This window comes from Aegilops tauschii, chromosome 5, assembly GCF_002575655.3.
Source record: "Aegilops tauschii subsp. strangulata cultivar AL8/78 chromosome 5, Aet v6.0, whole genome shotgun sequence".
In the NCBI taxonomy this organism is placed as follows: Eukaryota; Viridiplantae; Streptophyta; class Magnoliopsida; order Poales; family Poaceae; genus Aegilops; species Aegilops tauschii.
In genome coordinates this window covers 142,287,467-142,359,555 of record NC_053039.3, presented here as the reverse complement: position 1 = coordinate 142,359,555, position 72,089 = coordinate 142,287,467, and positions in this window count along the sequence as shown.

The window sequence follows — 72,089 nt, the reverse complement described above, 5'->3', positions numbered from 1 at the left end:
TAGCCGTCACCTTAGGATGGGGGGCTGATCCAGATCACCATCAACCACACAAGCTCACCGAGCTCAAGAACACGTCTCCTCAGGAGGCTGTTCTTCCCTTGTACTTGTTCATCCTTACCCTACAAGGCAATCCACCACACCACACTTGAGTAGGGTCTTACACCACATCGGTGGCCCGAACCCGTATAAACCCTGTGTCCCTTGTTCTTCGAGTTCGACATGCTGAGCCTTGAGATCGTGGTGAGTGGGTGAGCTAGGGAAGGGAGAGATCTTCGTGCGCACCCCAGTGTTTGAACCTTAAGGGTTTTGCCGGAACCCGTAATCCAACATTTGGCACGCCAGGTAGGGGTGCGCCGAAGCCTCTCCTCCGTCAGCAGACCCGCCAACACTTTGCAGCACCGATGTCCAGCGACCCGAGGGCCAACGCCGACCACTGGGCATCTTGGCCAGTCTGGGCGGCATCGTCCGCCAAAGAAGACCTCAACTCCGCGCTCCAGGCAGCACGCGCACCGCCGAACGCCGCGGGGCGCGGGCGGCGCGGTCCGACGCCTTCCACCCTTACCCCGCGGCGCGCACGGGCCACCGCAAGGGCCTCGAGCTACGCCGTGGCGACGGCGCCGCACACCCGATGGGAGCAAGCAAACATGAGGGCCGCACTCATAGTGTCGCGGGAGCTACTGCGGTGCTGACTAGCAGAGAGCGGCCGCGATGCGTTGCTAGAATGTGTTGCTGAGCTGCTGGATGGCGCGAACAGGGGTACGCCGCCTTTCTGCTCCCTACCTACACCTCAAGTTGTGGCCAGATCACACGGTGGTCCTCGCCGCGCCCGTACGCTCCTAGGCGCACCAGGAGGGTTCATCGGCAACGACGAAGCCAGTGGAGCCGGGCACCCAGCCGCACCTGTGCCTCCCCCGGTGGGCGCTGTCGTGAGTGTTGCCCCCTATGGCCCCGACAGGATGCCGCCCTTCTATCCTCAGGGCGGCGTGCTGGGCCCGATGACGTGGAGCGCGGGGCACTTCGGCAGGGTTTCCGGGGCGACGGCTCCGGAGGCCTATGTGCCCTGCATGATGGACCAGGAGTACACGCCGGAAGATGACCCCGGCTCGTTCCTCGAGCCGGGTTGGGAAGAGGAGACGCTAGAAGTTGAGGCCTTCCAGGAGCCACCCGGGAGCCTCACCGACCCCGCCGGCGACAACAGCTGCAGGGTACCACTAAACTCTCAGGAGCAGGCTTACGCTAACCATGGGTCGCAAGTGAATTAGGTCACAGCGATGGACGACCTCCCCAGCACGGCAGCCCCCCTTCCACTAGGGGAAGCGCACTGGGGGCTGCATGGGAGGAGCCAGGAGCAAGGCCCCTCCCCGCATCGCACGGAGCAAGGCATCGCCCGGAGGTAGGTCCTCTGCCGGGGAGGCACTGGCAAGCCTTCCCCCCGGCAGAGGGCCCGTGGTCGTCGAGGGCGCCGCTAGCATCCCCTTTGTCTCTTGGCATCGTCCTGGTTTCCGGACGCCCCAACGATGGTTGAGGGTGGCGCAAGGCGGGGCCCTCATCTGGCAATATGAAGCAAGGCTCACACCTATGAAGGTCTCCGCTCGTGACACTCTCACATAATAATGAGTGGGGCTGTACACGCCCCGGAGTCTCCGGAGTGCCGCCCTTGGCCTCGGGGGCTCCCGCCCATGTCCTAATGGAAGCACCATGCTCCATGCAGGCCGTCGACACTGTCCCCCAATGACTATGCTCACAGCCAGTGAAAGCACTTAGCTCTGTGCTGGTGGGAAGACAAGAAGACTAGCTAGGTGCCGGACGCGGCCATTTGCTTTTGACGTCTTTTCTATAGCTCAGATTTCCAGCCTTTGATCTTGAATTTGAAGTTGTATTTCCATTGGCAATTGTGGGGGGCATCCTTTCTAGTTCGTGTTTATTTCGTGAGTTTCTGGATTCGTGCTTTGTTTTGAGATTTGCGTCCGCTATCTCCCCCCTTCCAAAAACCTCGTCAGCGGGGGCCGGCAGCGGCATACACGCACTACGCGCGCACCTCGCCATTACTGGCGCGCGCTTCTCGCGAGGCCCTCTCGGGTGGACTAGCGGACCCCTCAGGAAACCAAAACCTTGCGAGCTCGCGAGGGGATCACCTCAGAAGGAACATCCGCAGCTGCCAAATCAGTTTGAAGCCCAACTGAACCAAGGTAAGTTATGGCAGCAAGACCGCAAGGGGCTCACAAGCACACAAAAGCGCGCTTTAAGCCTAGCCTAGGGAATAAAATGGTAGCCTATTTACATGAGGGGCTCCCCCTCCCCAAAATGCTCTTACGTTGTGAGGGGCTGTACCCAAGCTTTTGCGTGCAGGTTCAAAATAAAGGAGCGCAGGCTCAGTCGGACATGTCGCTCGCCTCGTCTCCCGAGTCGCTCCCGGATAGGCTGCTGGCGCCATCACTGGCTCTATCTTCACCGTCATCAACCACGCCGCCCTCATCCGCCGCAACCACCACCGCGTCGTCATCAGAAGCAAAGGCCCTAACCAGAGCATCCACATTGTCGTCCACCCAGCGCGCTAGGTTGTCCCGGATGACCTCATGCATTGGGGCAATGGCGGCGTCAAAGTTAAAGTCAGCATTGGTGTTCAGGAGATGGCTGAAGACGCGGGAGAATGTGCGCCCGTGGAAGCCTCAGCTCTTTTCATCCACAAGCTCGCGAGCCCTCTCAGCCCGGTTCTCCAGGCGCCTCACGACTTCGGTGAAGAAGCGAAGATGGCCGGCATAGTCCTCGGCGTGTGGGTGGGGAGTGTGCTCATCGCAGATGGTACCAAGCGCCTGATTGGCCCTCGTCCTGGGGTCCCGAAGCATGGGAACATGCTCGCGCAGTAGCGTCTGCCGGCGAAGCGCCTCTTCCCTACTCTGCTGCACGAAGGACTCGGCACTGGCAACCCGCTGCTGAAGCGGGAGCAGCTCAGCATGGGCGGAGGCCAGCTCAGCTTGCACGGAGGTCAAGGCAGCCACTGCGGCCTTCTCGCGCTGCTCCGCCTCGGCCAACCCTGACCTGAGGGCGGCAGTCCTACCCTCAGATTCGGCCTCCAAAAGCTTCAGCTTCAGATCATACCTAATGGCAAGATCAGCGCGAGCCTCGGCCACCCTGCGGTCAATCTCCTCCTGGGCCCTGGCCTTGCGCACACTGACAGCGTCCTCCGCTTGGGCAACCTGGCATTCCCTCGTCTCCAACTGCTCAAGTTCAAGACTACGCTCCGTGGCCTCCAGCATCAGCCCTTCCTCGCACCTCAGGACCTCCCCCTCGTCGGACGGCGCCTCCTTCATTGACGCCAAGGCAGCTCTGCGCACCTCCACTTGCTGCTCCAGGGAGGCGCTCAGGGCCTGGAGCTCATGTCTGCGCTGCTCGGCGATCTCGTGGTGGTGGTCTGCCTCCCTGGCCTCCTCCAAGGCCCGGGCGCTGGCCTCGTGCAAGGTCGCCAGGGTTGCCTCGGCCTCCATGTTGGCATGCTCACGCTGGAGGCGCCCGAGGTTGATGGCCACCTTCAGTTGGCGCCATTCATCCACCAGTCGAAGGCCCTCGGTTTCAAGAAGAGCGTCAACGTCCACAAGTTCTTCCCCAAGCCGGCTCAGTGCACCCATCGCCTCTTGGAAGAGCTCGTGACGGATAGCACCCCGCTTGCGCGCAAGTCCGAGCACGCGGCCGGGTCCGTCCTCCATGCCAACGGATGGCGGAGGAGTCCGAAGTGGTCTGCTTCGCCCCAGCCGAGGGCTGGAGGCCGGTGCCCTCCTAGTCGCCCTTCGGGCCTTAGCGGAGGCCTGGAGGGGCGGAAGCTCCTAGCTTGAAGAAGAGGCCAAGACCGGGGCAGCGTGGGGACCTTAGCCCCCGCTTCCTGGCGACCCGGCGGGGCTCCAGGGGCTGCGGCTTCAGGAGCATCGGGCTGCGGCACCCCTTCGGCCGCTTCCTCGGGACGGCTCCTCGAGACCCCCGAGCGGCGCCGATTCCATAGCAGCCGCGCCGCCAGTGCACGACGATGATCCCCCCTCTACGTCCACTTCTAGAGAGGTCGCCGCGCTGGTGGTAGGCACGGGAGCCAAAGTGACAGGGCTTTCGCGAGGCCCTTCGAGACCAGCTGGACATGGTCCCCACTCATCGAAAGGGGGCATCTACCTCGCGAAGTCTGCCTTGTTCGAGCAGCAGTACAAGAGACAGCCCTCCCCCGACATGTTGGCCGGCGACGGGTCGCCTGCCAGGATCTCGAGCACAGTCTGTTGCGCCTCAAGAGGAAGCCTGGACTCGTGAAACCTCATGCGATCCTTGCTGCCGGACAGGGTCCACATTGGTCGTGAATGGCGCTGGAGCGGGGCAACACGGCATCGTATGAACTCCTTCACCACCATGGGCGGGGTGACGCCGAGATCCTTCAGCCTCTTCAACCGGAGCCAGACGAAGGCAAGATGCGGGTCGGTGAGCCTCTCGTGGCCCCAGCCAGAGCTGGGAACGGCAGGTGCCGACGGAAGCAAGAGCAGGGGGCTGAGCACACCGACGTCCACGAGTACCCACTATCTCCGGAACCCGCTCGCAGACGGGGGAAGCTCGAAGTCGATCCCCGAGCTGGCCGTCGCTGCCACGGCCTGGAAGCTCAGGCACCCCGAGCACTGTCGAGGGCCGGTTAGGTGAAGCGAGAAGAAATGGCGAAGTAAGGACACGGAGGGAGCAATGTCCACCATGGCCTCACAGACAAAGGCGAAGACAGCGAGGAGAGCGACGGATTGGGGATCCAAGTGCAGCATATGGATCTGATAATGGGAAAGCACGGCGTTGAAGAAGGTGGAGAAAGGGGGAACCAGGCCGGCCCACAGGGCGTCAAGGAGGAAGTGGACCTCGGTGGCCGCCCTATCGACGGAGGCGCGGGATGCGGGCCAGGCCACCGTCTTCCCCCACTCGTTGAAGCCGGTGGCGAGCGCTAGACGGACCTTGCCCATGGCCTCCTGGTTAAGCACCACCAATCTCTCGACAGCTGGCTCAAAGGTTGGGGGTGGCTCGGTTGAGGACTGGGGCTCCTTCCCTTTCTTCGTTTGGCTCAGGGCCATGGCGGCGGAGGGGACAGAGCTCCAGTCAGATTGGAAGCAGAGGCTGTTGTTTCAAGGAGGCGGAAGAGTTGGGGCAGCGCGTCGTCAGCGATGAACGAGTAACTGTGTTGGCCGCGGGGGCCGCCTAGCCAGGAGGATATCAAGGCTGCGTGAGGAAGCGGGATGCCCACGTCCCGTCAGTCGCCATGCACCAATCAAGGCCGCAGGCGGTTGGGGCCCGCGGCGCTCCGCACTTGCCCTTTGGCTTCACCTCGAAGCCAAGTCCGAGCGCGCCTTGGGCTTGGGGGCTACTGTCGGTGTCCGGGGAATGGGGGTCCCCAGACTTGCCTGCCTGCGGCCCATGGCGTGGCTCCACCAGCGGCCTAGTACGGCACATCTTCACCAGCAAACACTCAAGACCCTCGCGAGGGGCCAAGCTCGCGAGGCGGACGACACAAGACCTCCTCTGGGGTGGCCTCACTAGGCTAGCTCGCGAGGGGCGGATAGATCAAGGCGAGGGGCACCTCGTGAGGTCCCCGTGACGTGAGCCGTGACGACCAAGGCCAGGCGGGCGCCAGCGGGCGCAGAGTACCCGTTGCCACTTTGGTGCTAAAGGGGCAAGCACAGGCGAGGAGTCCTGAGGCATCAGGCAAAGGTTTCCATATCGGTGCAACGAGACCAAGACCAGCAGGACGGCAGGACGGAGGTCATCGCGGAGCCCACGACGGCGTCACCACCAGAGCCTTTGGCAGGCGAAGACCACCTTTTGTCAGGATAACTTGTACTAGCTGTCCCCTTCAAATTGGCCGTTGTGGGATCCCTTCCCGCCTAACGTTTGGGGAGAGGACCCGGGCCTCTATAAATAGGACAAGCCGTCACCTTAGGATGGGGGGCTGATCCAGATCACCATCAACCACACAAGCTCACCGAGCTCAAGAACATGTCTCCTCAGGAGGTTGTTCTTCCCTTGTACTTGTTCATCCTTACCCTACAAGGCAATCCACCACACCACACTGGAGTAGGGTCTTGCACCACATCGGTGGCCCGAACTAGTATAAACCCTATGTCCCTTGTTCTTCGAGTTCGACGTGCTGAGCCTTGAGATCGTGGTGAGTGGGTGAGCTAGGGAAGGGAGGGATCTTCGTGCGCACCCCAGTGTTCGAACCTTAAGGGTTTTGCCGGAACTCGTAATTCGACAATATTGCTCTTGCAGAATATGACCAAACTCATCACTGTATCTCTTGTCAGTGCAGCCGAAGATAATGTCATCTACATAGATTTGGCATACAAACAGTTCACCATTATATGTCTTCGTGAAGAGAGTGGGGTCTAGAGAACCAGGTTTGAAGGCTTTGCTCTTCAGGAAGTCTTTGAGTGTGTCATACCAAGCTTGAGGTGCTTGTTTGAGGCCATATAGTGCCTTGTTGAGCTTGTATACCATGTCAGGATGCTTTGGGTCTTCCAAACCAAGTGGTTGTGCAACATAAACTTCTTCTTCAATTCTGCCGTTGAGAAAGGCACTCTTTACATCCATTTGGTACAAAAGAATGTTGTTGTGGTTGGCATAGGCTAGCAGTACGCGAATGGATTCAAGCCTACCCACATGAGCAAATGTTTCATCATAGTCAATCCCTTCAACTTGTGTGTATCCTTGAGCAATGAGACGAGCCTTGTTTCTGATAACTTGACCATGCTCATATTGTTTGTTGCGATAGATCCATTTGGTGCTGATAATATTGTGCTTGCGAGGATCTGGACGCTTCACTAGCTCCCATACATTGTTCAGCTCAAACTATTGAAGCTCTTCTTGCATAGCTTAAATCCATTCAGGTTCCATGAAGGCTTCATCAACTTTCTTGGGTTCTTATATAGAGACAAATGCAAAGTGCGCACAGAAATTTGCTAGCTGTGTTGCTCTTGAACGAGTGAGTGGACCAGGTGCATTAATGCTATGAATTATATTCTCAATCTGTACTTCATTTGCAACACGAGGATGAACTGGACAAAGATTTTGCCCTTGCTAATCATTGTCTTCATCTTCAGCATTGGCTTCAGGCTGAGCAGTGTCTTCATGCTGATTAGGTGCAGAAATGATGGTTTGCTTTTCAGCCCGTGCCTCTGAAGGTATGATTTCTCCAATACCCATAAGCTTGATAGATTCACTTGGTGTAGCTTCATCTAGCACATTTGGCAGGTGCTCTCTTTGCGAGCCGTTAGTCTCATCAAACCGCACATCCACAGTTTCAACCACTTTGTAGTGAAAGAAGTTGAAGACTCTGTAGGAGTGTGAATCCTTTCCGTAGCCAAGCATAAAACCTTCATGTGCTTTCGGTGCAAATTTTGAAGTGTGATGCGGATCCTTGATCCAGCACCTAGCACCAAATACTCTGAAATAGCTGACGTTTGTCTTCTTACCAGTCAGGATCTCATATGATTTCTTCTTTAGGAACTTGTGAAGATAAACACGGTTGATGATGTGGCATGCAGTATCAATGGCTTCAGGCATCGTCCGTGCCATCTCAATGAGGGTTCTGTTCTTGTGCTCCATGATGCCATTCTACTGAGGTGTGTATGGAGCTGAGAACTCATGTGTGATGCCCAATGTATCAAGATAAGTGTCGAGGCCGGTGTTCTTGAATTCTGGGCCGTTGTCACTTCTGATGTGCTTGATCTTGATGCCATAGTTGGTCATGGCATGATTGGCGAATCGTCTGAAGACATCCTGCACTTCAGTCTTGTAGAGAATTATGTGCACCCATGTATATCTCAAGTAATCATCAACAATGATGAAGCCATAGAGGCATGCAATGGTAGTAAGGGTAGAGTAGTGAGTAGGGCCAAATAAGTCCATGTGAAGCAGCCCGAAGGGACGTGTCGTCATCATGATTGTCTTTGAGGGATGCTTGGCCAGAGCCAGCACTCTAAAGCTTTTGCCCGCATGCCCTACCCTCTGATGCCAGAGCCAACACTCTAAAGCTTTTTCTAGAAGACATATGGCCAACTATGGTCCTGCTAAGAAATCTACCATATACAGATCGTCCTTTCGATATCCTTCGGAGATTAGAGATTTGTGAGATTCCATAAGCACAAGGCAACGATATTTTCCAAATATCACAATCATGTTCAGATCACAAAGCATTGAGACGGACATTAAGTTGAAACCAAGGGATTCAACAAGCATCACTTTATCCATGTGCTGATCCTTTGAGATTGCAACTCTACCTAGGCCCAATACCATGCTTTTACGAGTGTCAGCAAATGTGATGTGACTTTTGTCAGACGGACGTAGGGTTGAATCCATAAGAAGACTTCGATCACCAGTCATGTGGTTAGTGCATCCACTGTCCATAATCCACTCAGAAGCCTTTGGTGTCGTACCCTACAGTGCAGTTTGGGGGATAGGCTTCACCAAGGGAAGTGTGAAGCATAAACATTTGGCGAACAAGCATATTATGAAAGTTCAGATACTGGTTAGGGTAGATAGGATCTTTGTCAAGAAATCCTGGGACAAAATACATAGTAAGACCATTCTCGCATTTTATCTTGCGTCCCACAAGATGTTTTAGGTCCCCAGCATAAGCATTAGAAGCCTTTGATTTCCGGCTGGAGACCTTTCCCTGCAAAAGAGAGTTAATTTTTCTTAACCACCCACATCTTCAGGGGTGGCTTAGAAGCAATGAGTCTAAGTGTAGCAGCTGAGAACTTTGGCTTTGGAGCCCTAGAAAATAGCCTTGCAGGAGGTGAATAATACTCATAAGAATAAGCAGAAAAGTTCTTGGTCTTATGAACATAGCGGTTTGATGAAACACGCTCATATTCATAAGTCTGAGTATGGTTTCCCTGCAAAACATTGGCGTTAGGGTGACCCTGGTGGGTCCTTTGTTTGTATGAAGCCTTTGGACCATATGAAGCCTTTGGTCTGGAGTTTGTCTTCTTCCCAGGTGGTGTCATGATGACATTCCCAGGAAGCTTCTCAAGACAACTTTGGGGCACCCAAATCTTCTTCAAAGGTGGTCCATTCCTGCAGTTAGTACCAATATACCTGGCAAACACTTCACCATTCTGATTCTTAAACAATTTATAGTTTGCATCAAAGGATTCATCAATGGTAATCGGATTAGCACAAGTGAAGCCAGATAAGGTAGATGTATCCACTGAAGGTCCCTTTGCAGCAACCCATGTGGTTTTGGGGTACTGCTCAGGCTTCCAGTATGAACCATCAATGTTCATTTTCCTCTCGAACCCAACACCCTCTTTCCTAGGGTTTCGGTTCAGAATTTGTTTCTTGAGGACATCACATAGTGTCTGATGCCCTGTGAGGCTTTTGTACATCCCTGTGATGCCCTATGATGGTTGTGAATACATAGCTATCCATGTCGAAATGACTCAACAAAATAAAACGCGTCCATGAGACCATGACCAGCAGCCCTTGCCTACGGTAGCTCTTGGCTCTGCCTGAACTCGTGCAGGCGTTCGTCCAAGCGGTCGACATGCTCGTGGTACATCTGGAGCGTGATCTCGAGCTCCAAGTTGGCTATTTCATCAGAGATCACCAACTCGAGGATGCGACAGCCATGTTCCTCTACTGCGCCCAGGTGGACACCTGGGCCAAGGAGGCGATCGAGCCTACGGACCAGCGCGTTGGCATCCAGCGGGCCGCGGACAAGGTGAATGGCGGCACCCATGCGAACGGTGCGGCGGGCGTCCAGTGCAAGTACGGCGCGGCCGGCCTCTGGTGCAAGTACGACGCTGAGGGCCTCTGCCCACTCCTGGCGAGGAATGAGGGTACTGACGGGACGTGTACCCAGCTGCGACGCCATGTCAACAGTAGGCAAGCGCCGATGGATCCGCTCTTGCTGTGCGGTGCGCCGCGCCTCTCGCTCTGCGGTGCTCCAACGGTCTCGCAGTGCGGCGAGCCATAACCTATTGGTGCGGACGCGCCTAGCTTGCTCTGCGTCGCGCCATCGATCATGTTCTGTGATAAGCTGCAGCCTGTCGGCGCTGACATGTCTATCTTGACCCACGGCGCTCAAGTGCCATGCGCCAAAGGTCCGCTCAACCCTGGTGATGACGTGCATCACGGTGTCGTCCATCGCGTTGCTGGGGAGCGCCTCGGCCTCGACGGGCCGTGGCACCTGCTCGTTTTCCTCGTCGGCGAGGTTTATGGAAGAGGTGGCGCTTTGGTGGGTTGGCATGCTTGGACAAGGTGGATGTGCTACAGGCTGCGCTTGTCGCCTCCATGCGTCGCCCGCCTCCTAGGTTTATGCGCAATATCGCCGGGTGGAGGGAAACATGTGAGGAAATGGCGGGAAACGGTAGCGTGTTCATAAAACGCCATCAATTAATGGAAACTTAGCATAGAAGGAACATCGAGCTAGCACAAGAAGTAGATGATGATCAGATGAACACGGACCACACTAGGGAACCCGTCGGTGATGAATTCATCAATCGCAAACGGTTGAATACTAGCAGTCATTTGCCCACAACACACATGGCTTATTCCATCACAAACAGGTCGGATGGATCAACTGTATGCCACGTATCGCACATTGTCAAAAAGTAATGCGGTAGACCTTCTTTAACATGTGTTAAAAAATAAAAATAAAATAAAAAACAAGGACCTCGAGGTTAAATTAACTCATGGGATGGGTCATATCAGTCATTTAATTTGACAAATACGACCCATCCTATCAGTTAATTTAACGTCAACAGAACTTCCCATCCAGTCACCCATCTGATGGCTGCTCCAGCCTGAGCACACTTAACTTGAGAGTTCTCTTACATGAGCTACTAGTGGAACAAGTAGTCCTTGCTGATATAGGATGCCTCTTCGCATCACTACAAAAAAAGACACATCCGTGACATTTTGGGCGGAACAATTTTTTCTATCATGCTTATGACACTTCTATGACGATAATTGTGACAAAACCCGGTATCATCATAGATGTGGTTGGCTCCTACTTCTATGAAAAAAACTCACGATAAAAATTGGGCTTTTCATCCTGGGCGGGCCGGAGACGCAGCTGCATGACATTCTTTGGGCCGTCCATGACGGAAAAATTGTGGTAGAAGCGAGGGCGAGGAAAATATCGGGGGAGTTCTCGGTTACGGTGGGTGGTCGAGGGCCGAGCAATGCGCGTTTCTCTCGTACACGTACGCGCGTGTGCGAGGCGTTGCGCTCAAACTGAACCCGAGCGAGGCGTTGGGCTCTAACTGAACCCGAGCGATTGCACTAGCTATGTTACTGAACCCGAGCGATCGATCCCTTGCTGTTAACTGAACCCGAGTGATTCCTTCGCTACTGCTGCTAACTGAAGCCGATTGATGCTGCCTCTTGATGAACAGTGAGCGTTGTTGGAGGTTTGGATGAACAGTTCCCGGTGGGGGTTGGATGAACAAGACCCCGTGGTAGTAGAGGCCGTTGCCGCTGGATGAACAGCACCCCGATCGATCGAGTCGGTTGGGGGTAGATGAACAGGACCCCGTGGATGGCTGGATGAACAGGACGACCCCGTGGAGGGCTAGTTGAATGGTAGCCGGTGGAGCGCTACAGGAACAGTAGCCCGTGAAGGGGTGGTTGAACAGGACCCCGTGGAGACGGCTGTTTGAACAGTAGCCGGTGGAGGAGCGCCCGGTGGAGGCTAGATGAACAAGAGCCCGTGGATGAACTGTCGCAGGTGGAGGCTAGAGGAGGTCGACGGTGGATGAACAGTAGACTGTGGAGGCTGGAGGAGGTCGACAGTGGAGATGAACAGTATCCCGTGGAGTCCCGTTTTGTGGTACGCCACACCCCTCCCGATGAACAGGACCCCTGTTTCGACCGTAGCGCTCCAACACAAGTCCGTTTCCTCCGTTTTACGGTACGCCACACCCCTCCCGATCAACAGGATCCCATTTCGACCAAGAGAAGCCTGTTTCCTCCGTTTTGTGGTACGCCAGACCCCTCCCGATGAACAGGATCCCATTTCGACCGTGGCCAGTCGAACACAAGGCCGTTTCCTCCGTTCTGTGGCACGCTAGGCCTTGTTTCCATCGGTTGTTCCGTCCAAGCCGGTTGGCTCCCGATGAACACGACGATGCATTCCGTTCCGACCCAGCCAGTTGGCTCCCCATGAACACGATGACGACGCAGTTTCTCCGTTCTGACCCAGCCATGTACACGAGCCCTGGCCGTACGTATGCGTGAGTAGGCATTCGAGACCCCGCCCGTATATACGTACGTGGCCGTATTTACTTTCTTGCACCCTGGCCGCTGTACGTACGCGTACATGCTATGTGCGCGCCTCTACTACGACACGTGCGCGCCTCTACTACGACACGTGCCCTTCCTTACACGGCCATGGTTCATCACTGCAGCCTGCAGACAGACCGATCAACCAGTATGTATGTACACGTTCGCGACCAGAATGACAACGCTACATACACTTCGACCAGGTGGGTCCCGACTGTCAGGCACTTCCTTACGTGTGAAGATGTAGCAGGTGGGTCCCAGCAGTCAGGGGGGGTCATTTTTTTGCCCGTACACTTCCTTGCGTGCGAAGATGTAGCTGGTGGGTCCCAACAGGCAGGGGGAATGTTTTTTCATGAAATACGGTGGCCCATCCGGTGGGTCTCTCCTGTCAGGTGGAGGAAGCATTATTTTGCGCGTAATAAGGAGGCACTTCCTTAATGTGGTCGTGGACCCAGCTGTCAGCCTCTGCACGTACAGTACTCTTCCGATGGAAGTCGTTCATTGACCACATTGACCACGCCGCGCCGAGAGGACCAAGGCGGTGGACGACGGCGAGGCCTAGGAAGGGGACGATGCGGAGCCGGGGAAGACGCGGCAATGGATGCCCACGCGGAGAGGAGTACGAGGGTTCACTGGTTTAGCTACAGTGTGAGGCTGGCGTCGCCGCAGGGCCTGGCCAGCGGTGGGAGTGGTAGGGGGGCGGTGAGGCCTCCGCGGTAGCACAGCCGGCCACGGGAGGCAAGAGCAGGCGGGAGGACTGGCGCTGCTTTCGGCGGCTGGAGCAAGAAGACCAGAGGTTGAAGAATCACAACGGCCGTTGGATGGACATCGTACGGTCACTACAGCTAGAATCGTTTATATTGACTAAGTTGACAAAGCCCTTGGTACGCCTCAACTTAGTAGGCCCATAGGTTAGCCTCCGAAATGGTGCGCCCCAGATATCAGGGGGAGGAATCATTTTTGGGCGGCTGAAGCTAGAATATCCGAGATTGAAGAAGAAACACGACATCCGTTGGATGGACAATCAACGGACACTGCTGCTAGAACCGTGTGTTGACTATAAGTTGACAAATCCTTGCATACGCGTCAACTTACTTTTTTTAGGGGACGCATCTACTTATAGGCCCACAAGTGTGTGGTAGAGAACTTATAGCCCATTTGCGATTTGTAAGAATCTACAGCCCATTTTTGAATTCTAATGGAATTTACTACAGCCCATTTTCTAGCTAGGACAACGATAAATAATTTCGACCAACCGTTCAAAACAGAATTCAATAAAATTTCCCACATTTTGATGGGATCTGAAATATTTTTATCCCGAAATTTCTAGTCAGATTAAATACAATTTCAATATAAATTTGTATTACGTAAAAATCCAACGAAACATTGCGCGTGTAACAATTAATGAAATTCAAATTTTCAAAATCCAAAAGTAATATTTTATATACTAATTACGTGTTTGGTGCATTTTTTTATAGTTACTGCCCAGTTTTTATAATTACATCCCATTTATTATTTCTTAAAGCCCATTTTCTTGTTAAGCCTAATGCATCCCTCCTAGGAAAGATTTGCAGCCCAGCAGGGCGGAGAATAACAAGTTGACTCGGATTGTGTACAACTGTCGGCCCAGTTGCATTGCTGATATTGAAAAAAGGCCTGTGTAGTACAGTACAACCTTACATGGCTACTCAGCCCACATTCAGCGATGCCGGAAAGGCCCAAACAAGGCTTCTGTACAACCTTTTGAAGTCACTGAGCTCAATTAATAACTTAAGAAAAAAGTTAGACTACAGTGAAACCTAATTAAAAGCTGTCACGAGCGAAGAAATAATTCAACGGGTCCCACTTATGCGTGTGTGTGTGCGCGCGCGCGCGTGTGTGTGTGTGTGAGAGAGAGAGAGAGACCCATCAATCGATGCTCGTAAATACATCTTTCAGCCATATGCATTGATGGTGCTCAGTAAAAAGTTATATATTTGACACAATCATATAGAACATCATAGCACACTGAACTTGCATACAAAAGTTCCACGCAGGCGGCACAATCAGGGTGGAAGCAGTGGATCGCTACGGGTAGGGCTATGTTGAAACCAACGAACTCATACATAATGGTTCATCGTGTTTATCATTGACGGGGAAATATCTTGAATGTTGTGCAAAGAAAACAGACAGACAAGACAATATATAAGTTCTGCTAGAACATTAAGTTGACGTACAGCCCTTTCTAAAAAAGTTTAGGTAAAAAAATAGACAGGTCACAATCAAATGTACTGGCACATCAGTGCTTCAGACCCATAGCTCGGATTTAACTAGTACAGTATCTGACAAGATTCAGTTGTTACCTCAAATTAGAGCACGTCCAGGTAGCCAGCCCTGCCTCTTCTCCCAAAGAAGCAGTGGCCTCCACTGTGCGATGGAGTAGGCCCTGTGCCATCCATCGTTCCGAGCAACACGGGGAAATTCTGACGTTGACTCCTGTAATGGACGTTGTCGACGGAACCCGGGCACCAGCGGTGGCGGCAAGACTTCGATTGATGGATTGACCACTTCTTCAACATGCACGAACACTCGATACAGGTACACCCCTAACATGGTCCGCGGCGGCCTTGGTGGCAACGAATAGTACAACCCTGGTTCCTGCACCGGTATCTCAACACCAATCACCTTCTGTATGGTGGACGGCTTCTTCATCCATGCCATAACCATCAGAGCCCAGCTGTCTGGAGGAACAAACATACTTACGAGCTCACCTCCAAGGTCGTTGATAAGCTCATTCATGGACTCGATGTTCCAAGCACGTCGAGGCATGCCGTGGAAGGTAAGCTTTGTTAAAAACTCAAGCTCAGAGGGCACCGAGCCCCATCCTGGGTGCCACCAATCAAAGCTCACCAGCGCGCCATCGCAGAACAAACGCCGGGAAGATTCAAACGCACGACTGCAGTCGAAAGTTGTCTGGAACCTGACGAAGAAATCAGCCGGTGGCGGACAGACTTTGATGAGCAAGTCACTTATTTGGATGTCGTGCGCGATGCCAAGAGCTATGACAAGGTCGTCTGGCGAGACGGAAGGTCGATCGCCGTTGATGGTTACCATCAGCACTTTGCCGGCAAACTGGTCGTCAAGCACCGCCATGCCACTATTGAGCAACAGCACACAGCGCCCGAAGGCAGGATGGACCTCAGGATCTCCGGCTCGAAGATCCGCGTTGACCGGAAACACGATAGTGCGCTTGAGTACAGGGAGTATAGGAGGGGGATTTGGGGGAACTGGAGTCGGAATCAAGATTCCAGAGGTGGGGGAGGGGAGGGAGATTGGGGATGAAAAGGTAGCATGAATTTTGATCACGCGGCAATATCCTCTCGGCGCGCAAGCGCATGAAAACACCGGTGGCGCCCACATGTCTAAGAGTCCCTATTCTTTCTTTATTTTGAGAGCCCGACCTTTTTTAGGATCTTTTGATAGCCCGGTGAAAGCACAAGTGCTCCCTGGGTGATTTTGGTAATTAATGTCAACCTATCTCTTGTTGGACTAATGCTTCTACCTAGTATGTTTCAGATAAGTTCAACAATGGAGTGGCATGGACAAGAGGATGTGGAACCCCTTCAAGATGCTAAGGACAAAGGATTGGCTCAAGCTCAAAGCTCAAGACTCTACATTTTCTATTTTAGTGATCCAAGATCACATTGAGTCCATAGGAAAGCCAATACTATTAGGGATGAGTGTTGCTTAATGGCTTGCTTGCTCAAAGTTCTTAGTGATATGCTCCAAAGCCCTCAACCACTTTCTCACTTCCACATATGCCCCACCGATTCTTTCTATCCGGAGCGACCAAGTTCAGTTGACATAGCCACTGCCAGAAACCCTAATCGGTTCGGTCTCACCGATAGGATCTCTGTCTCACCGATAGGATCTCGGTCTCACCGAGATGGGCTTGCAAACTCTCTGTTGTGTGTTGCAATAATTTCGGTTCCACCGAGATTTGCAACCGGCCCCACCAAGTTTGCTTGGCCAACATTCTGTTTCACTTATTACCCAAATTGGTCCCACCGAGTTTGAGTAATCGGTCAAACCGAGTTTTGGATTTACCCTAACCCTAGCACATCAGTCTCACCGAGTTGATCCAGTCGGTCCCATGGAGAATCCTAACGTTCACATTTTGAACTAAATCGGTCCGACCGAGTTTCATGATTCGGTCCCACCGAGTTTGGTGATTTGTGTGTAACGGTTAGATTTTGTGTGGAGGCTATATATACCCCTCCACCCACTCTTCATTCATGGAGAGAGCCATCAGAACATCCCTACACTTCCAATACATATTTTATGAGAGAGAACCACCTACACTTGTGTTGAGGTCAAGATATTCCATTCCAACCACATGAATCTTGATCTCTAGCCTTCCCCAAGTTGCTTGCCACTCAAATCTTCTTTCTACCAAATCCAATCCTATGAGAGAGAGTTGAGTGTTGGGGAGACTATCATTTGAAGCACAAGAGCAAGGAGTTCATCATCAACACACCATTTGTTACTTCTTGGAGAGTGGTGTCTCCTAGATTGGCTAGGTGTCACTTGGGAGCCTCCGTCAAGATTGTGGAGTTGAACCAAGGAGTTTGTAAGGGCAAGGAGATCGCCTACTTCGTGAAGATCTACCCGAGTGAGGCAAGTCCTTCGTGGGCGACGGCCATGGTGGGATAGACAAGGTTGCTTCTTTGTGGACCCTTCGTGGGTGGAGCCCTCCATGGACTCGCACAACCGTTACCCTTCGTGGGTTGAAGTCTCCATCAACGTGGATGTACGATAGCACCACCTATCGGAACCACGGATAAAAAATCTCCGTGTCTCCAAATTGTGTTTGCACACTCCAATCCCATCCCTTTACATTCTTGCAACTTGCATGCCGTACTTTCCGCTGCTCATAAACTCTTTGTATGCTTGCATGCTTGCTTGATATGTATTGTGAATGTTTAAACTTGTGCTAATACTCCACTTCAACTCAAGAGATTGAAAATTGCAAATTTTCTTGATTAGAGTCTATTCACCCCCCCCCCTCTAGACACCTCTTCTCGATCCTTATCAATTGGTATCAGAGCATTGGTCTCCATTGCCTTGGTTTAAACACCTTTGGAGGAAGATGGATGCGTCTACTTTGGGGAGTCTTAGACGTAGAATGCCTATTCTTGATGGAGAATATTTTCATGAATGGAAAAATGAAATGCTTGAGATTTTCAATGAATCTTAAGCATGTTCGCACCGATAAGCAATTAGCGGATATATTTACCAAACCGCTTGACGAGAAAGTCTTTTGCCGTTTGAGAGGTGAATTGAACATCATTGATGCTTCAAACTTGGAGTAGGAACTCCATTTGGATACATGCAAGGCATGACCTTTGACTAATCCTTGATATTTCTTTCATGATGCTATCTATATGTCTTGGATACTTTTGCACCCTTGCATGCTATCTAACCCTTGTAGGTACTTGGATGAATCTAAATCCATGAGATTGCAACTCACTCACATCTTGAGCAATCTCTACATCACCAAGTCTCTATACAATGGTGGTTGAAGTCAAGGAAGCACAAAACCCCTCAAATATATCCTTTGACTCATTCTATGTTAAATTTTATGATTGTCATTTTGGATACACAAGTGCTCTTCCTTGCAAGACTAACCCATGTAGGTAGATGAACTCAAAGTCCAGGTGGTGCTCCCAACTCTTGATGAGCTACATCAACCTTGAGCAACCCACACAAGTTCGACTACATGATCAAGATCAACACCACCACCCAAGGTATGCTATTCCATATTAGAGAAGCTTTACTCCAAGTAATGGGATAAAGCAACTCAACAAGATGTGAATACATCAAGAAGCTTAAACGAAAAATGGTAACCCCATTTTGAGCTTAAAGAATGAGTATGACCAAAGATCAAGTGATCTCACTTGACTCCTAAGTCAATATACTCTAACATAGGTGACTTTGTCACCGCCCAATCCTAGATGAAGTTCTCTTGTGTTTCCTCTTGCATTTATCTCATGCATTTGTGTTTCCTCTTTCAAAAAAAACTTCATCTAGATCTTTTCTTCTCTTTTCTGTTCTGCATTTTCTGCATCAAATTCCTTGTAAATCTTTCAGCTAATTCCTTGCAAATCCTTGTGAGATCTTAAAGTGCCTAGTGAGCTGAGGTGACAAGTGTTTTACTGTGATGAAATCGGTCACACCGGTCTGTTTTCTTCGGCCCAACCGAATTCTCTCGGTGCCACCAAAGCACAACTCGGTGCTACCGATTTCACTACAGAAAATACAACTTGCCACTTATTTCTGCAGTCTTTTTGCTCCAGCTCCACTCAATGACTCTTGTTCTCTACCAGCATCTCAGTCGCTTTGCTTTGTGACTCAAGGACCAAACCCTTTTGCAATAAAACAAAAATCCAGAAGAGCCCTTCTTGGAAATTGATGTCAAAGGGGGAGAGAGGGATCACATCAAAGCTCTATGCTTAATCATTTCTATAGGGGGAGAGGATACTCAGGGGGAGTGTGTGTAAGAAACCTCAGACCTCAGATGCTTGGTGTTCAAGAGGAGAGAAATTACATGTCTTTAAGAGGGGAAAGACATGTTCATATTTGATCATATTTGATTGCTTGCATTAATTATGTTGTTTTTTCTTTTGCTTTGATTTTCTGTTCCCTATATTCTCCCAATATCCCATGCAAGATTCAGGGGGAGCAAGACATCTAAGGGAAGGAAATCTCTAATTTTATTGCATATCTTTACCTTTGGGGACATGTCTATACCCAATGGGGTACTCAGTACTCACTCTATACATGTCATCCCAGTCTTGGTTCTCTTGTGGTTTCTTTTGTTTGCTCTGGCTAGTAGGTGTATCTGTGTTGTCTAACCTTGTTTACTCAGGTTCATTCCTTCCTAAGCCAACTCAAGACCACAAGGTAAGTATATGCATCACAGTCATGTGTATGAGGATTTCTTGTTGATGTACATACTGTTTGCAAGAAGGACTCATGGGCATGAAGGTACATTTCCTATATTCACATCATTTTCTCTGATGCATATAGCCAAGATACATGTAACACATGGCTTACTCTGTCATGCTTATGCATTCACATGATCCTATGTTTCATATTCACATGATTGCATACATGAAGGGGGAGCCCATGCATGTTACATGTCTTTTCAAAGCTTTACTTGTTATTCTCTATATCCTTATCTAAAAGCTTTGATGAATGTTGTCATCTGTCGGTGTGGAATGACACCTATGGGATCACAAGAATCCCTACTACGGTTGCCGGGGCACAGGGTTGCAAGGAGAGCAGGGCTAGTAAACAGCACAGGGATCGTTTACCCAGGTTCGGGCCGCGAGGATGCGTAAAACCCTAGTCCTGCTTTCGTGGGTGTATTTCTGAGAGTTCTTGAGCTCTCGAACTAGCTGTGGTCAGTGCGTGGTTCGAAAGAGCCGAATCCTTCTCCAGTATGCCATGGGCCTCCTTTTATAGTCAGAAGGGGCTGCCACTGTGGCACACAGGAGGTGGAAAGGCGAACAGTGCCCTGAGCCTATCGCTCGTATTACAGGACAAGACGCATTTAATGCCTGGCTTAGGTGTCCCCTTGCTTTATCGGGGAAGGGGGCGAGGCCCGTCCCGTCCGTCGCCCCTCCTCCTCGCTTCGACAAGCGCCCCGGCCAGTGATGCGTGCGGTGCCATGTAGGCAGGCAGGCAGCTGAGATGGCGCGGTGGTGGAGCCTCCACGAAGATCTGCATGCCGCCACGCAGGCGCTTGATGAGTTGGCCTGGGAGCTGCATGTTGCCACGCAGGTGCCCGCCCAGCTGGTTGGGCTAGCAGCTGCATGGGAACGGTGGTGGAAGCTTGGTTGGCGCGGGCCTGGCGGTGGTCCCGCTGGCGTCCTTGCTGAGGGCCTTGTCGGGTGGCCCGGCAAGGGTCTTGCCGTGGCGCGCTGTCGTCCCCGGCAAGGGTCTTGCCGGGGGTCTGGTCGCCTTCCCCGGCAAGGATCTTGCCGAGGATCATCGTCTTCTAATCCTCATCTGATCTTGAATATGTCTTCACAAAGATATGCATGCCACCACGGAGGTGCCTCCCGAGCCCTGGCCCCACATGGATGATGGTGTTGGGGATCGTGGGCTCAAGGGTGGCTCGCTCTGTTGGTGTGGGGCGAGCTGTCCTGGCAAGGATCTTGCCGGGGCCGCTGAGGTTGCCCCGGCAAGGGTCTTGCCGGGGGAACCTACTTCGTCCCTCTGCTCTTTGTGGTCTTGGCCTTGGCATTGCTCTGATTATCTTGGGCTTCGGTCTTACCTTGGCTCACCTCCCCTGCTTTGCTTGGTGTGACCGCGGGCGCGGCTCCGACTGCCCGTGCACAGGTATTGGGGTACAAAAACGCACCCCTCTTTTTGTACACCGACAGGAGCCCCCGGGCCTGGGCCACACATAAGTGCGACACGTTGTTGGGTCAGGCCCAAAATGGCGCGCGGGCAGGCGGGGCGGTTTTTACCTGGGTAAGACTTTTCACGCGTGGCACTTCCCATGACCTGCGCGCGTGGCGCGGCGGGGAGGGGTGTGCGTGACGTGGGCGGCATGCGTGGGGCGGTTTTCACATGCATGCGTCACATCGCAGTAAAGAGGCGGTCGCGCCTTCCCCGTAAAAAGAGGGAGGTGTGGAGGCGCGGCTCATTTACTGAACGGGGCCGGGGGCGGTCTTCAAGGCGTCCACTTCCCACGATCACGGGGTGGGGAGAGGTCGCTTCGCCCGTCCCCTCGGTTCTGCACGTCCGCCGCGCGTCCCCCATGCACTTGGGGTAGCAAGCGGCGGGGGCAGGAAACTGGGCCGTCGCTGGTTGGGGCAGCGGGTCGGTCCCGATTCCGCGCGCCTCTGGTGGCTGGATTGGCCGAACGAGGCGGCCGAGCCCCGACCCCGCTCCTTTATAAGGAGGGGGAAGAGGGGATGGCGTCCCGCTCTCTTCTGTCATCTATCTCCTCTTGCTTCTGCTTCTTCCTTTCACCCGCCCTGGAGAAAGGGAATCCTGGTCCTTCGACGGTGGCGGCGAGGGTTACCGCTCGACAACGCGTCCCTCCTCCTCCTGAGCCCGCGGTGGTGGAGCTGGCCGCGAGGGGAAGGGGGAGGGGCGAGGCCGTGGGCGAGGCCTGGGCAGAGGTCGCAGTGCTCGGGGAAGAGGAGGACGGGGCGGCGCGCCGGCTTCGCCCCCGCCAATGATGCCTTTCCCGATGAAGGCCACGTCGGAGACCAGCCCCGTGAGTTCTTCATCAGGCTGCGCCGGCCTCCGCATCGCCGTCTTCGTCTTCCCGCCCCGTTTGCTCGGGAGATGGAGCGTGACCAGCCCCAATCCCTCAGATTGCACATGAGGGGTTGCGGGAACGGGGGCACGCGGGTCGACGTCGACTTCCCGGCTCCTCGAGTCATGTACCTCCGTTGTGGGTGGAAGACGTTCACTCGCATCCACAGCCTGACGGCGGGGCTCGTCCTCTACTTCAAATTAATGGAGGGCGGCCTACTCTCCATCAAGGTCTTCAGAGAGTTTGGGACTCGCCTGAAGTGCTGCGTGGAGAGCTCCTCCGATTGAGATTCTGACGATGGAAGCTCTTCCTCGAGCGAAAGTGATGAGGAGGACAGCGGGGCGGATAGCGGGGACGAGTCCGACTAGGCGTCGGACGCCCCGCGCCTAGGCGGGTGCGGCAGCAGCAGCATCTGCACCTGGCCGCTCCTCAGGCACAGATTTGCCGGGGGCGGGGCTAGCTCCTTGATCTTCTCGGGGCCGTCTCCTTGGGTGGCTGGCGTCGGGAGGCTGCGGAAGAGGAAGAGGGCGGGCGTCAAGGCCGTCATCTCGGAGTACGCGGGCACCGACGCCTTCATCGTGTATTGCCGGTCCTGCCGCCTCGTCTTCTAGCTCCTTTCCCGGCACCGTCATCACCGGCCCACCTGTGGGCAGCCACCGAGGTGTTCTCTTGGTGCTTTCTGCTGCTCGTAGCTCGCCTAGGCGCCCCTTTTGCCCTTTCGCCTCCTTGACCTGCCTCCTGAGGAGAGGGACAAGAAAGGGATTACGGGCATCTTATCTCTTTTTTAGTTTGTAAGCCTGCGGGCCTTTGTTAAATTTAAAACTTGTAATCCCCTTGCTCATGTTTTTCATCTCGCACGAACTGTACCTGTATGGGATGTTTTTAATGAAAAAGGGATGCTTGCCGGGCTTTTCGTTCGTGGGTAAATCCCGCGACAAGGAGTGAATCCTTGTTATTGTTTAAGATAAACGTTTTTCGCCCGGCAACAGGCCTTGCCGTCCCCCCACTCCACTCGACCATTCTAGCGCTCTTGGCGGAGGCAGGGACGAGGTGGGCTTTAGGCTCCTCATTTTACCTCCTTGCCGCCGCGGCTACAACCAAATCCGGACCCATGAAATAATCCTTAGGTATAGGAAAAGGGGGAGCACGGCAGCCTAGAGATAAAAACGAGGTTTCACATACCCCAGTCCGGTTCTGAAATGCATGACACTGGATAAAAGACTTATCTGGATCTACAGCCCCCGGCAATCTCATCTTGCCGCGGTTGGATCCTTGTGCTTGCAGCCCCCGGCAACTCTGGTTTGCCGGGGTCGGGGCGCCGGTCCGTTTCCTTCTTTCCAAGTAGCTCAGCAGAAGTGCTCATGTGCCCTGCGAACCAAAGGAGGACAGAAAAGGAACAGATAGACGCGCACTCGACCTCTAGGCTAGGGGTTAGTCGCTGCTAAGCACTATCAACCCTAACCAAGGAAGAGACTCGACCTAGCATGTATGCTATAACTTAGGGCGCCAGCGCTTCATTTATTTATGCTCAGGGTCTGCGCCTGGCTTTGTACAAAGGGTCACATGCCTTGCCGGCAAAGCTTGTATAAAAGGTGGCTTGCCGGCAGGCCCGGCAAGCCACGCCTTACGGGTAAAACTTGCGAAGATGCTCGATGTTCCAGGAGTTGCTCACTGGGACGGCATCCTCGGTCTCCAGGCGGACTGCGCCAGACCTGGTGACTCGCATTACCCGATAAGGGCCTTCCCACTTCGGCGTCAACTTGTTGGAATTCTTGGCCGACTGAACGCGCTGAAGAACAAGGTCGCCTTCCTCAAAGCTTCGGGCATGAACCTTGTGGCTATGGTAGCGGCGCAATGCTTGCTGGTAGCGTGCCGCTCTCACAGCCGCCCGAAGACGATCTTCCTCAAGGAGCGTCGCGTCATCTTGGCGCAACAGCTCTTGCTCAAGCTCATCATAAGCGAGCACTCGAGGTGACCCGTATATGAGTTCCGTGGGGAGAACTGCTTCTGCCCCGTATACCAGGGCAAAAGGTGTCTGGCCGGTGGCTCGATTTGGCGTCGTCCTGATCGACCAAAGAACCGCCGGTAACTCATCAATCCAGAGCCTTCCACTCTTGTGCAGCTTGTCAAAGGTCTTCGTTCTCAAGCCTCGCAATACTTCAGCATTTTCCCTCTCCGCTTGGCCGTTGCTCCGTGGATGTGCCACGGAAGCAGAACAGACCTTGCTGCTGAGGTCTTGGATGTACTGCATGAAGGTATGGCTTGTGAACTGCGTGTCGTTGTCGGTGATGACTCTGTTTGGCACACCAAAATGGCAGACCAGTCCTTTGAAGAACTTGACGATTGACTAAGCAGTCACCTTCCTCACTGCTTCCACCTCCGGCCACTTTGTGAACTTGTCGATTGCAACGTACAAGTACTAAAAGACCCCGACAGCGCGAGGGAAAGGGCCCAGTATATCGAGCCCCCAGACCGAGAATGGCGAGGAGAGAGGGATTGTTTGAAGGGCTTGGGCTGGTTGATGAAGCTTCTTTGAATGGAACTGGCACGCTTCACACTTGGTTACTAGTGCCGTCGCATCCTGGAGGGCGGTGGGCCAGAAGAAACCTTGCCGGAACGCCTTCCCGGCAAGGGCCCTCGACCCTATGTGGGAGCCACATATGCCTCCATGTATCTCCGCCAACAGCTCCAGTCCTTCCTTCCGGGGGATGTACTTGAGTTTCACACCGTTCGGCCTTCTCCGGTACAGGACGTCATCGACGAACTGGTACAGGGCAGACCGACGGGCTACTTTCTCTGCTTCTTCCTGCTCCTTAGGAAGCTCCCCTGTTTGGAGGAATTGGACGGTATGCTGTGCCCATGCCGGAGCCTGGGGCTCGACGGCAAGGACCAAAGGCATATCTTCCGCCATGGGAGCGGCTGTCTCTACGTCCAGGGCGTACGCCCTGCCGGAGCCAGCTGCCCTTGGGCAGGCTCAGCGTCCGCGGCAACACCCTTGCCGGCAGCCCCAGGGGGCTCGGTAGGAACGTACTTGTCAGGACCTGATTTTCTCCGCTTGCTCTGCCCCGGTGATGGTTCGACGGATGGTTGAGTTAACCGGAGCAAAAAGGTACCTGGTTCCACAGGTAGCTTGAATGCGGCATGCTTGGACAGGTAATCGGCGATGTCGTTCTCTGCTCGAGGAACGTGCTCCGCCTGGATACCGTCAAAGCGTTCCTCCAGCTTCCTCACCTCATCTACGTAAGCTTCCATCAATGGGCTCTGATAATCCTTGTTGACCTGCCTGACAACGAGCTGCGAGTCACCCCTGACGATGAGCTTCTTAACCCCGAGGTCTGCCGCGATCTTGAGACCGGCAAGCAATCCCTCGTACTCAGCAGTGTTGTTGGTGGACATCTCCCTGGGGAAGTGCATCTGGATCACGTACTTGAGGTGTTCTCCGGTGGGTGCGACGAGCAGCACACCGGCACCGGCGCCTTGCAGCGAAAAAGCCCCATCAAAGTACATGATCCAGTCGCGGTCTGCTTCCTTGCCGGGGAGAGTGGTCTCCTGGATTTCTTCGTCAGGCGTCGAGGTCCATTCTGCGATGAACTCCGCTAAGACTCTGCTCTGGATTGTCGATGTACTTTCAAACTTTAAACCGAAGCTTGACAGCTCCAAGGCCCATTCCACAATCCTTCCGGTTGCGTCCGGGTTGTGCAGTATCTGTTGCAACGGGAGGCAGGTGACGACAGTGATCTCGTGGGCTTGGAAGTAGTGACGCAGCTTCCTAGAGGCCATAAGGAGGCCAAAGAGCAATTTTTGCACGCCGGAATACGTCGACCTAGCCCCCTGCAAGAGGGAGCTGACAAAGTAAACCGGGTGCTGCATCATCTTCTTCTTTGGCACCACTTCACTCAACTGCGCGGGCACTGCCTTGGTGCCACCAGACTCTGCCGGGGGCCACGCCTTGTCAGCACCAGGCCCTGCCGGGGGAATCTTTGGCTTGCCATCCGCTGGTTCAGCCTCCATTACTGCCTCCTCGTCGACCTCCCTCTATGCCATCAATGTGGCGCTGACCACTTGATTCGTCGCCGCCAGATACAGCAGCAATGGCTCTTGTGGTTTAGGCACAACCAGTATTGGTGTGGAGGAAAGGTATCTCTTCAGATCCTGTAGTGCTGCCTCGGCTTCTGGGGTCCACTCTATTGGGTCTGCCTTCTTCAAGATTTTGAAGAAGGGAAGGGCGCGCTCGGCGGACTTGGAGATGAATTGGCTCATGGCGGCAACGCAGCCGGTGAGCCGACGCACATCCTTGATCCGCTTGTGCGCCTCGATCTGCTCAATAGCCTTGATCTTGCCTGGGTTTGCCTCGATCCCGCGCTGCGACACAAAGAACCCGAGAAGCTTGCCAGACGGAACGCCGAAGACACACTTCTCAGGGTTCAGCTTGAGGTTGATCTTGCGCAGGTTAGCAAATGTCTCTTCCAGATCTTGCACAAGAGTTGGCCCGTCCTTGGTTTTGACCACTATGTCATCCATGTAGGCCTCCATATTTCTATGGAGCTGAGGTTCAAAACCAATTTGGACTGCTCTTGCAAACGTTGAGCCAGCACACTTCAACCCGAAAGGCATCCGTAAAAAGCAATACGTACCACATGGGGTGATGAATGATGTCTTCTCTTCATCCTCTCTTGTCATGAAGATCTGGTGGTAGCCTGAGTAGGCGTCGAGGAATGGTAACAGATCACACCCGGCTGTGGAGTCAACAATCTGGTCGATGCGCGGCAATGGGAAGGGGTCCTTAGGACAAGCCTTATTAATATCTGTGTAATCAATACACAGCCTCCACTTCCGATTCGCCTTGCGCACCACTACCGGATTGGCCAACCACGTCGGGTGGAGCACTGCTCTCACCAAACCTGCCGCTTCCAACTTCCTGATCTCCTCTGTGATGAACTCCTGCCTTTCCAGAGCCTGCTTTCTGACCTTTTGCTTGACGGGCCGCACGTGGGGGCAGACAGCTAGGTGGTGCTCAATCACCTCCCTGGGAACACCGGGGATGTCGGACGCTTGCCATGCAAACACGTCAACATTTTCCCGCAGGAAGGTGACGAGCGCGCCTTCCTATTTGCTGTCGAGGGTGGAGCCTATGGTGAAGGCCCCTCCCGTGCCATCCTCCCCGACGGGCACCTTCTTGGTCTGCGGCGGCTCGGCTCTGGATCTCTTGCTCTTGTCGGTAGAGCTCTCTGGCATGTCCTCAACGCTAGCACAACACTCCGAGAAGGTGCGCTTGCCGGAGTGGGTGTGAGAGGTCTTGCCGGGCTCCTTCTTCCCTCCCGGGCCTTCAGCGGCAGGAGCAGGTGCCTTGATGGCAGCTGCTGCAACTGCATCCCGGTAGAGTTGGTCGGCGCAGATCAGCGCGTCCTTCTTGTCGGAGGGGACGGAGATGATGGTCAACGGCCCGGGCATCTTTAGCATGTTGTAAGCGTAGTGTGACGCCGCCATGAACTTGGCTAGTGCCGGGCGGCCGAGGATCCCGTTGTAGGGCAAGGGGATCTCGGCCACGTCGAAGTCGATCCTCTCCGTCCTGTAGTTCAACTCTCCTCCAAATGTCACGGGCAGTGTCACCTTTCCCTTTGGCTGGCTCCTCCCCAGATTGACCCCTTGAAACGTTCCCGTTTCCTCGAGGTCTCCATCAGGGATTTGCAACCTTTTGATCACGACAGGCGAGATCAGGTTCAGGCCGGCCCCGTCGTCAACCAACATCTTGTTCACCCTGAGGTTGCGTATCGTTGGTGAGACCAACAATGGCAAACACCCGACCACGGTAGTGCAGTCAGGGTGGCCCTCGGCGTCAAAGATGAGGGGCGTGCTGGACCACTTCAGCGGCTTCTGAGTGTCGAACGACGGCTCTACTGCCGTAGTCTCATGCGCCCACTGCTTGAGCTGGCGATGAGAGGTATGCAGCGAGGCGCCGCCATCGACGCACATGGCCTCCGTAGCCTTCTGGAACCATTGCTCACCAGACTCGTCGTCCTCGTCGTGATCATCGTCTTCTTGTTTCTTGTCGCGGCCCTGGGCGGGCCTCTCTTGCTGGTTGTCCTTGCCAGGGCGGCCTCCTTGGCCGCCATGCTTCTTGCCGGATCCCTCAGCACCGTCCTGGTCCTTCTCCTTGTCCCGCCTTTCGTACTCAGCATTTTGCTTCTCAGCAAGCAGCTCGACTTGTCGGCCGTTCTGGAGGTCGTGGCCCATGGTGCGGTGGATCTTGCAGTATTGCTTGCCGGAGCTTCCTGGCTTGTCGGTAGCTGCCAAGGCCCGGCAGGCGGCGCACCCGGCAATCTCCTTGCCGGGGGCGTCTGCCTTGACCTTCTTGCCAGCACCGGTATCGTCAGATCCCTCAACGGCAAGCATGGCCTTGCCTTTGCGTTTCCTGTTGCGACGCCGACTCTTCTTCGTCGAGGTGGCGGCGTCTTCATCGGTAGAGTCGGTTTCCGCACCAGCGTCTTCGCCGGGGTACTTCCTTCCCTCTTCAGCCCGGGCGCACCTATCGGCCAGAACGTAGAGCTCGGCCACATCCTTAACCTTGTTCATCGCCAGCTCCTCGTGCATCTTGCGATTGCGCATGTTCTGGTGGAATGCGCTAACCATAGCGGCGGGATGAACGTCGGGGATGTTGTACTGCACCCGGCTGAATCTCTGGATGTACTTGCGCAAGGTCTCCCCTTCCTTCTAGGGAATGATATGCAGATCACTGGCCTGGCCATGAGCTTGGTGGCCTCCTGTGAAGGCGCCAACAAACTCATGGCACAGATCTGACCAAGAAGAAATGGAATCCACCGGCAAGTGCATCAACCAAGACATCACATTGGGCTTGAGCACCAGCGGGAAATAGTTGCAAGCACCTTGTCGTCGCGAGCCCTAGCGGCCTGCATCGCGATGGTGTAGATGCTGAGGAACTCGGACGGATGGGTCTTGCCAGTGTACTTCTCGCCGAAGTCGGGCTTGAACGTGCGGTGGGACGGCCACTGGAACTACCTCAGCTCACGGGTAAAAGTCGGTCAGCCCACCTCGTAAGGTAGGCCGTCGGGGCCCCCCGGTGCCGGGTGGTCCATAGCGGGTCCCGCCCACTTGTTCGACTGGCGGCGCGTTTCGCGCCGGCGCTCGACGGTGGTTCGAGCGTCTTCGTGAGCTCACTCCCGAAGGACCTCGCGCTGGTCGTGGAGGGTTCACGGGTCGGACGATGCTATGGAGATCTTATCACAAGCGTCGTCGCGACGGGCCAACGCCCGCGGCGGCTGGCGAGGAGGAGGAGGAGAGTGCACCATGGCCGCAGCTCCCCCGGTCCTCCCAGCGCCAGCATGTGGTGGCTCGGTGGAGCGCAGACCCGAGGGCCCCGCCGGTCGCGGATCATCTTTGTTTGCGACGGCGACGAGGCTCCGGATGGTGGCCCTCCACTCGTCGAGCTTCTCCACAGCAGGAGGAAGGTCGAGGAGCAGCTGTGCACGCGCCAAAGCTTCCGCTGGCGTGGGCGGCGGCCATAGCTGCGTGGATCGCGGCGCGCTTTGACTTCTAACTACGTTAGAAGGAGCTCTGTTACGACCCAGCGGCTGCGTGCCATTTCTGCCAGCACTTCGGCGAGTGTGCTGGACCTGACGCACATGGCTCTTCCCACGGCTATGCCCAGGGTCACCAACGTGGTGACGCTGCTCGGCGCGCACACCATGGGAAGAGCGCGCGGTGGTCGCCGGTGTGAGCGTCTTGGAGGCCGCAACGACACCCCTGGAGGGACCCGCGCCGCCTGCAGGGGGGCCCGGCTCCGTCTTTGGATCTGGCGGCATGCGGCCGATCGTCTGGCGCTCGAACGACGCCGCTCGCCAGGCTCTGACTGCCTGGGCGATGCTGGTGCTCGCGGCCTGGGTCCTGTCCACGACTGGTCCACTGCTCGTCTGCACCGGCACGGGCCGTTCGGCTCCCAACGAGCCGATCGCCGTGGCCGTCTTCTTCTTAGGAGCAATGGCGACGAAGAACTGCTAGGCTGACTACTAGACCAGATTCTCACAATTGTGCCCCCTACCTGGCGCTCCAAAGATGTCGGTGTGGAACGACACCTATGGGATCACAAGAATCCCTACTACGGTTGTCGGGGCGCAGGGTTGCGAGGAGAGCAGGGCTAGTAGACAGCACAGGGATCGTTTACCCAGGTTCGGGCCGCGAGGATGCGTAAAACCCTAGTCCTGCTTTGGTGGGTGTATTTCTGAGAGTTCTTGAGCTCTCGAACTAGCTGTGGTCAGTGCGTGGTTCGAAAGAGCCGAATCCTTCTCCAGTATGCCATGGGCCTCCTTTTATAGTCAGAAGGGGCTGCCACAGTGGCACACAGGAGGTGGAAAGGCGTACAGTGCCCTGAGCCTATCGCTCGTATTACAGGACAAGACGCATTTAATGCGTGGCTTAGGTGTCCCCTTGCTTTATCCGGGACGGGGGCGAGGCCCGTCCCGTTCGTCGCCACTCCTCCTCGCTTTGACACGCGCCCCGGCCAGTGATGCGTGCGGTGCCATGTAGGCAGGCAGGCAGCTGAGGTAGCGTGGTGGTGGAGCCTTCAAGAAGATCTGCATGCCGCCACACAGGCACTTGATGAGTTGGCCTGGGAGCTGCATGTTGCCACATAGGTGCCCGCCCAGCTGGTTGGGCTGGCAGCTGCATGGGAACGGTGGTGGAAGCTTGGTTGGCGCGGGCCTGGCGATGGTCCCGCTGGCGTCCTTGGTGAGGGCCTTGCCTGTTGGGGAACGTAGTAATTTCAAAAAAATTCCTACGCACACGCAAGATCATGGTGATGCATAGCAACGAGAGGGGAGAGTGTTGTCTACGTACCCTCGTAGACCGACAGCGGAAGCGTTATCACAACGCGGTTGATGTAGTCATACATCTTCATGATCCGACCGATCAAGTACCGAACGTACGGCACCTCAAAGTTCTACACACGTTCAGCTCGATGACGTCCCTCGAACTCCGATCCAGCCGAGTGTTGAGGGAGAGTTTCGTCAGCACAACGGCGTGGTGACGATGATGATGTTCCACCGACGCAGGGCTTCGCCTAAGCTCTGCGACGGTATTATCAAGGTGTAATATGGTGGAGGGGGGCACCGCACACGGCTAAAATATCGTATATCAAGTGTGTCCTTAGGTGCCCCCTGCCCCCGTATATAAAGGAGTAAGGGGGAGGCTGGCTGCCCTAGGCGCGCCAAGGAGAGAGGGGGAGTCCTCTTCCTAGTAGGAGTAGGACTCCCCTTTCCTAGTCCTACTAGGAAAGAAGGAGGGAAGGAAAGAGAGGGAGAGGGAGAGGGAAAGGGGGCTGCGCCCCCCTCTCCTAGTCCAACTAGGACTCCCCTTGGGAGGGGGCGCGCCACCTCCTGGCTGCTGCCCTCTCTCTCCCCTCAAGGCCCACCAAGGCCCAATACTTCCCCGGGGGGTTCCGGTAACCCTTCGGCACTCCGGTTTAATCTGAAACTTCTCCGGAACACTTCCGGTGTCCGAATTGTCACGACCGGTTTTCCAATAAAAATATTTATTGAGAAACCGATCCCTTTTACGGACCAGTAGAGAAGAATCCTTCTCACTGGCAGACAATTTCTTGATCACAGAAGAAAAACCAGGAGTACTAAATATAATACAAGGTTGAGCGGAGGCTGCTCAACAATTTATTACAAGCACGCCGATATTACACATAAAGGCGGGTAGGGTGGCATAACTACTGACTCACAATAAAAGCGGTGGTGGATATGTCACAGTGAAGTGGGTGACATGACTCCTGAATCTAACAGCTCTTCGAGCGTCGGAGTGAGGCTCAAGGATTCTTATTGCGGGTGGCGGAAGCGTATATAATACAAGTGACCAATATCCAGGATCGCACGGGACTGACTGGGACTCCTCTAGGCGTCGGACTCACTATCAAACTCTTCATCCATGAGATCGCCTTCGTCAACATCTGGCCAAATCAACAAGCCAGGTGAGTACTATGAAAGTACTCGCAAGACAGTTCGGACATAAGATATAACAGATATAAACATGATGCAAATGAACAGATTAATAGAGCGCACTCAGACAATGAGATAGCAATGCATGGGAAATAAAAGGGAAGTCGGGCGGTAGTCCTCCCGAAATCCCAATGTAATACTGAAGGCCAATCGAGTGTCTGAATGACTCCTCGGAAGGATACAAATGAAATAACAATGCCGTAGTCGGGCGTCAAGGCGACACCACATAAAGGGCTTATAATGGAATATAAATGGGAGTGTGTGCCACAGTCGGACGTCTGAGCGACATCACGTAAAGGGCTTATATCAAAAGTAAATAACGGGCGTGCCACAGTCGGACGTCTGAGCGACATCACATAAAGGGCTTATATCAAAAGTAAATAACGAGCGTGCCACAGTCGGACGTCTGAGCGACATCACATAAAGGGCTTATATCAAAAGTAAATAACGAGCGTGCCACAGTCGGACGTCTGAGCGACATCACATAAAGGGCTTACATTGAAAGTAAATGACAAGAGTGCCATAGTCGGACGTCTGAGCGACATCACATAAAGGGCTTATATCTCATAACTTAATATTCCAGTGGCTCATGAATTTAAGTCATTTCAAGGGAATATTCAGGTACGAAATAAATAAGAGGTTAGTCCATCCACAGGAATAACAATTCAACCGGGTTTACCACTCAAGCTTGTTCACCGGGGATTTACCACGGGGACTGACATAGGGACTGACATGGATATGGATATACTGGCCAAGGTCCTTGACCATGGACACGATGACTCGGAAGGATTTGACTCTGCAGAGTTTGTACTATTTAACCACAGCCAACGGATTTCAGTAGTCACAAGGGACTAGTTCCGTTTACGGTGTTTTAGGAGAAACACATCTAACCAGTACACACCCATTCAACATTCCGATGCCAGGAATCACCCTCGGCAACGTTCAAGAAAAACTTTGAGACGGGGAGGCTACAACCTCGCGTAGCATGGGATCAAATTTATACCGCGCGCTCTAAGGGGTGCCCCCCTCTCGGTCCAAACCGGAAACACCCATGCCCCCTGACCGGATGACTGGCTTTAATCCAGGGCCATGGAACCCTCATTCCAGCCCTCTATTTGGTGTGTACAAGGAAAGAGGTTAGCGACTTACTAAACCGTATTCTTTGCAGAAAACATGTGGCAGCACGAAAGGGGGAGGACGGTAACGTGGCTCAGTCCACGTTAACGTTGGAGTTTATCGGATGACGTAAGACTGGCATGCTACAACAATACCATCTTACTACCTTTCATGTCACCACATGATCAGGTCATCTCCCATCAAAGATCACAGTAACTTCGAAACACAGGGTTAGTTGCCTTGCATTGCAACGTAATACTCACCGATGCTCATATGCCATGCACAAACCATTCAAGCAAACATGCAAAACACCTATCATATCAAAGGTTCAAACATGCTTGCCTGGTTCGGAGAAGTCGTAGTCTAGCTCGGCAAAGTTCGCGGCTCCGTCACCTCCTCCGGAACCTACGGTATAACGAGACCGTACACTAACGTGAAAATCGTTGCGTGCATAAAAATTGTTCCAAAAAATTTCCAAATAAACACTATAAAAAACTAGACAAAAATATAAGACTGACAGAAAAAGAATCAATCAAAAAGCATCTTTTATTAAAAAGATATAAGGGTTTTAGTCCAAGGACTGATCTGTGATGAAACAGAAAAGAACCAGGGACTTGTTTGAAAAACCAGAAAACGGTTCGGCAAGGAATACGTCAGCCCAGAAGGAAAACACGTTTTGCCCGAAGGCGCTTTCAGGAAACGGTTCGAGGGAGAAAGGAGAGAGGCTGACGGGGGGTCCCACCCGTCAGGTTCAAAACTCCCAACGGAGCTCGCCGGCGCCCGAAGGCTGCGGTGGTCGCCGGCGTTGAACCACGGCGAGGCAGAGAGATCGGAGGGTACCAACAGGTTCAGGGTGTTCTTCCGCGTTGGTGGGTGGTGGATTTGGCCGTTGGAGAGCACCACGTCGACGGCGACACTATCTCTGGCGGACGGTGGTTCGGGCGATGTTGGAATGCTCTGGTGGGTGCTGCAAGCTTCAAATTGATGCGCGGGTCAGAAGAGTGGATGCATTAGGAGACTACTGGCAAGAGTTGAGGGGTGGGGGTGCACGCACGGGAGGGAATCGCGCTGGATCCCGAAGCGGGTCGAGGCGGCCGGAGTTGGGGAAGAAGACTCCCTCGGGGCTCTCCCAGTGGCTTGGCGTGGTACTGGTGGTGTGTAGAGGTGGTGCGGGTTCGAGTTCGAGTTGGGGCCTCGTTTTATATGCGATCCGAGGGGGTGGCCGTGAACGGGATAGCTCCGGCGAGCAATTACGGCGAGGCAGAGGTTGGGCAGGGGGTTTAGGAGGCTAGGCATCTTCAGGGAGGATCACTGGCGCCGTTTCTCTGCTCAAACCTCGGTCGGGCTTGCGTAATGCACTGGCCCTCGACGGAACGGCCGTACGGGCACGGCGGCGACAGGGAGCGCGCTCCGCGCCTACCAGTTCACGACGATGGACCTGCGGCGTGCACAGGTGAGTGGATGGCCACGCGGTTGCCTCTGGTGGCTTGGGCGGCGCTGGACGGCGCCGTCCAACGCTGCGCCTCTCTCTGGCAGCCGCAAAGGGCGCTGCTGCCGTCTCTCACGGGGTGGCGCACCTCCTCCTGCTCGTCGCCGACGCCCGCAAGCCTCCAGGCGATCGTGCGGTGCAGGGGATAAGAAGGAAGCATAGGGCGCACGGCGCCACCGCGGCTACTGGCGAGATCGAGAAGGGGCTCTGAAGAAAACGACACTGGCTCACTGAAACTGTATCACTGAACTTCTGAACTTGACAGTAACAGTGCCCTTCAGGTGTTCGACGAAATGATTTGGCATGAAGAAAAAAATTTCTAGAGCTGGGACTTGGTGAGGTGACCTCTCAATGCATCCAGAGGCTGCCTGAATTTTCTCAGATTTTTAGGAGGAGAAAACAAATGAATTTCATCAAATTTGGCAAATATGGTCCAAACTTGCAGCAAGCAAAATTTGAAATTTTTGAACTGGAGACCAGTGGATCATCATGGATCTTGGTTGAGGGCTCTAAGGACTAGCGAGGGAAAATGGTTTGGAGGCAAAACTCAAAGGAGAAAAGGTAGTTCCTTTGTAAATCTCCAAGAGCCAAAGTAGAAGGCAGAAAATATTTTTGATATGAAATAAATGGAAGAAAAATCATGGGGAGGTCCAACTTGCTGGATTTGAAGTATATCTTGACACAAAGATGGGAGATGGCTTTTGGGAGGGGATTTCCACTCATGTCATGGCAAGAGGAGTTTTTTTGAAAAGGAAAAGGATCACTCCAAATGCCATAGGCTATTTTAAAAAGATTTTCAAAAACTTTCCCCAAATGAAAAACATTTGTGTTGAGTCCACATAAGATGGAAAGACCTCCAAGACCAAAAATCAAGTCTTGGGTGAATCCAAACAAAAATACTTGTCATAAAAGAAAATCTTTGAGAGGGAGAGTTCTTTAGAAGAAGGATTTAAATACCCTCCTTCAAATCAAATAAAGATTTTGATAAAGCCAAAATAAAATTTTTGGGTGTCACAACACCTACCCCCTTAGGAAAAATCTCGTCCCCGAGATTTCAGCTGATCCTCAAATAGATGTGGGTACTCTGCCTGAAGAAAATCCTCTCTCTCCCATGTTGCTTCATCCTCGGTGTGATTGCTCCACTGAACCTTGAAAAATTTTGTTGTTTTCTGGCGGGTTCTCCTTTCAGACTCTTCCAATATCTTTACTGGCCGCTCTCTGTAGGTGAGGTCTGGTTGCACGTCAATGCTCTCATAAGATACATGCTTCTCCGGGTTGCTCACACATTTCCTCAACTGTGAGACGTGGAACACGTCGTGGATGTCTGACAGCTCTTTGGGTAGGTCTAGCTGGTAGGCTACTGTGCCTCTTCGTGCAACTATACAAAAGGGTCCAATAAATCTCGGGGCTAGCTTCCCTTTAATTTTGAACCGTTGCAGGCCTCGCATAGGAGGCACTCGTAGGTATACGTAATCACTGGGTTCTAAGCTGACCTCACGATGTTTTCGATCGTAATAGCTCTTTTGTCAGCTTTGAGCTGTCTTGAGTCTGTCCCTGATCTGTTTAACTTTCTCCTCGGCTTCCTTGAGCATGTCTGGGCCGAAGATACGACTGTCACCTGTTTCTGACCAATTTAGTGGGGTACGACATCTCCACCCGTACAATGCTTCAAAAGGTGCCATTTGTAGGCTGGCTTGGTAACTGTTGTTGTAAGCAAACTCGGCATACGGCAAACTTTCTTCCCAACTGGCTCCATAGGTGAGCACACAGGCTCTCAGCATGTCCTCTGGGATTTGGTTCACGCGTTCCGTTTGTCCATCAGTCTGAGGGTGGTACGCTGTACTGAATGCTAGTTGCGTGCCCAGAGCTTGTTGTAAGTGATCCCAGAATTTAGAGACAAATTGAGTGCCTCGGTCGGATATTATAGTCTTTGGGACTCCATGCAGACAAACTATACGGGAGAGATAGAGCTTAGCTAGCCTTTGAGTGGAGTAGGTCGTCTTCACGGGAATGAAATGTGCTACCTTGGTTAGCCTATCTGTGATGACCCATATGGCATCATTTCCGCGTTGTGATCGAGGTAGTCCGATGATGAAGTCCATTCCAATTTCATCCCATTTCCACTCAGGTATCCTGTTTGGCTGTAGCAGCCCCGCTGGTTTTTGGTGCTCAGCTTTAATGCGCTGACACGAATCATAACAAGCGATGAATGTGGCTATATCCCTTTTCATACCGTGCCACCAAAATCTTTCCTGAATGTCTTTGTACATTTTGGTTCCTCCAGGGTGTATCGAATATGGGGCGGTGTGGCTTTCGGTTAGGATTTGTTGCTTGAGTTCCTCAATGTTTGGTACGCAAAGTCTGTCCCCATACCATAATATTCCCTCATTGTCTGTGACGAACTCTGAAGCTTTGCCAAGGCTCATTTTCCTCTTTATACCTTCGATGCTGGGATGTCCATGCTGAGCCTTCTTAATTTGTTCCATTAGGGTGGGTTGTATCTCCAGATTTGTTACGGTGCCCTCTGAGACTATCACCATGTTGAGTTTAGCGAACTCCTGCTGAAACTCAGGTCTCAAGTTCGGTGGATTGTCGTTGCCCGGGCTGGGGTTCCGACTAAGAGCATCTGCTACTACATTTGCTTTCCTTGGATGGTAGTGAATGCCGACATCATAGTCCTTGACTAATTCCAACCAGCGTCGTTGTCGTAAATTTAGCTCTGGTTGTGTGAAAATATATTTAAGGCTCTTATGGTCCGTATATATTTCACAACGATTTCCCAGTAGAAAGTGCCTCCACTCTTTGAGTGCATGGATGACTGCTGCTAGCTCTAAGTCATGAGTAGGATAATTTTCCTCATGCTTCTGTAGTTGCCTGGAAGCATATGCGACAACTTTGCCGTCCTGCATCAATACGCATCCGAGGCCCTTCCGGGATGCGTCACAATACAATTCAAAACTCTTGTGTATGTCTGGCACAACCAAAACCGGTGTTGTTGTTAGTTTCTTCTTGAGCTCTTGGAAGCTTTTCTCGCACGCTTCCGTCCATACAAATTTCTTGTCTTTCTTGAGCAACTGTGTCATTGGTTTTGCTACAGTGGAGAATCCTTCAATAAATCTTCGGTAATATCCAGCCATTCCTAGGAAATTCCGTACATCTGTTACGTTGGTTGGTGGTTTCCAGTCAAGTATGGCTTTGACCTTTTCTGGGTCTACGGCCACGCCTTCTTGGGTCAATATATGGCCTAGAAAACCAACTTGTCTTAGCCAAAATTCACACTTGCTAAATTTGGTGTACAATTGATGTTTCCTTAGTTCTCCCAATACAATTCTGAGATGTTCAGCATGTTCTTCTGGTGTCCTTGAGTATACCAGAATATCGTCAATGAACACCACAACAAATTTGTCCATAAATTTCATAAACACTTTGTTCATGAGGTGGACGAAATATGCGGGGGCGTTCATCAGTCCAAATGGCATTACTGTGAACTCATATAATCCGTATCTGGAGGTGAATGCTATCTTAGGGATATCTTCTGTCCGTACTTTTAATTGATGATATCCCGATCTTAAATCAATCTTTGAGAACACCTTGGCTTGTGCGAGCTGGTCAAATAGGTCATTTATCCGTGGCATCGGATATTTGTTTTTGATGGTGACCATATTGAGAGCTCGATAGTCTATACATAATCTCAGTGTCCCTTCCTTTTTCTTGGCGAATAATACTGGTGAACCCCAAGGTGAGGAGCTGGCTCGAATAAATCCTTTGTCCAGTAATTCCTTTATTTGCTTCTTCAATTCTACCAACTCGGATGGTGCCATTCTATAAGGTTTCTTGTAGCTGGGGGTGGTGCCAGGTGCTAGTTCAATGCTGAACTCTATCTCTTGGTCTGGTGGCATGCCTGGTAGTTCTTCTGGAAATATGTCGGGAAACTCGCACACCACTGGAACTTTTCTCAGTTCTGAAATGTCCACTTTGTTCAACTTTGGTTGCCGTGACCGTGGTCTCTCTTGAGCTGTAACTTTTATTGTCTTGCCGTGATGATGAGTGAGAATCACAGTCCGATTGAAACAGTCAATAAATCCCTTGTTGGTGGTCAACCAGTCCATCCCTAGGATAACATCCAGTCCTTTATTTTCCAACACAATGAGATTAGCCTGAAACTTTAGTCCTTCGAATTCAATAATCACTCCTTGGCAGTAACTCTGAGTGATCTGCTTATTCCCGGGGGACTTGGTAATCATAGATTTTTCCAAAGGAAGTATCGGAAAACCATGTTGCAAAACAAAACTCTTCGAAATGAACGAGTGAGAAGCTCCAGAATCAAACAAAACCGTGGCAGGTACTGTGTTGATAGGGAACGTACCGAGTACGATGTCTGGGGCATTCTGTGCTTCTTCCTTGGTCACATGGTTCAGGTGACCCTTCCTGTGATTGTTGTTGGGATTGAAATTGTTACGCTTGGGGGCTGGATTATTCCCACCATTGTTCAGCTTGGGGGCCGAGTTCCTTGGTTTTGGGCACTGTTTGGCATAGTGCCCTTCCTCTCCACAAGCATAGCAAGTGACCCCTGGACGGTATGTAAAGTCCTTGTCCCTTGAATGAAACTGTCTGGTTGGCCTTAGAGCAGTAGTCGTGGATTTTCTTGCTTCATTCCTCTGAACATCAGTCTTGCTTTGGTTGTTGTGAGCAAGAGTCGTTTTGTCCCTTTTTCGCTTACTAATATCCTCTAGACTGCGACGCTCATTCTCCAACGTAATGGCTTTGTCAACCAGAGTTTTGAAATCTGGGAAAGTGTGTACGACCAGTTGGCATTTTAGTGCTGGTGCCAGGCCGTCCAAAATTTTTTCCATCCTTTTGTTCTCAGTCATATGCTCATCGTAGGCATAACGAGATAGCTGGGTAAACTGACTGTTGTATTCCGTCACTGTCATGCCTCTCTGCTTGAGGTCATCAAATTCTCTTTTCTTGATTTTTATGATGCTCCTGGGGATGTGTGCCCCACGAAAGCCTCCCTTAAACTCTTCCCAGGTGATGTTATGTTCACTGGGATGCATGTGTAGGAAGTTCTCCCACCATGTTGCAGCTGCTCCAATGAGGTAGTGAGGTGCATAAAGCACCTTCTCATGATCAGAATATTGAGCAATAATCAACTTTCTTTCGATGTCTCGAAGCCAATCATCGGCTTCAAGTGGCCTATCAGTGAGAGCAAACGTTGGAGGGCGTGTCTTCTGTAGTTCAGACAACTTGGAGTGTGGTTGGTATGGCTCACGGTGATTTCCCATATTGATGACGTGATTCATCATTTCTTGGTGTTGCTGTTGGCTTTGTTCGAAAAGGCGGCATACTTGAGATAAAGCTGCCTCGCTGTCCTGTTGACTAGACTGCCCCTGAGTGAAGTTGTTGCTTGTCTGTGTTCCATAAACTTCTTCTGGTAGATTTGGCATGGAACGACTCCACGGACGAGACATTTTCCACTCTGGGGTATTTTTTTGCAAAACTCATGAGAAGAACTGTGTGGCACAAGAAAATTTTTGCAAGGACGAAAAACTTTAAAAGACCTCAAGATTTTTCAAGAACATAATTGATTGCGCACGGAGAAGGACTGCTCAACATATCTTACACGCGATACGCAAACACACGATACATCACTCAGGATGTGTGTACACACTCCTGACATGTTATTTAGGCTAGCACACTCCTCCGGGATCCTACATGATGCGCACACAATTACTACAAACTTATGTACATATAAAACATATCATACATGCAGACACATCGCGCGGTGACTAGGCGCACTCAGTCGAAGATGGTGAAGATGTCCTTCCCCCTGCCGAGGGTAAGACCCAGCGGTGCAGGAGATTCAACCTCCACCTCCTCCCTAATAGGCTCCAGGCGCGAAGCACTGCGCTGAGGAGATGGCGCGGGTGCGACAGGCGGTAGTGTGGGTGCGGCAGGTGGTGCAGCTCTGACTGGAGTAGGAGCAATGACCTGGTCGAACTCCTCAGTGGTAGGCAGACAGCGAGCGGTGGCCAAAATGGCTGGTGAATAGGATGCTGAGGACGAGACGAACGTCAGTGGCGGTGCCATGTGGAGAAGCTCCCTCCTGTTGGCAGAACAGCCCCGAACTAAGTCCATGCGGGCAGCCACAAGATCGTCCACGAGGTTGTCGAAAGCTTCCTCCAGAGCTTTGAGATACTCAACAAGCATCTCGATAGCTTCATCTCGCTCTCCCCTATGGCAGGCGAATGCATAGTGACAAGTATATGGCACATGTCATGGGAGGTAGCGGTAGCGACGAGTCTTCATCGAAGGAAGAATGTCCCGAAGGCGAGCTATCACCTCACGGGCAGCCATCTGCATGGCATGCCTCTCTGTAGGCATGGCCCTTCCCACAAAACGGAAGTGGCGAGACGCAGAACGTCCTCCCTTGAATTGCACCACGGCCTGGTGCATAGACACGTCGTCGCTGAGCTTGTGTTGGTAAAGCGTGAACTCCGGAGAAGTCGCTGGCCCGATCGTGAGCTTGGTGATGGAGACGAGAAGTTTGACAAACCCCTCGGGCACATTAGTGAACACCCGAGTCTCGCAGTCGCTGCCAGCCATCTACAAAAGTAGGCAAAAATTCTGAGTAGTCAAATCATAAATTTATGATGACCAACAGAAAATAGCTACATTTGCAAAATGCTGAAAAAGCACTAAAGACGCTAACAACCAATTAGCAATCACACCTAGTGGCTTCCTACAGTCAGCCTGGCTCTGGTACCAAGCTTGTCACGACCGGTTTTCCAATAAAAATATTTATTGAGAAACCGATCCCTTTTACGGACCAGTAGAGAAGAATCCTTCTCACTGGCAGACAATTTCTTGATCACAGAAGAAAAACCAGGAGTACTAAATATAATACAAGGTTGAGCGGAGGCTGCTCAACAATTTATTACAAGCACGCCGATATTACACATAAAGGCGGGAAGGGTGGCATAACTACTGACTCACAATAAAAGCAGTGGTGGATATGTCACAGTGAAGTGGGTGACATGACTCCTGAATCTAACAGCTCTTCGAGTGTCGGAGTGAGGCTCGAGGATTCTTATTGCGGGTGGCGGAAGCGTATATAATACAAGTGACCAATATCCAGGATCGCACGGGACTGACTGGGACTCCTCTAGGCGTCGGACTCACTATCAAACTCTTCATCCATGAGATCGCCTTCGTCAACATCTGGCCAAATCAACAAGCCAGGTGAGTACTATGAAAGTACTCGCAAGACAGTTCGGACATAAGATATAACAGATGTAAACATGATGCAAATGAACAGATTAATAGAGCGCACTCAGACAATGAGATAGCAATGCATGGGAAATAAAAGGGAAGTCGGGCGGTAGTCCTCCCAAAATCCCAATGTAATACTGAAGGCCAATCGAGTGTCTGAATGACTCCTCGGAAGGATACAAATGAAATAACAATGCCGCAGTCGGGCGTCAAGGCGACACCACATAAAGGGCTTATAATGGAATATAAATGGCAGTGCGTGCCACAGTCGGACGTCTAAGTGACATCACGTAAAGGGCTTATATCAAAAGTAAATAACGGGCGTGCCACAGTCGGACGTCTGAGCGACATCACATAAAGGGCTTATATCAAAAGTAAATAACGAGCGTGCCACAGTCGGACGTCTGAGCGACATCACATAAAGGGCTTATATCAAAAGTAAATAACGATCGTGCCACAGTCGGACGTCTGAGCGACATCACATAAAGGGCTTACATTGAAAGTAAATGACAAGAGTGCCACAGTCGGACGTCTGAGCGACATCACATAAAGGGCTTATATCTCATAACTTAATATTCCAGTGGCTCATGAATTTAAGTCATTTCAAGGGAATATTCAGGTACGAAATAAATAAGAGGTTAGTCCATCCACAGGAATAACAATTCAACCGGGTTTACCACTCAAGCTTGTTCGCCGGGGATTTACCACGGGGACTGACATGGATATGGATATACTGGCCAAGGTCCTTGACCATGGACACGATGACTCGGAAGGATTTGACTCTGCAGAGTTTGTACTATTTAACCACAGCCAACGGATTTCAGTAGTCACAAGGGACTAGTTCCGTTTACGGTGTTTTAGGAGAAACACATCTAACCAGTACACACCCATTCAACATTCCGATGCCAGCAATCACCCTCGGCAACGTTCAAGAAAAACTTTGAGATGGGGAGGCTACAACCTCGCGTAGCATGGGATCAAATTTATACCGCGCGCTCTAAGGGGTGCCCCCCTCTCGGTCCCAACCGGAAACACCCATGCCCCCTGACCGGATGACTGGCTTTAATCCAGGGCCATGGAACCCTCATTCCGGCCCCTCTATTTGGTGTGTACAAGGAAAGAGGTTAGCAACTTACTAAACCGTATTCTTTGCAGAAAACATGTGGCAGCACGAAAGGGGGAGGACGGTAACGTGGCTCAGTCCACGTTAACGTCGGAGTTTATCGGATGACGTAAGACTGGCATGCTACAACAATACCATCTTACTACCTTTCATGTCACCACATGATCAGGTCATCTCCCATCAAAGATCACAGTAACTTCGAAACACAGGGTTAGTTGCCTTGCATTGCAACGTAATACTCACCGATGCTCATATGCCATGCACAAACCATTCAAGCAAACATGCAAAACACCTATCATATCAAAGGTTCAAACATGCTTGCCTGGTTTGGAGAAGTCGGAGTCTAGCTCGGCGAAGTTCGCGGCTCCGTCACCTCCTCCGAAACCTACGGTATAACGAAACCGTACACTAACGTGAAAATCGTTGCGTGCATCAAAATTGTTCCAAAATTTTCCCAAATAAATACTATAAAAAATTAGACAAAAATATAAGACTGACAGAAAAAGAATCAATCAAAAAGCATCTTTTATTAAAAAGATATAAGGGTTTTAGTCCAAGGACTGATCTGTGATGAAACTGAAAAGAACCAAGGACTTGTTTGAAAAACCAGAAAACGGTTCGGCAAGGAATACGTCAGCCCAGAAGGAAAACACGTTTTGCCCGAAGGCGCTTTCAGGAAATGGTTCGAGGGAGAAAGGAGAGAGGCTGACGGGGGGGTCCCACCCGTCAGGTTCAAAACTCCCAACGGAGCTTGCCGGCGCCCGAAGGCTGCGGTGGTCGCCGGCGTTGAACCACGGCGAGGCAGAGAGATCGGAGGGTACCAACAGTTTCAGGGTGTTCTTCCGCGTCGGTGGGTGGTGGACTTGGCCGTTGGAGAGCACCATGTCGACGGCGACACTATCTCCGGCGGACGGTGGTTTGGGCGATGTTGGAATGCTCTGGTGGGTGCTGCAAGCTTCAAATTGATGCGCGGGTCAGAAGAGTGGATGCATTAGGAGACTACTGGCAAGAGTTGAGGGGTGGGGTTGCACGCACGGGAGTGAATCGCGCTGGATCCCGAAGCGGGTCGAGGCGGCCGGAGTTGGGGAAGAAGACTCCCTCGGGGCTCTCCCAGTGGCTTGGCGTGGTACTGGTGGTGTGTAGAGGTGGTGCGGGTTCGAGTTCGAGCTCGGGGCCTCCTTTTATAGGCGATCCGAGGGGGTGGCCGTGAATGGGATAGCTCCGGCGAGCAATTACGGCGAGGCAGAGGTTGGGCAGGGGGTTTAGGAGGCTAGGCATCTTCAGGGAGGATCACTGGCGCCGTTTCTCTGCTCAAACCTCGGTCGGGCTTGCGTAATGCACTGGCCCTCGACGGAACGGCCGTACGGGCACGGCGGCGGCAGGGAGCGCACTCCGCGCCTACCAGTTCACAACGATGGACCTGCGGCGTGCACAGGTGAGTGGATGGCCACGCGGTGGCCTCTGGTGGCTTGGGCGGCGCTAGACGGCGCCGTACAACGTTGCGCCTCTCTCACGGGGTGGCGCACCTCCTCCTGCTCGTCGCCGACGACCGGAAGCCTCCAGGCGATCGTGCGGCACAGGGGATAAGAAGGAAGCACAGGGCGCACGGCGCCACCGCGGCTACTGGCGAGATCGAGAAGGGGCTCTGAAGAAAACGACAGTGGCTCACTGAAACTGTATCACTGAACTTCTGAACTTGACAGTAAGAGTGTCCTTCAGGTGTTCGATGAAATGATTTGGCATGAAGAAAAAAATTCTGGAGCTGGGACTTGGTGAGGTGACCTCTCAATGCATCCAGAGGCTGCCTGAATTTTCTCAGATTTTTAGGAGGAGAAAACAAATGAATTTCATCAAATTTGGCAAATATGGTCCAAACTTGCAGCAAGCACAATTTGAAATTTTTGAACTGGAGACCAGTGGATCATCATGAATCTTGGTTGAGGGCTCTAAGGACTAGCCAGGGAAAATGGTTTGGAGGCAAAACTCAAAGGAGAAAAGGTAGTTCCTTTATAAATCTCCAAGAGCCAAAGTAGAAGGCAGAAAATATTTTTGATAAGAAATAAATGGAAGAAAAATCATGGGGAGGTCCAACTTGCTGGATTTGAAGTATATCTTGACACAAAGATGGGAGATGGCTTTTGGGAGGGGATTTCCACTCATGTCATGGCAAGAGGAGTTTTTTTTGAAAAGGAAAAGGATCACTCCAAATGCCATAGGCTATTCTAAAAAGATTTTCAAAAACTTTCCCCAAATGAAAAACATTTGTGTTGAGTCCACATAAGATGGAAAGACCTCCAAGACCAAAAATCAAGTCTTGGGAGAATCCAAACAAAAATACTTGTCATAAAAGAAAATCTTTGAGAGGGAGAGTTCTTTAGAAGAAAGATTTAAATACCCTCCTTCAAATCAAATAAAGATTTTGATAAAGCCAAAATAAAATTTTTGGGTGTCACACGAATATAGTCGTCCAATATATCAATTTTTATGTCTCGACCATTTCGAGACTCCTCGTCATGTCCGTGATCACATCCGGGACTCCGAACAACCTTCGGTGCATCAAAACATATAAACTCATAATATAATTGTCATCGTAACTTTAAGCGTGCGGACCATTTGGGTTCGAGAACTATGTAGACATGACCGAGACACCTTGTGACGCCCGGGTAATTAAGCTATAGTAATCCCACGCTAATGGTGCCATGTTACCTCCGTTACTGTTGCTAATCTATCGTTAGATCAAAACCGGTCCAAAATTCAAAGTTCAAAATCAAGCAAACAATAAAAGTTTTCAAATATTAAAACTAAAATGTTCGGAGTGAACCAAATATTGCATAGATAATAATGGTGGAGAAACCTAACTTTAATAAAATGTTTAAGTGTTCAAAATAATTAAAATAGAGGTTTAAATATTAAAATAAATGCCTTTTGCATTTTATAAAATATTAAACTATTTTAATTTGGGTCGAGAATTAATGTGGCAATAGTATATTTAAAAGTATTAATTTAAGTGCTAGTGATAATTTTTATAAACCTAAAATAAAAGAAAACTAAAAGTAAAACAGTAAAAGAAAGATAAATAAAAAGAAAAGAAACAAAACAGAAAAATAACTAACAAAAAAAAGAAAAAGAATAATAATATAAATAAAGCAAATAGTAAAAATAAATTTAACTAATTAATTAATTAATTAACTAAATTAATTAAGTTAATTAATCATGTTTAAATTAATCTAATTACCTAGCTAATTTAATTAAATAGTAATTAGTTTAGCTAAAACCTAATTAACCTAAACAGAGAATGACAGGTGGGTCCCACTGGACCCACATGTCAGTTTGACTTAGTCAACCCCTGTTGACTGCTGATGTCAGCATGACATCATGCTGATGTCATAAATCCAATTTTGAACTAAATTAAATGATTAATTAAATTCCAGAAATTAGTAAATCTTTAGAAAATCATATCTTTTAAACCGTAGCTCAGATGAAAATACTTTCTACATGAAAGTTGCTCAGAACGACGAGCCAAATCCGAATACGCAGTCCGTTCGTCCGCCAGACGTCCCTAGCGTAGCAAACTTGCAACTTTCCCCCTCCGTTTCATCTGTCCAAAAAATGCAAACTTCGGGAAAACTTTCCCGGATGTTTCCCCCCTTTGCCGATATCACCTACTACCGCGTTAGGGCACACCTAGCACCGCGTATTGTCATGTTACGCTTTGTGTTGCTTTGATTGCTCTGTTATTTATTGTGTTCCCCCTCCGTTACTTCTTTCCGGTAGACCCCGAGACTACCGGCGACCCCCAGTTCGACTACGGAGTTGACGACCCCTCCTACTTGCCAGAGCAACCAGGCAAGCCCCCCCCCCTTGATCACCAGATATCGCCTATTCTTCTCTATACTGCTTGCATTAGAGTAGTGTAGCATGTTACTGCTTTCCGTTAATCCTATCCTGATGCATAGCCTGTCATTGTTGCTACAGTTGTTACCCTTACCTGCTATCCTACTGCTTAGTATAGGATGCTAGTGTTCCATCAGAGGCCCTACACTCTTGTCCGTCTGTCATGCTATACTACTGGGCCGTGATCACTTCGGGAGGTGATCACGGGTATATACTTATATACTCTATACATGACACATGTGGTGACTAAAGTCGGGTCGGCTCGTTGAGTACCCGTAAGTGATTCTGATGAGGGGGCTGAAAGGACAGGTGGCTCCATCCCGGTAGAGGTGGGCCTGGGTTCCTGACGGCCCCCGACTGTTACTTTATGGCGGAGCGATAGGGCAGGTGGAGACCACCTAGGAGAGAGGTGGGCCTGGCCCTGGTCGGCGTTCGCGGATAAATAACACGCTTAACGAGATCTTGGTATTTCATCTGAGTCTGGCCATTTGGTCTATACGCACTAACCATCTACGCGGGAGTAGTTATGGGTATCCCGGCGTCGTGGTATCAGCCGAAACTCTTCTTGACGTCAGCGACGTAGCGGCGCGCGCCGGATTGGACTGGAACGCCTGCTAGGCTAGGTCTGCTTCCGGCCGCCCTCGCAACGTGCAGGTGTGCAATGGGTGATGGGCCCAGACCCCTGCGCGCATAGGATTTAGACCAGCGTGTTGACCTCTCTGTTGAGCCTAGGTGGGGTTGCGACGTGTTGATCTTCCGAGGCCGGGCATGACCCAGAAAAGTGTGTCCGGCCAAATGGGATCGAGCGTGTTGGGTTATGTGGTGCACCCCTGCAGGGAAGTTTATCTATTCGAATAGCCGTGTCCCTCGGTAAAAGGATGACCCGGAGTTGTACCTTGACCTTATGATAACTAGAACTGGATACTTAATAAAACACACCCTTCCAAGTGCCAGATACAACCCGGTGATCGCTCTCTAACAGAGCGACGAGGAGGGGATTGCCGGGTAGGATTATGCTATGCAATGCTACTTGGAGGACTTCAATCTACTCTCTTCTACATGCTACAAGATGGAGGCTGCCAGAAGCGTAGTCTTCGACAGGATTAGCTATCCCCCTCTTATTCTGGCATTCTGCAATTCAGTCCACTGATATGGCCCCTTTACACATATACACATGCATATGTAGTGTAGCACCTTGCTTGCGAGTACTTTGGATGAGTACTCACGGTTGCTTTTCTCCCTCTTTTCCCCTTTCTATACCTGATTGTCGCAACCAGATGCTGGAGTCCAGGAGCTAGAGATCCCGAGGATGATTCGACATGGAGTTCGGCTTCGAGGAGTAGTTAGGAGGTCCCAGGCAGGAGGCCTTGCCTTTTCGATCGTTGCTACTTTTGTGCTAGCCTTCTTAAGGAAAATTTGTTTAACTTATGTCTGTACTCAGATATTATTGCTTCCGCTGACTCGTCTATGATCGAGCAATTGTATTCGAGCCCTCGAGGCCCCTGGCTTGTATTATGATGCTTGTATGACTTATTTATGTTGTAGAGTTGTGTTGTGATATCTTCCCGTGAGTCCCTGATCTTGATCGTACACGTTTGCGTGCATGATTAGTGTACGGTCAAATCGGGGGCGTCACAAGTTGGTATCAGAGCCAACTGCCTGTAGGAATCCCCCTTTCCAACTCCTTGGCCGAAGTCGAGTCTAGTCATTGAAAAACTTTTACTAACATGGCTGTGTGGCTTACGGTCCCACGTCGCCATTGGGTGGTATTAGGATCTTTTACTCCTTGTCTATACTCTGGGACTCTGATCTCTCTTCTATTCGGGTTAAGTGAATTTTGCTAAACCTAACATTAGGATCTCGTTATCACTTTCACCCGGAGAGCCCCTTATTACTGATGATCGTCTGCTGCCCGCGAAGACCCTGAAGATACTCTCCGCTGATAACCCGAGAACTTGTGTTTATCGCTTTTGCAATTCCCTTTCATCGATAAACTCCTATGGATAACCTCGTATACTCGCCACTCATACAATGTTTCCCAGTTGATCTTGTTACTACAAGATACCCCGAAATTCTCTCTGTTGTTCCGAGAATCCTTGAGCTTACTGCCTTGCTGTTCTTTGTCACCTGAATACCCTTACGGATAATTCTCGCACTTACCGAGTATCCGCTCATCCCCAGTGGATTCAAGTATATCACAAAAGTGTTCAGAATACCATTCGATCTTCCGAAAATCCTCAGGAGCCTATTGCTCTTGAAATTCTTGCTTACTAGCATTATGATTAATCCCATAAGTCTCGAAATCTTATTGGCACCCTTTGACATTATCTTTTTGAGTCCATTGATTCAATATGTTGCGAATGCTCGCAATCCTCAATCAGATCCTAGAATTCATCCTTCCGGCTCAGACATCATTTTTAACATGAGCTGGATCTCGACCAATCAAATCGTCATCGATTGTACCCCGAAGGCTATTCAACTTATCCATCCCTAATGAGAGCATTGCTTCTGATCCCTTGTCTTGGAATTCATAATTCCTTTGCATTTGAGCTTTTGAGTTCGTCAGTTGTTTCTATAATCTGATCTCCTTGCATTCTTTCTTCCTCTGGTTGAGTACTGATGCTCACATCAGATCCCTTGTGGACCACCAGACCCTTTTGTCGGATTTTATCCGACAATGTCCTCCATATTAAATAAGCTGGTGAGCTTTTCCTCGGATACATGATGCCTTTGGTAAATTGTATCCTCTGCTTTGTGAACCATGATCTACTTTCGAGCTTGTATTATTTACTCCGAAGTTCGTGGTATATGTTCTAAGAAGCCCCGATGGCTTGAACCTATGCCTTCCTTAATATGTGTGAACTCGAAAGTTTTCACGAGTCATACTCTTCTGGTATTTTGCCATATAAAATTTCAACATTACAATTTCATCGAACATGAGAAGTAAATGAAAGGATATGCATTGGAGAAGTGGGAGTCGACCTTGAACTTTGTGTTCATGCCCATGGACACGATGTAGATGTTATCATTAAAAGCTTCTCTTAAATTAATTATTCCCTTGGTATAAGTTCATCTTATATCTGGGATCTGGCCTTTTGCAATCGTGGTTCCGACCATGTTCTCCTTTAAATAACATTTCTTGGACAAGTTAAATCACCTGTCTTCTGCATGTCAATACGCCTGCCCAACCTCTATTATGATCTACCTTTGAGTATTACCCCTGGTATCTCGAGGATATCTTACCATTGCACTACATCTTATAAACTTTGATGAAGTACTACCTTACCTTGTCTTTGTCACTTCATGGGCTCTGGGTTGTTTGTCAACCGAGAACACCGAATAGTGAATCAAGTTCGCACTCCGATTCAATAACTCTAAGCAATTTTCGTTGCTTACGAGTTTAATAATCATTTAAGTCATTCCTAGCCTGATCGACTATATCATTAGCGTGCTAAATTTTAACTGTGCTACCTGGTCCTTAACCCCGGAGCACAACTTTCGATGATGAGCTAAGCTTACGCCGATCTTCCTCTCATACCATTTCACCTTGAACAACAAGCTTGATTTCAAGTTTGTGTCCTACCCATGGTTCCAATAACCGTCTGTTTCATCATTCCTTTGACTTGATGTCGTCGCTGATTGATTACATCTTCATGAAATCTCTCGACAAATGTGTCGTGATCATCATCAACCTTATGCGCTCTTCCAGGATATCGATTGAGTTCATGATGAGAAATACCATCCTTGCCCTCGATGATCTGTGTTATCATCGACCACTTTATTGCCTTCCCACCAACACAAGCTTGTTCGTGTTTGGTGTTATACCTTGAGTTCCTTGCTATCCAGCAATTGTTCTTCCTTACCTTGGAACTTTAACATCTCTTGTGTCATCTATGTTGTGAGAATTTCACCACCTCTTAAGAATTCTTGATACAATTGATACATCTCGCCATCTACATTCATCTCTTGGTCCCCGTGTTGTCTCCAACCGGAATACCGATGATCGGACTATGAGGTGTAATATTCAAAATTACTAGCAACCTTATTGCCTATAAGATAATGAACGATAGTTTCATTCCTTGTGTATTGGTTATTGAATCACCATTCTAAACTTTGATCATGCTACCTAAGCCCATATTTGGGTGCACCTTTCAACCAATGTTTAATTGTGTATGTTTTCCTCGAGCATACATCATTAAGTCATTCGATCTAGCTAATGTTATCTCCTTGTTCACATAGTTGTGGAAATCCATCTTTTAGAAATCTCAATGGATTGTCGCTGAGTCAATCCGTCACCTCCTCACCTCTCCTTGGTTTAATGATGAACTATTGTTTCAGGAACCCGCTCCCATAGTTCATTTCCCGAGAATTTACAATGTCATCTCGTCACTTTGTGTTGCACCTTTCTTCTCAGGCATCCCGAGTCTGGGTTATCCTGACACCAATCAGATCTGAATCTCGGTCAGATATGATGGTTGGGACATATTTTCGAGAGTTATGACATTGGTCTTTATGTGACCCGGTAACATGATGTCATGCCTAGCACCCCCCTGGCCGGAGGACCTATCATTACAATTCCTTTTGAAAGGATAACCATTCTTCCTGGAGGAAATTGTAAAACTTATTCTACAAGCGGTTCCTGATGGATCCTTTGTGTTTCCAAAGTCTGACCTTTGCGTCCATGTCGATGCTATCTCGAAGCATGTTTGTGATACTCCGATTTTCAACTAGGACATTTGGAGCCCAATGCTAAATGTTTCCTGCTCAATTATCCAAACACCGCTATATGGGTAATGTCTTGAAATTTCTCTCCGCTTACCCAAAGAGTTTTCTACATTATATCCTGTCATGGATATCATGCTCTGCTTGTCCTTGGGAAGGATATACCCTTGAAATATGTGTTTTAACACATTTTCCTTTCCATTGTTCTATTTAATCTGATAATCACATTTTCCTTTCCATTGTTTGGATTGACGTTTCTTGTAATCTGACTTAGATGAGCAGTGATAATTCCCTGCTTAGGGAAGCACCTTGTTGCACCACTCTGTCAGTAAGACCCTGTTACTATTGTTGATGACATTCCGGTAACCACCGATGGACGAGAACTTTGCCTATTGGTCCGCCTCGTTTCAACGAGCAGGAAAATGGTTCTCTTCGTCCCTCGCCCTTGCTACCGACGATGTTGCTGACATATAACTGACAGGCTACCCTCTGACATGCCTTGCTATCATGATCGTGCAAGATGTCACCGCCCTTCCTACTTTAACCACATGGTGGGCCCATAACCCACAGTTCCACAGGATCAAAACCTGACTCTCCTCTGCACCCCCTGTTCCCAAATTAATTCATCGCGCGTGGCCTCGTATGTAAGTCACGAGCCACCTTCAAGTCTGATATCAGACACAATACTTATTCTCGTTGCCTTGAACCCCTTTCACGCCCTGTAACAGGCATCGAACGATTGCCTACCCGCTCGAAACTTCCCAGGATACCTCCTTACTTTGCTCTCGATATTTTCATAAGTTTCAATTCGAGAGTTACTTTCCGCCACCTTCCCCGATGTTAGCTACCAGATAGTCAACCTTGCAGAGGTCCGTTCTCCTGGAATATACCCACACTTTATTCTTTCGTAAGTACGATGGAGTTCCCAAAGAAAGGATGCCAACTTCATCATGATGACCTGAAGCAGAGAAATGAAGATATCAACATAATGGATCGACCTCTCTGAGAATAGCAACCAAGACCGAGAAGACTCGTTAGAATTTCGCGACCAAATCCCTTCCCCCTTACTTCCCCTCTTAAATCTCGGGACGAGATTTCTTGTAGTGGAGGAGAATTGTGACGCCCGGGTAATTAAGCTACAGTAATCCCACGCTAATGGTGCCACGTTACCTCCTTTACTGTTGCTAATCTATCGCTAGATCAAAACCGGTCCAAAATTCAAAGTTCAAAATCAAGCAAACAATAAAAGTTTTCAAATATTAAAACTAAAATGTTTGGAGTGAACCAAATATTGCATAGATAATAATGGTGGAGAAACCTAACTTTAATAAAATGTTTAAGTGTTCAAAATAATTAAAATAGAGGTTTAAATATTAAAATAAATGCCTTTTGAATTTTATAAAATATTAAACTATTTTAATTTGGGTCGAGAATTAATGTGGCAATAGTATATTTAAAAGTATTAATTTAAGTGCTAGTGATAATTTTTATAAAACTAAAATAAAAGAAAACTAAAAGTAAAACAGTAAAAGAAAGATAAATAAAAAGAAAAGAAACAAAACAGGAAAATAACTAACAAAAAAAGAAAAAGAATAATAATAATAAATAATAATATAAATAAAGCAAATAGTAAAAATAAATTTAATTAATTAATTAAGTTAATTAATCATGTTTAAATTAACCTAATTACCTAGCTAATTTAATTAAATAGTAATTAGTTTAGCTAAAACCTAATTAACCTAAACAGAGAATGACAGGTGGGTCCCACTGGACCCACATGTCAGTTTGACTTAGTCAACCCCTGTTGACTGCTGATGTCAGCATGACATCATGCTGATGTCATAAATCCAATTTTGAACTAATTAAATGATTAATTAAATTCCAGAAATTAGTAAATCTTTAGAAAATTATATCTTTTAAACCGTAGCTCAGATGAAAATACTTTCTACATGAAAGTTGCTCAGAACGACGAGCCAAATCCGAATACGCAGTTCGTTCGTCCGCCAGACGTCCCTAGCGTAGCAAACTTGCAAATTTCCCCCTCCGTTTCATCTGTCCAAAAAATGCAAACTTCGGGAAAACTTTCCCGGATGTTTCCCCCCTTTGCCGATATCACCTACTACCGCGTTAGGGCACACCTAGCACCGCGTATTGTCATATTACGCTTTGTGTTGCTTTGATTGCTCTGTTATTTATTGTGTTCCCCCTCCGTTACTTCTTTCCGGTAGACCCCGAGACTACCGGCGACCCCCAGTTCGACTACGGAGTTGACGACCCCTCCTACTTGCCAGAGCAACCAGGCAAGCCCCCCCCCCTTGATCACCAGATATCGCCTATTCTTCTCTATACTGCTTGCATTAGAGTAGTGTAGCATGTTACTGCTTTCCGTTAATCCTGTCCTGATGCATAGCCTGTCATTGTTGCTACAGTTGTTACTCTTACCTGCTATCCTACTGCTTAGTATAGGATGCTAGTGTTCCATCAGAGGCCCTACACTCTTGTCCGTCTGCCATGCTATACTACTGGGCCGTGATCACTTCGGGAGGTGATCACGGGTATATACTTATATACTCTATACATGACACATGTGGTGACTAAAGTCGGGTCGGCTCGTTGAGTACCCGCAAGTGATTCTAATGAGGGGGCTGAAAGGACAGGTGGCTCCATCCCGGTAGAGGTGGGCCTGGGTTCCTGACGGCCCCCGACTGTTACTTTATGGCGGAGCGACAGGGCAGGTTGAGACCACCTAGGAGAGAGGTGGGCCTGGCCCTGGTCGGCGTTCGCGGATAAATAACACGCTTAACGAGATCTTGGTATTTCATCTGAGTCTGGCCATTTGGTCTATACGCACTAACCATCTACGCGGGAGTAGTTATGGGTATCCCGGCGTCGTGGTATCAGCCGAAGCTCTTCTTGATGTCAGAGACAGAGCGGCGCGCGCCGGATTGGACTGGAACGCCTGCTAGGCTAGGTCTGCTTCCGGCCGCCCTCGCAATGTGCAGGTGTGCAATGGGCGATGGGACCAGACCCCTGCGCGCATAGGATTTAGACCGGCGTGTTGACCTCTCTGTTGAGCCTAGGTGGGGTTGCGACGTGTTGATCTTCCGAGGCCGGGCATGACCCAGAAAAGTGTGTCCGGCCAAATGGGATCAAGCGTGTTGGGTTATGTGGTGCACCCCTGCAGGGAAGTTTATCTATTCGAATAGCCGTGTCCCTCGGTAAAAGGATGACCCGGAGTTGTACCCTGACCTTATGATAACTAGAACTGGATACTTAATAAAACACACCCTTCCAAGTGCCAGATACAACCCGGTGATCGCTCTCTAACAGGGCGACGAGGAGGGGATTGCCGGGTAGGATTATGCTATGCGATGCTACTTGGAGGACTTCAATCTACTCTCTTCTACATGCTGCAAGATGGAGGCTGCCAGAAGCATAGTCTTCGACAGGATTAGCTATCCCCCTCTTATTCTGGCATTCTGCAGTTCAGTCCACTGATATGGCCCCTTTACACATATACACATGCATATGTAGTGTAGCTCCTTGCTTGCGAGTACTTTGGATGAGTACTCATGGTTGCTTTTCTCCCTCTTTTCCCCTTTCTATACCTGATTGTCGCAGCCAGATGCTGGAGTCCAGGAGCTAGAGATCCCGAGGATGATTCGACATGGAGTTCGGCTTCAAGGAGTAGTTAGGAGGTCCCAGGTAGGAGGCCTTGCCTTTTCGATCGTTGCTACTTGTGTGCTATCCTTCTTAAGGCAAATTTATTTAACTTATGTCTGTACTCAGATATTGTTGCTTCCGCTGACTCGTCTATGATCGAGCAACTGTATTCGAGCCCTCGAGGCCCCTGGCTTGTATTATGATGCTTGTATGACTTATTTATGTTGTAGAGTTGTGTTGTGATATCTTCCCGTGAGTCCCTGATCTTGATCGTACACATTTGCGTGCATGATTAGTGTACGGTCAAATCGGGGGCGTCACACACCTCTCCGGTCAATAACCAATAGCGGGACCTGGATGCCCATATTGGCTCCCACATATTCTACGAAGATCTTTATCGGTCAGACCGCATAACAACATACGTTGTTCCCTTTGTCATCGGTATGTTACTTGCCCGAGATTCGATCGTCGGTATCTCGATACCTAGTTCAATCTCGTTACCGGCAAGTCTCTTTACTCGTTCCGTAATACATCATCCCGCAACTAACTCATTAGTCACAATGCTTGCAAGGCTTATAGTGATGTGCATTACCGAGTGGGCCCAGAGATACCTCTCCGACAATCGGAGTGACAAATCCTAATCTCGAAATACGCCAACCCAACAAGTACCTTTGGAGACACCTGTAGAGCACCTTTATAATCACTCAGTTACGTTGTGACGTTTGGTAGCACACAAAGTGTTCCTCTGGTAAACGGGAGTTGCATAATCTCATAGTCATAGGAACATGTATAAGTCATGAAGAAAGCAATAGCAACATACTAAACGATCGAGTGCTAAGCTAACGGAATGGGTCAAGTCAATCACGTCATTCTCCTAATGAGGTGATCCCGTTAATCAAATGACAACTCATGTCTATGGCTAGGAAACATAACCATCTTTGATTAACGAGCTAGTCAAGTAGAGGCATACTAGTGACACTCTGTTTGTCTATGTATTCACACATGTATTATGTTTCCGGTTAATACAATTCTAGCATGAATAATAAACATTTATCATGATATAAGGAAATAAATAATACTTTATTATTGCCTCTAGGGCATATTTCCTTCAGTCTCCCACTTGCACTAGAGTCAATAATCTAGATTACACAGTAATGATTCTCACATCCATGGAGTCTTGGTGCTGATCATGTTTTGCTCGTGGAAGAGGCTTAGTCAACGGGTCTGCAACATTCAGATCCGTATGTATCTTGCAAATTTCTATGTCTCCCACCTGGACTAAATCCCGGATGGAATTGAAGCGTCTTCTGATGTGCTTGGTTCTCTTGTGAAATCTGGATTCCTTTGCTAAGGCAATTGCACCAGTATTGTCACAAAAGATTTTCATTGGTCCCGATGTACTAGGTATGACACCTAGATCGGATATGAACTCCTTCATCCAGACTCCTTCATTTGCTGCTTCCAAAGCAGCTATGTATTCCGCTTCACACATAGATCCCGCCACGACACTTTGCTTAGAACTGCACCAACTGACAGCTCCACCGTTCAATGTAAATACGTATCCGGTTTGCGATTTCGAATTGTCCGGATCAGTGTCAAAGCTTGCATCAACGTAACCTCTTACAATGAGCTCTTTGTCACCTCCATAAACGAGAAACATATCCTTAGTCCTTTTCAGGTATTTCAGGATGTTCTTGACCGCTGTCCAGTGATCCACTCCTGGATTACTTTGGTACCTCCCTGCTAAACTTATAGCAAGGGACACATCAGGTCTGGTACACAGCATTGCATACATGATAGAGCCTATGGCTGAAGCATAGGGAACATCTTTCATCTTCTCTCTATCTTCTGCAGTGGTCGGGCATTGAGTCTTACTCAATCTCACACCTTGTAGTACAGGCAAGAACCCTTTCTTTGCTTGATCCATTTTGAACTTCTTCAAAACTTTGTCAAGGTATGTGCTTTGTGAAAGTCCAGTTAAGCGTCTTGATCTATCTCTATAGATCTTAATGCCTAATATATATGCAGCTTCACCGAGGTCTTTCATTGAAAAACTCTTATTCAAGTATCCCTTTATGCTATCCAGAAATTCTATATCATTTCCAATCAGTAATATGTCATCCACATATAATATCAGAAATGCTATCGAGCTCCCACTCACTTTCTTGTAAATACAGGCTTCTCCAAAAGTCTGTATAAAACCAAATGCTTTGATCACACTATCAAAGCATTTATTCCAACTCCGAGAGGCTTGCACCAGTCCATAAATGGATCGCTGGAGCTTGCACACTTTGTTAGCTCCCTTTGGATCGACAAAACCTTCCGGTTGCATCATATACAACTCTTCTTCCAGAAATCCATTCAGGAATGCAGTTTTGACATCCATTTGCCAAATTTCATAATCATAAAATGCGGCAATTGCTAACATGATTCGGACAGACTTAAGCATCGCTACGGGTGAGAAGGTCTCATCGTAGTCAATCCCTTGAACTTGTCGAAAACCTTTCGCAACAAGTCGAGCTTTATAGACAATAATATTACCATCAGCGTCAGTCTTCTTCTTGAAGATCCATTTATTTTCAATGGCTTGCCGACCATCGGGCAAGTCAACCAAAGTCCATACTTTGTTCTCATACATGGATCCCATCTCGGATTTCATGGCTTCAAGCCATTTTGCAGAATCTAGGCTCACCATCGCTTCTTCATAGTTCGTAGGTTCATCATGGTCTAGTAACATGACCTCCAGAACAGGATTGCCGTACCACTCTGGTGCGGATCTTGATCTAGTTGACCTACGAGGTTTAGTAATAACTTGATCTGAAGTTTCATGATCATTATCATTAACTTCCTCACTATTTGGTGTAGGTGTCGCAGAATCTGATTTCTGCGATGATCTACTTTCCAATAAGGGAGCAGGTACAGTTACCTCATCAAGTTCTACTTTCCTCCCACTCACATCTTTCGAGAGAAACTCCTTCTCTAGAAAGGATCCATTCTTAGCAACGAATACCTTGCCTTCGGATCTGTGATAGAAGGTGTACCCAACAGTCTCCTTTGGGTATCCTATGAAGACACATTTCTCCGATTTAGGTTCGAGCTTATCAGGTTGAAGTTTCTTCACATAAGCATCGCAACCCCAAACTTTAAGATACGACAACTTTGGTTTCTTGCCAAACCATAGTTCAAAAGGCGTCGTCTCAACGGATTTCGATGGTGTCCTATTTAGAGTGAATGCAGCCGTCTCTAAAGCATAACCCCAAAACGATAGCGGTAAATCAGTAAGAGACATCATAGATCGCACCATATCTAATAAAGTACGATTACGACGTTCGGACACACCATTACGCTGTGGTGTTCCGGGTGGCGTGAGTTGCGAAACTATTCCGCATTGTTTCAAATGTAGGCCAAACTCGTAACTCAAATATTCTCCTCCACGATCAGATCGTAGGAATTTTATTTTCTTGTTACGATGATTTTCAACTTCACTCTGAAATTCTATGAACTTTTCAAATGTTTCAGACTTATGTTTCATTAAGTAGATATACCCATATCTGCTCAAATCATCTGTGAAGGTGAGAAAATAATGATATCCGCCACGAGCCTCAATATTCATCGGACCACATACATCTATATGTATGATTTCCAACAAATCTGTTGCTCTCTCCATAGTTCCGGAGAACGGTGTTTTGGTCATCTTGCCCATAAGGCATGGTTCGCAAGTACCAAGTGATTCAAAATCAAGTGATTCCAAAATTCCATCAGTATGGAGTTTCTTCATGCGCTTTACACCGATATGACCCAAACGGCAGTGCCACAAATAAGTTGCACTGTCATTATCAACTCTGCATATTTTGGCTTCGACATTATGAATATGTGTATCACTACTATCGAGATTCATTAAAAATAGACCACTCTTCAAGGGTGCATGACCATAAAAGATATTATTCATATAAATAGAACAACCATTATTCTCTGATTTAAATGAATAACCGTCTCGCATTAAACAAGATCCAGATATAATGTTCATGCTCAATGCTGGCACCAAATAACAATTATTTAGGTCTAAAACTAATCCCGAAGGTAGATGTAGAGGTAGCGTGCCGACGGCGATCACATCGACTTTGGAACCATTTCCCACGCGCATCGTCACCTCATCCTTAGCCAATCTTCGCTTAATCCGTAGCCCCTGTTTCGAGTTGCAAATATTAGCAACAGAACCAGTATCAAATACCCAGGTGCTACTGCGAGTATTAGTAAGGTACACATCAATAACATGTATATCACATATACCTTTGTTAACCTTGCCATCCTTCTTATCCACCAAATACTTGGGGCAATTCCGCTTCCAGTGGCGAGTCTGCTTACAGTAGAAGCACTCAGTTTTAGGCTTAGGTCCAGACTTGGATTTCTTCTCCTGAACAGCAACTTGTTTACTATTCTTCTTGAAGTTCCCTTTCTTCTTCCCTTTGCCCTTTTTCTTGAAACTAGTGGTTTTACTGACCATCAACACTTGATGCTCCTTTTTGATTTCTACCTCCGCTGCCTTTAGCATTGCGAAGAGCTCAGGAATTGTCTTATCCATCCCTTGCATGTTATAGTTCATCACGAAGCTCTTGTAGCTTGGTGGCAGTGATTGAAGAATTCTGTTAATGATGCAATCATCCGGAAGTTCAACTCCCAGTTGAATCAAGTGATTATTATACCCAGACATTCTGAGTATATGCTCACTGACAGAACTATTCTCTTCCATCTTGCAGCTATAGAACTTATTGGAGACTTCATATCTCTCAATCCGGGCATTTGCTTGAAATATTAACTTCAACTCCTGGAACATCTCATATGCTCCATGACGTTCAAAACGTCGTTGAAGTCCCGGTTCTAAGCCGTAAAGCATGGCACACTAAACTATTGAGTAGTCATCAGCTTTGCTCTGCCAGACGTTCATAACTTCTGGCCTAGCTCTTGCAGGAGGCCTGGCACCTAGTGGTGCTTCCAGGACGTAATTCTTCTGTGCAGCAATGAGGATAATCCTCAAGTTACGGACCCAGTCCGTGTAATTGCTACCATCATCTTTCAACTTAGCTTTCTCAAGGAACGCATTAAAATTCAACGGAACAACAGCACGGGCCATTTATCTACAATTAACATTGACAAGCAAGATACTATCAGGTACTAAGTTCATGATAATTTTAAGTTCAATTAATCATATTACATAAGAACTCCCACTTAGATAGATATCCCTCTAATCATCTAAGTGATTATGTGATCCAAATCAACTAAACCATGTCTGATCATCACGTGAGATGGAGTAGTTTCAATGGTGAACATCACTATGTTGATCATATCTACTATATGATTCACGCTCGACCTTTCGGTCTCTGTGTTCCGAGGCCATATCTGCATATGCTAGGCTCGTCAAGTTTAACCTGAGTATTCCGCGTGTGCAACTGTTTTGCACCCGTTGTATTTGAACGTAGAGCCTATCACACCCGATCATCACGTGGTGTCTCAGCACGAAGAACTTTCGCAACGGTGCATACTCAGGGAGAACACTTTTATCTTGAAATTTTAGTGAGAGATCATCTTATAATGCTACCGTCAAACAAAGTAAGATAAGATGCATAAAGGATTAACATCACATGCAATCAATATAAGTGATATGATATGGCCATCATCATCTTGTGCTTGTGATCTCCATCTCCGAAGCACCGTCATGATCACCATCGTCACCGGCGCGACACCTTGATCTCCATCGTAGCATCGTTGTCGTCTCGCCAACTACTTGCGTTTACGACTATCGCTACCGCTTAGTGATAAAGTAAAACTATTACATGGCGATTGCATCTCATACAATAAAGCGACAACCATATGGCTCCTGCCAGTTGCCGATAACTCGGTTACAAAACATGATCATCTCATACAACAAATTATATCACATCATGTCTTGACCATATCACATCACAACATGCCCTGCAAAAACAAGTTAGACGTCCTCTACTTTGTTGTTGCAAGTTTTACGTGGCTGCTACGGGCTTAGCAAGAACCGTTCTTACCTACGCATCAAAACCACAACGATAGTTTGTCAAGTTGGTGCTGTTTTAACCTTCGCAAGGACCGGGCGTAGCCACACTCGGTTCAACTAAAGTGAGAGAGACAGACACCCGCCAGTCACCTTTAAGCAATGAGTGCTCCGAACGGTGAAACCAGTCTCGCGTAAGCGTACGCGTAATGTCGGTCCGGGCCGCTTCATCTCACAATACCGCCGAACCAAAGTATGACATGCTGGTAAGCAGTATGACTTATATCGCCCACAACTCACTTGTGTTCTACTCGTGCATAGCATCAACGCATAAAACCAGGCTCGGATGCCACTGTTGGGGAACGTAGTAATTTCAAAAAAATTCCTACGCACACGCAAGATCATGGTGATGCATAGCAACGAGAGGGGAGAGTGTTGTCTGCGTACCCTCGTAGACCGACAGCGGAAGCGTTATCACAACGCGGTTGATGTAGTCGTACGTCTTCACGATCCGACCGATCAAGTACCGAACGTACGGCACCTCCAAGTTCTACACACGTTCTGCTCGATGACGTCCCTCGAACTCCGATCCATCCGAGTGTTGAGGGAGAGTTTCGTCAGCACGGCGGCGTGGTGACGATGATGATGTTCCACCGACGCAGGGCTTCGCCTAAGCTCCGCGACGGTATTATCGAGGTGTAATATGGTGGAGGGGGCACCGCACACGGCTAAAATATCATATATCAAGTGTGCCCTTAGGTGCCCCCCTGCCCCCGTATATAAAGGAGCAAGGGGGAGGCCGGCTGCCCTAGGCACGCCAAGGAGAGAGGGGGAGTCCTCCTCCTAGTAGGAGTAGGACTCCCCTTTCCTAGTCCTACTAGGAAAGAAGGGGGGAAGGAAAAAGAGGGAGAGGGAGAGGGAAAGGGGGCTGCGCCCCCCTCTCCTAGTCCAACTAGGACTCCCCTTGGGAGGGGCGCGCCACCTCCTGGCTGCTGCCCTCTCTCTCCCCTCAAGGCCCACCAAGGCCCAATACTTCCCCGGGGGGTTCCGGTAACCCTCCGGCACTCCGGTTTAATCCAAAACACTTCCGGTGTCCGAATATAGTCGTCCAATATATCAATCTTTATGTCTCGACCATTTCGAGACTCCTCGTCATGTCCGTGATCACATCCGGGACTCCGAACAACCTTCGGTACATCAAAACATATAAACTCATAATATAACTGTCATCGTAACTTTAAGCGTGCGGACCCTTTGGGTTCGAGAACTATGTAGACATGACCGAGACACCTCTCCGGTCAATAACCAATAGCGGGACCTGGATGCCCATATTGGCTCCCACATATTCTACGAAGATCTTTATCGGTCAGACCGCATAACAACATACGTTGTTCCCTTTGTCATCGGTATGTTACTTGCCCGAGATTCGATCGTCGGTATCTCGATACCTAGTTCAATATCATTACCGGCAAGTCTCTTTACTCGTTCCGTAATACATCATCCCGCAACTAACTCATTAGTCACAATGCTTGCAAGGCTTATAGTGATGTGCATTACCGAGTGGGCCTAGAGATACCTCTCCAACAATCGGAGTGACAAATCCTAATCTCGAAATACGCCAACCCAACAAGTACCTTTGGAGACACCTGTAGAGCACCTTTATAATCACCCAGTTACGTTGTGACGTTTGGTAGCACACAAAGTGTTCCTCTGGTAAACGGGAGTTGCATAATCTCATAGTCATAGGAACATGTATAAGTCATGAAGAAAGCAATAGCAACATACTAAACGATCGAGTGCTAAGCTAACGGAATGGGTCAAGTCAATCATGTCATTCTCCTAATGAGGTGATCCCGTTAATCAAATGACAACTCATGTCTATGTCTAGGAAACATAACCATCTTTGATTAACGAGCTAGTCAAGTAGAGGCATACTAGTGACACTCTGTTTGTCTATGTATTCACACATGTATTATGTTTCCGGTTAATACAATTCTAGCATGAATAATAAACATTTATCATGATATAAGGAAATAAATAATACTTTATTATTGCCTCTAGGGCATATTTCCTTCATTGCCGTGGCGCGCTGTCGTCCCCGGCAAGGGTCTTGTCGGGGGTCTGGTTGCCTTCCTCGGCAAGGATCTTGCCGAGGATCGTCGTCTTGTAATCCTCATCTGATCTTGAATATGTCTTCACAAAGATCTGCATGCCACGATGGAGGTGCCTCCCGAGCCCTAGCCCCACATGGATGATGGTGTTGGGGATCGTGGGCTCAAGGGTGGCTCGCTCTGTTGGTGTGGGGCGAGCTGTCCTGGCAAGGATCTTGCCGGGGCCGCTGAGGTTGCCCCGGCAAGGGTCTTGCCGGGGAAACCTGCTTCGTCCCTCTTCTCTTTGTGGTCTTGGCCTTGGCGTTGCTCTGATTATCTTGGGCTTCGGTCTTACCTTGGCTCACGCGCCAATATCCTCTCGGCGCGCAAGAGCATGAAAACACCGGTGGCGCCCACATGTCTAAGAGTCCCTATTCTTTCTTTATTTTGAGAGCCCGACCTTTTTTAGGATCTTTTGTTAGCCCGGTGAAAGCACGAGTGCTCCCTGGGTGATTTTGGTAATTAATGTCAACATATCTCTTGTTGGACTAATGCTTCTACCTAGTATGTTTCAGATAAGTTCAACAATGGAGTGGCATGGACAAGAGGATGTGGAACCCCTTCAAGATGCTAAGGACAAAGGATTGGCTCAAGCTCAAAGCTCAGGACTCTACATTTTCTATTTTAGTGATCCAAGATCACATTGAGTCCATAGGAAAGCCAATACTATTAAGAAGGGATGAGGTGTTGCTTAATGGCTTGCTTGCTCAAAGTGCTTAGTGATATGCTCCAAAGCCCTCAACCACTTTCTCACTTCCACATATGTCCTAATCCGAAAAGTCCAACTCGGCCCCACCGATTCTTTCTATCCGGAGCCACCGAGTTCAGTTGACATAGCCACTGCTAGAAACCCTAATCAGTTCGGTCTCACCGATAGGATCTCGGTCTCACCGAGATGGGCTTTCAAACTCTCTGTTGTCTATTGCAATAATTTCGGTCCCACCGAGATTTGCAACCGGCCCCACCGAGTTTGCTTGGCCAACATTCTGTTTCACTTATTACCCAAATCGGTCCACCGAGTTTGAGTAATCGGTCAAACCGAGTTTTGGATTTACCCTAACCCTAGCACATCGGTCTCACCGAGTTGATCCAGTCGGTCCCACCGAGAATCCTAACGTTCACATTTTGAACTAAATCGGTCCGACCGAGTTTCATGATTCGGTCCCACCGAGTTTGGTGATTTGTGTGTAACGGTTAGATTTTGTGTGGAGGCTATATATACCCCTCCACCCACTCTTCATTCTTGGAGAGAGCCATCAGAACATGCCTACACTTCCAATACATATTTTCTGAGAGAGAACCACCTACACTTGTGTTGAGGTCAAGATATTCCATTCCAACCACATGAATCTTGATCTCTAGCCTTCCCCAAGTTGCTTTCCACTCAAATCTTCTTTCTACCAAATCCAATCCTATGAGAGAGAGTTGAGTGTTGGGGAGACTATCATTTGAAGCACAAGAGCAAGGAGTTCATCATCAACACACCATTTGTTACTTCTTGGAGAGTGGTGTCTCCTAGATTGGCTAGGTGTCACTTGGGAGCCTCCGTCAAGATTGTGGAGTTGAACCAAGGAGTTTGTAAGGGCAAGGAGATCGCCTACTTCATGAAGATCTACCCGAGTGAGGCAAGTCCTTCGTGGGCGACGGCCATGGTGGGATAGACAAGGTTGCTTCTTCGTGGACGCTTCATGGGTGGAGCCCTCCATGGACTCACGCAACCGTTACTCTTCGTGGGTTGAAGTCTCCATCAACGTGGATGTATGATAGCACCACCTATCGGAACCACGGATAAAAAATCTCTGTGTCTCCAAATTGCGTTTGCACACTCCAATCCCATCCCTTTACATTCTTGCAACTTGCATGCCTTACTTTCCGCTGCTCATAAACTCTTTGTATGCTTGCATGCTTGCTTGATATGTATTGTGAATGTTTAAACTTGTGCTAATACTCCACTTCAACTCAAGAGATTAAAAATTGCAACTTTTCTTGATTAGAGTCTATTCACCCCCCCTCTAGACACCTCTTCTCGATCCTTTCACCCGGCCTGAGAGTCATAATTGACCTATTTGGCATTGTACTACTCGGCCCATATTCAACGACACCTCACTGGCCCAAACAAGTGTACATCATCGAAAATACACTGAGCTCAAATTATAACTTGAAAAAAGGAGATATACTCTAAACACTGGAGAATGGTGATGCCCTCATTTAGCCCACCAGCAGTTCGAGACAATAAACAGTTCGAAACAACGATATATACAACATTCAAACACTGACTAGTGACTACTACTAACATAAACAGCAAGACATGATAGTTCAGAAGAAGAAGAAGAAGAAGAAGAAGAAGAAGAAGAAGAAGAAGAAGAAGAAGAAGAAGAAGAAGAAGAAGAAGAAGAAGAAGAAGAAGAAGAAGAAGAAGAAGAAGAAGAAGAAGAAGAAGAAGAAGAAGAAGAAGAAGAGGAAGAGGAAGAGGAAGAGGAAGAAGAAGAGGAAGAGGAAGAAGAAGAAGAAGAAGAAGAAGAAGAAGAAGAAGAAGAGGAAGAGGAAGAAGAAGAGGAAGAGGAAGAAGAAGAAGAAGAAGAAGAAGAAGAAGTTATGGATGTATGAAATATTTCCTCTCTTGTAAAAAAATATTCCCTCCATGTGTATATTGATATAGATGGACTATTTCGATGGTGTGCATGTCTTTGGAACAAGTAGTCCCTCCATTCCTAAATATTTGTCTTTTTAGAGATTTCAAATGGACTACCACATTTGGATGTATATAGACATGTTTTAGAGTGTGGATTCACTCATTTTGCTCTGTATGTAGTCACTTGTTGAAATCTCTAGAAAGACAAATATTTAGGAACGGAGGGAGTAGTAGCGTGGGTCTGCTTGACTATAAGGAACTATTTATCCGCCTAGCTTTCTCTACTACTCCTTCCAGTGATCGGTATGCAATGCATGTGTCCGTAGACATGACAGCTTGTCCATGGAAGTTCAACTACAGCGACCATCATGTTTCATCCACTGCCACTCGCGATTCCCACGACGCCGCTCCAACCCACGGCACCACGTCCCCTGACGTGTGCCTCACCCCTCTCGGCCGCACCGCCCCTCTGCCTTTGTGTGCATGACATGTGGGCCAACTGAAATGCGGCGAGCATCAAGTTTCTACCACAGCCACACGCGATTCCCACGACACTGCTCGAACCCATGACACCACATGTCCCCCGACCTGCGGCTCACCCCTCTCGGCCCCACTGCCCCTCTGCCTTCAGGAGCATTACATGTGGACCAGCCACCTATCGGGTCCACATGTTATTGACTCAAAGGCAGGTGTCGTAAGGCGCTGAAGCTCAGACCCGAGGGCCTCGAGAGGTAAATGTAACTCCTGCGCCAGGCCTTGTGGTGCTACCACTGCACGAACTCATGCCAAACTCGAGATTTGTTTCTTTACTATACATGCACGCAATGATTTAATGGACATTGTAATCTCAACATGTGATGGGGAGCTCTAAATTTGAATTTGGAACTTATAAAACGAAAAAATTCAAAATAACTGGGATAGAGGGAGTATACCGTAGGATGTGTCCCATACGAAACAAGTCCCCTGGTTTGTCAGCGCGAATATACGGTTAGAAAGGAGCATAGCGTCTTCGTACTCGTACAGCAACAAATCGGCCGAAGACAGCATCGTCCACCTTATATCTGACGGATAGGAAGGAAACTATGGCAATTTTGCAAAAAGATACCCACATCCCTCTCCACATTTGCAAATAAGGCCTTCTCTTGTTCATCCTTTTCTCCCACAACTTAAACTACTCATACAAATGCATCTTGATTTTTCGTGCAACGCATGGGCATCATGCTAGTTATGAATAAATAAGAGCAAGTACAATAGAGTTGAGTCAGCTGGCTATAAGAAATAAAATAGTATATTCTTGCTTAGTTGGAGGAAAGAAAAGAGGAGAGAGAAGGTAAGCGGGCTCTTGGTGAAGAGCCAGCTCTAGCACGTGCTCCTAGGCACCTTGTCAGAGTGAAAGGTGGGCCATATAATAAAAAAGTAGTACACTCTTCTAATCAACTATTGTGCATATTGGCTATAAGATGGGCTATATACGACATAGCAATGGCTTATAGCCAGCAGTTGGCTATACTATTAACCATGCTCTAACACTCTATCAACAAGCCCCACCAGACACCAAATTTCTTAGCTTCCGTGCTACAGCTAGCTCTTCCCCTCGTTTCTATTTTCCAACCCGGCGGCGGGCGGGGTGCGGTTTGCCAATTGTCGGTTTGCTCAACGGGGGTCCCACATGAAAGTGAAAATGCCAGGCAACACACCTTCCCTAGCTATGTGGCGTGCCGGACGGGCCGTGGAGTACTCCCGATTCTCGGGCGTGTGGGGGTGCGACGCGAACGCGGCAGGCCTATTCCCAGGCAATGTGCCTGCGCGTTGTGAAGGATCCAAAGTAGTAGAATAGTAGTACTTGTTCACAAACTTGAAAGAAATCACTCTTGTTTTGATATACTCCTAATATATTACTTTTCACTCAAAATATATTTCTCAGGCTGTTTTGATGAGGTGAGGGGGGATGTGGTTGATTTCAAGATAATAAGGGGTTCTCTGCAAATTCGAGAAGAGAAGTGGGCTATTGTTGCAAAAATGCCACAACTTACCTCATAGCCGTTAGATGCAGATCTAATGGTTAGAAACGACGGATGGCAGACACACCACCATCACCAACTGAGTCTTTTATAGGAGTAGGAGTAGAGAAAAATGTATAAATTGTAACATTTGGTTCTGCTCCTTGGCACGATCGATAGATAAAATAACGATTGGAAACGCTAGGGCGGGGCTATTTCCGCCAGATAAGCAGGGTACGTAGTAGCTAGGTTGGCGCATCGTCGGTTTGCTCACATGCGGTCCGACATGTTCTAGGGTTTCTAGCAAGATGCCCGTGCGTTGCACGAAGTTGATGGAAAAGGTAAGCACAACTTATAAATTGACGGATGGAGTACTAGTTACAGTGATGCATATAATTAAGCAAAGGGATCGCACATGTCGGTATTGACTGGAACGAGAATGCAATAGCACAATAATAATTAAGTCCACGATGATGTGATCGTAGTGGTGGTTACAGGAGGCAAGAAGAAAGATGCATCCATCAATGTACGACCTCCTCCTCCTCAACTTAGTGTGCTGGGCCACCGACCGGCAGCTAAGGAGCGGCGGCTTTTGTGGCGAGGTCAAGGTGCTTCTCAACAAAGGCATCCAGGGCTTCCAGCCGGTTGAGGAAGGCCAACGTCGTAGCGTCCTCAATGGCCTAGTAGATACCTATGTACACGATTTGCTCGTACATGTGGATGTGTAGGTCGACAAATTCTTGCAGGGCGAGGCGCCTCATGGCGAGCGCGACCTCCAGATGGACATTCTTCGTGGCGTCGGCGGGCAGTCGCAGGGCCACCAGTGCTTGAAAGAGGTTTCAGCCATGGAGGCCGATTAGGGTGGCAGGCAATGAGGAGCCCGGGCGCGGGGGCTGGAGGAGTACGGCGATGACGTCCACGAGCTTCTTGAGGACGGTGAACTTGTTGGTGGTGGCAACGATTATCTGGTCCAACTGAGAGTCATAGTTGGTGTCGACGGCGGCCATCCACCAGCCGGTCGCGAACACCGTCTGGTGACGATCCTCGGCACCAAGCCGCAGGCCGGTGTCGTGGACCATCTGGCACAGCCGCTGGCTGCTCGCGCGCATCGCCACCATGGGTCTGGAGTGAGCACTTTTGCGCTTAGTGTAGGTGCTTAGGAAAATGCTTAGGTGCGTACGATGTGGTAGATGCATTGGAATGGAGGGGCACCTTTATATGAGTGCAAATTGCATTGCATTCACATCGTGCAGCCTCTTTTCCCGGTCCTCCTCCAATTACTTCCCTCATGCATTCACGATGCTAATTGAAGGAGGATGCATCATTGGCCGTTCAACATTTCGGGAACCGCTACCCCTCCCTCGTCTGCATTAAAGCTGTATCGGGAACTGCGCCGCCCGCTATCAAATCGAATAGTACTGCGCCGCCTGTTGCACGCCCGGCTGAACATGCCTCCTCGCCTCCATCAAACCCCTCCGTTAAACCCGCATGCAAACCGAGAAACCTACTCCGGCCACATGTACGTTCATGAGCGGGCCGGAATTAAACACAACACCGGCCGAGCTCCTCTCGTCCGCCCTCAGTTTAAACGAGGCTAGACGCCGGCCAACCTCCTACCGTCCGCCCTCTATTTAAACGAGGCCAGACAGACAGCGGGCAAGAATCACACCCCTCCGCCGCTCCCCCATCTCCTCCTTCACCATTTCCTCCACTCTTTCGATGGCTTTCGAGGAGCCATTCTCCGGCATACTACTCGGCTAGGTGGCCCGCCGAGTCCTCCGGATACAGGCGAGGCCGCTTGGTGCTTCACCAACCCCGCTTTGGCCCGACGGAGCCAGTTGCCGCCCCAATCCGGAGCGTGGTTCAGCAACTCGCCGCTCCAGTTCAGCTCGATGAGGAGTGGCGAGTTGCTCCATGCCGGCACGGCGGCGAGCACACTGGTACAGGTGTCGTCGCTGCCACATCGTACCGCGCCACCAGTGTCTGCGGTGGCAGTGCCTCCCGTGTCTGTGGGCGCGCCTCCCGTGCCTGCAACAACGCCATGCAGGCAGAGACAGAAGTCGGGTGCATGGAGAGCGACGAGTCGGTGGCCAGCTTCTCCGTGTCCGCCACCATCATCGAGGAGAAGTAGAACACGGGAGGCCACTGCCTCTTGGGTCCCATGAAGGCCACCGCTGAGGCGACGACTGCGCATTCAGGTGGTTTCTTTGCTGCTTCGTCTCTTCCGAGGACCTTCGTCGACCCCGCAAGTGTCTGCTGGACATGAGGAAGACAAAGGGATCCGCGGGCGGCCATTTAGATTAGGTACTCCCTCTCCGGCTGGCGGGAAATATTTGTTCTAAGAATGGATAAATTGGATGTATCTATAACTAAAATAAGTCTAGATACATCCATTTCTAGGACAAGTATTTCCGGACGGAGGAGTATTAATTATACCAAGAGAGCTGGATTAGCACCGCTTAGTTCATGTAAATGTAATGAAATCCATCATGTTTATATGAAGATCCGGCTTTTTTATACGAAATCCTTCATGCTTATATGAAAACAGTCCGTGTTTGCACGAATTTCATCTGGTTGGTTAGAGTTGTGAAAATGTATGCCGCTGGCATTTGATGTCGTCCTCAACGGAAGGAAGCGGGAGGAAATTTTCCGGCTGCCGTTGGAGATGCTCTTATGCTGGAAATAATAGAGTCACATCCAATCCATTTGAGTTAATTACGTGTATGATTCTCCCTCTATAAAAAGTTAATTGCATGTACAGTGTACACGTGACTTGCAGGGTGGCTACAGCTTCGTACAGAAAGTTAAAAAGAAACAAGTCCATCCTTAATCTTGTATTATAAGTACTCTGTGGGTTCCACTGTCAGTACAGTAGCGAAAGAAGTATATATTAAATAAGTAATATATAATATAAAAATCTAAAGTTAAAGACAGAATTCGAACTCAGGTCATCGCGTTGCGAGCATCCGGCGTTAACCAGTCCAGCACATTTTTGTTGTAGACCATGCTGAAGATATATCTCCATGTCTACTCTTATACTCCATCCGTTCCTAAATATTTGTCTTTTTTAGATTTCAAATGGACTACCACATACGGATGTGTATGTAGACATATTTTAGAGTGTAGATTCACTCATTTTGCTCTGTATGTAGTCACTTGTTGAAATCTCTAAAAAGACAAATATTTAGGACCGGAGGGAGTAGAAAACAGAGTTGGTGATGATGGTGTGCGTGCCATCCTGCAATATAGGCCGTCGGATTTATATCTAACGGATAGGAAGGAAACTATGGCAATTTTGTAAAAAGATACCCACACCCCTCTCCAGGTTTGTAAATAAGGCCTTCCCTCGTTCATCCTTTTCTCTACTCTTACTAGCAATGTGCCTGTGCGTTGCAACGGATCCAAAATAGAATAATACATGTTCACAAACTTGAAAAAAAACACTCTAGTTTGGTGTATATATCACTAAAAATATACCCGTATTAGGTTTCACTCCAAATATATTCCTTGTGGCTGTTTTGATGAGGTGGGGGAGGGATGTGGTTGGTTTCAAGATACTAAGGGGTTTCTGCAAATTGGAGCAGAGAAGTGGGGTCTTGTTGCAAAAATGCCATGACTTACATCATAGTCGTTAGATGCAGATCTGATGGTCAGAAATGACGGATGGCAGACACACCATCATCACCAACTGAGTCTTTTATAGGAGTAGAGATAAAAAACAGAGTTGGTGATGATGGTGTGTCTGCCATCCTGCAATATAGGCTGTTCGATTTATATCTGACGGATAGGAAGGAAACTATGGCAATTTTGCAAAAAGATACCCACACCCCTCTCCACATTTGCAAATAATGCCTTCCCTCGTTCATCATTTTCTCTCACAAGATAAACTACTCATATAAATGCATCTTGATGTTCCGTGCAACGCATGGGCATCTTGCTAGTCTCTCACAAGATAAACTACTCATACAAATGCATCTTGATGTTCCCTGCAACGCACGGGCATCTAGCTAGTTTCTTTTAAAATAGTTACTTCGATAATTGGGTTGAAGTGATATATTTTATGTCTGCCCCGAATGATTTCAGATTCACTAGTAGTAACAAAGAAAAGGTTGTCGTGTTAATTAACAGAAAACAGGGTGACAACTATCACATGAGGCCGGTAAAAACAAGGCACACTAGGTTCAGCGTCATTGTCACTACAGCTATGCACGCGCGAGAAGTGTACATGTCGAGCGGGCTACGGAGAAAAAGACGTATCGAGTGTGTCTGAGCGAGGCACATAGACACAATGTTTGAGAGAGAAACCAATTGACAGATTAAGATCAGATCGAGTTGTCACCCTTCTGCTGTCATTGTTGGGGTTGGGGGTGGGGAGGGGGAGGGAGAGAAAGA